Here is a 72089-nt window from a genome sequence, read left to right as displayed (position 1 = left end):
CTCCTTTACAGCTCCTTAATCTCCTTAGAATTGCACACAACTAGGAGACCTCTGATCAAGGACTAGGGGAGAAAGCCCAAGTAGCAAAGTATTTTTGTTTATCTTTCAGAATTTATCAGTCTGTTCCACTAGATAAAGTCAAATTCCTATTGAATTGTGCATCCCCTTGAGTTGTGTCATCTCTCTGGGGATGCATGTACAGTACATGTTTAATTGGTGAATGAAAGTCTAGCAAGCTTTACATGTTCTGAAAGCATAATAAGGTCTGTAGAATCAGATAAGATTTAATGTTTCAATGCCTGGCCAGTAATTCAAGGAACAAAACATTATATGAATTTATCTTCAAAAGTGGTGAAAGATGGATGTTATGTCTCCCTCCCTATTTTAATACCTCACTTAGTCCAACTGATAATGTCCACATGCACTTGGCTGTGGGGAATCCTACTGGAAGTCACACTCCTTAAGATAAATGACACAAAAATGGGATGAGGACAAGTTAGGGGATGGGATGGAGGCAGAGGACAGAGATGGGGAAGATATGAGCAACATGGATGATCTGAATTACATACATTAAAATGTCAAAGAGTAAATTGAAAATATTCTTAAAACAATAAAATGAAAGAAAACCTCAAAAAATGTTTCTGATAGTTTGTCACTTGATGACAGGAGATCCTCATAGGTTCTTCAGCAGAAACTAAGTTACATACATTAAAATGTCAAAGAGTAAACTGAAAATATTCTTAAAACAATAAAATGAAAGAAAACCTCAAAAAATGTTTCTGACAGTTTGTCACTTGATGACAGGAGATCCTCATAGGTTCTTCAGCAGAAACTAAATTACATACATTAAAATGTCAAAGAGTAAACTGAAAATATTCTTAAAACAATAAAATGAAAGAAAACCTCAAAAAATATTTCTGACAGATTGTCACGTGATGACAGGAGCTCCTCATAGGTTCTTCAGCAGAAACTAAAAAGAAAAGCAAGAATTATCAGTAGTTTCAGAACATCATGGGTGGCATCGTCAAGATTAGCAGTAACAGGGGCATCACCCGTAGAATCCTATGTAGTGTCGCGTCACCATGAATATCATTGTGTTTGAGAATGGTGAGAATGTGGAGTCTTGTTTCATTGGTTTTATTCTCAGAGGTTGTTTCTTTTGGGGTGTTTGTTTCCAAAACGATTCTGTCCACATAAGTCACAGTGTATGGACACAGAAAATAGAAACTAATATCTAACAGTTACATTTCCCTGCTTAGCCATTCAGAAAATAGAGGTTTCACCTTAACAGTGAAAATCATTTCCTCATTCCAGCATGGGAGACAACTGTGTGCTTACCAACTTTACTTGATCAGTTTGGTTGGACTAAACTGATTTTGTTAATTTTATGTGATGCATTTTCAATATGACTAGAAAAGATAATCATTTTCTCTAGTTATAGGTAATATCTAAAGAGTCCTATACAAAGTATGAAATGTATTTATCATCATGCATATTAGAGCCAAAGAGAATTGGATTTCTCGCACAGAAATATTTATCTATTTTAAGCCATTGTTATGGTCTAACTTACTTTGTTAAGCTCCTTGTAACTTTAACTGTGCAGGATTTCTAAATTAGGTTCCATACCCACGTCATCACCAAAGCCACCACCTTCAGCAACCATAATGACGATGTTAGGAGGAGCAATGATGTGGTTGCTGCCCAAATTGAAAAAACCTCGGAGTGAGTATTTCCTGCATAGCTGGTGCATTCAGCGGGACTTGAAGCAACAACCCACATACAAGCATTCTGAGGGTCCAACGCGTCACCTGGGATATAAACAAGAGCAGATTCCTGATCAGTAGTGAAGCTAAGACCCTGTGTTCTCTCCTAAGCAGGTATCAAGAACAGGGTCAGAATGTTGCACAGGGTCCATAGTGTCACCAGTGTGGCTACCAGAAGCAAGCTCAGGGACAGCATGTGTTCTCCCCCTTGCATGCCCAGTATAAGTACCTAGAGAATGTGTGTTATCCGCGCTGGTGGTGTTAACAGTGGTTTCCTCAGTTGACTGACGATCGTCACCTTTTTCACTAACACGAGAAGTTGATGTCGCATTGGCATGGGCAGGAAGCTGGCGCACGATGTCATGCACATTAGGTGGAGGAAGGAAACCTTCTCCCTTCTTTGTTTTAACCTTTAAGGGAATTTTGAGATGTTAGATTTCATTGAAAACTTCACTTATTTTTGTTCATTTTAGAGCTTATCTGTTAATGTCAGGGTCTTGATTTAGAGTTCCCAAATATTTGTTTTCTCAGGCCAATTTTATCATTATAACCGCTGATATCCTGATACTTTTACTTCCATTCTGGTTTAGTCAAAGGCCCAGAGTTTGAGAATCTTAAAAGGGGACCTGCTCAGCTTTATGCCTTCTTTTCTACTGTTCTTTGCTACCTCTCTATAATGGGAACATGGGAAAAAAAAGACACAATGTGTCCTCTCCTGTCTTTATGACAAGGACTTTACATTCCATCCAGATTAAGAGAATGTGACATTCGGGGGCTTTAGAAACAAAAAGAACCTCTCTCTTCTGCACCACACTACTGCTTTCCCCATGGCTTTCACAATTGCCCATTAGGTTCCCGGGATAACAGAATAGTGAGGGTGACTTTTGAAATGCATGAATAAAGTGTGCCACTATCCACAGCAGATGGGAACTATGGAGCTGAAGTAAGGGTTCTGGGAGATGCCATCCAAATTCTTACTCCTTAGCTATGACTGTTTTTATATATGGCTGATGAATGCAATGGCCTGTTCCAGCATCTCTGTGGTGGCTTGAATGAGAACAGACTCATGGGCTCAAATATTTGAATGTTGGTTTCCAGGTAGTGGAACTATTTGGGGGGAAGGTTAGGAGGTGTGGCCTTGTTGGAGGAGTTGTGTGGTCTTGGGTTTCAGAAGATTGGTGCCATTTCTAGTGAGCTCTTGGTTTCTTGTATAGAGTTAAATGGAACTCTCAGCTGCTGCTACTGCACCATGCTTCCGGCCTGAATCATGGTGGTGATGAAATTGTATGTATCCCATTGAAACCGTGTGCCACACTCTGAATAAACCCTTCCTTCTAGATGCTGCTATGGGCATGGTGTTTTGTTACAGCAATAGAAAATAATCTAACCATCATCCAATGACATGGACAGAGCCTGAAGGATGCATTTGAAGGGCTGAAGGGGTATTTCACAATAGATTATGCCAAAAGAGTTGAGACAATTCCATAATGTTTGCTTAGATAGGATACATAGAACACCACCTAATTTAATCAGATACATTTAGGAAGTCCCGGTTTTGAAAATGCATTTGATGCTGTTTGTCAGAAGGGGAACCTTCCCAACTTTTATTCCAATTACAAATAATGATGCTAGGTCTTAATCATTCATGACATCCCAGGGAGACTCCTAACTTAGCAGTCTATGTTTACCTTTCTGTACCAGGTTTGAGGAGACTTTGTGCTACTTATGTGAAAAACTCGAATGTTCCAAAGCTTACCCAACCTTATCAAACAATGTAACATGGAGATGATTAAACAAAATAGCTTGAGAAGCATTGTTTGTAAAGGAAAACAGATGAGGAAGTACACATACTATATGTGTGTCCAAACTGCTCAAGTGCATCATGTGAAAATCTTAAGTTCATTGGTTTCCTTGAGAATGATGAGCGTGAACACATCAAAGCTCGAGATATTTGTGAGACTTAGACACATTTTCACATGCCATATGTTTCACTCATTGCTTCATCATTAACTAAGTATGCTTAAGTCAGTTATAAAAAGGGAATGAAAGGGCCACATGGTACAAGCATAGTTTTCCAGACACATGGAAAATAGAAACACTGAAGATGACTGAGAAGACCCTGAAAATATTTTCCTTATATGTTAGTTACACAACAGGAGTACCAATGAATATATAGACACCATCTTTATCTGAATAATCAATTTTGTATCATCCGAAAAATTACTATTGGAGTATGTGTTTGCTTGTGTGCTTGAATTAATATGCCTGTTTGTGCTATGCTAGTGCGTGAGTGTATATGTGCATGCATGTGTGTGTGTGTGTGTGTGTGAAGGGCAGAGGATAACCTTCAGGAGACAGCTCTCTGCTTTCACTGGGTGACACAGGGTCTCTCAATGTTTCTGTGCCTCTGTGTGTTCCAGTCTGACTGGTTTGTAGGTTTCAGAGTTATTCTACTCTCTCAGCCTCCAATCTGGATTTAGGGGGTGTTGAGATTACGTATGTGAGACACTTGTTTGTTGTGTTCTCTGGGATGGAACTCAGATCGATAGGATTGCAATGTAAGGGCTCTGAACTGTGTGTGTGTGTGTGAGAGAGAGAGAGAGAGAGAGGGAGAGAGAGAGAGAGAGAGAGAGAGAGAGAGAGAGAGAGAGAGAGAGAGGAGAAAAAAGAGATAGAGGTGGAGATTCGTTTTTATCAGTTCAGAATGAAAATGGAGAAAAACTCATTGTGATGTGAGCTTTTTCTTTCTCCTAAGCTAAGCATCATCTTTGTGCCTTTGAAGACTGTGTCATTTATCAGCGTGTCTGACTGTAGCTCTTCATGAAGACTTCTGCTTAGTATTCTGCTAGCATGGGGAACTGACATTATCTAGATCAGGTGGTGATTTTTTACTCATTACACTGCAATCACCAGGTAATGGGTTCTGGAAAATTCGTGTATTAATGTGGTTTTATGCAAATCTAATGTCGTAAAAGTGATGTCTGTTTTTATTTCAGTCACATATTTGAAGGATAGAAACAACTCCCCTTTCGCCTTATTTGCCTCAAGAATATGCTAAGATCTCATTTCTGTTAGTGATATTGTGGTTTGTATATTGTGGTTTGTATTCTAATCCTTTGCATATCCAAGATGTTGGTCCCTTCACGCCAGGGGAACACTCCATGGTTGCCACACTCATCACAGTACAATTTACTTTCTATATCAGCCTAAAATTTCTACATTAGCCTAAAATTTACATTTGTATTAATCATAACAATTTATAGGCCAATGATTTTTCACTGAAATCTTGGAAGGTGTCTGGCAACTGAACGTCTGTTCATTAAAATCACTTGAGATCTGTCTCCCTGCTAAGACCTCCCTTGACCAATGACTCACTTTGATCATACATAATAGCTAACATCAATTTAGAAACCAAGTTGGATTAGGCTTAAAAGAAAGAACATTTGAGTTTGGTTCTGACAATATTAAAATTACAGTTACTAATGGTTTTATTAAGTGTAATAATTATTTCAAGTTTGACCCTGTCTCTCCTAATGTTGAATTTAGATGGTTCAAGGTAACTAGCTAGTTGTTAGCCACTTGTAATGGAAACTGGCAATTGGTTAAGTACGAGATACAAACAGTGTGAGCTCTGCTGCTTGCTTTATACCTTCTGACGGGTTAAAACACAAAAGAAAACTGTCCATTTCCTTTACATTTTCCACTTTTCTCGAATACAGATTTTTGAAATATGACCTGATAATTGTCTGGATTTCCTCAGTGTCTGATGTTATGTACCTTTTTCATTTCTGACTTTGTTAATTTGGATTTTGTCTCTCTTTCTTTTGATTAGTTTGAATAAGGGTTTGTCTATCTTGCTGATTTTCTCAAAAACCCATCTCTTTGTCCCATTGACTCTTTGTTTCATTTACTTTGTTTCTATTTTATTGAATTTAGTCCTCAAATTGATAATTTCCTGGTATCTACTCCTCCTGGGTGAGATTCCTTTTTTTGTTCTAGAGCTTTCAGGTGTGCTGTTAAGATGTTAGTGTGAGATTTCTCCAGGTTCTTTATGTAGGCACTTAGCGCTATGAATTTTCCTGTTAGTACTGCTTTCAAAGTATCCCAAAGAATTGGGTATGTCAAGCATTCATTTTCATTAAATTCTAGGAAGGCTTCCTTTATTTTTCCTTGATCCGGGGTAATTCTGTTGAGAACTGTTCAGTTTCCATGAGTATATGTGGGTGTTTTGCCATTAGTGTTGTTGAATTCTAACTTTAACCCATAGGTGATCCAATAAGACACGGGGTCATTTCCACTTTTTTTATCTGTTGAGATTTGCTTTGTGATCAAATATGAGGTTTATTATAGAAAAAACCCTGCAGAAACAGCTGACCCGAGGTTGTGGGAGCTCACTGGCTCTTGACTGACAACTAGGGAACTGGCACAGGACCAAACTAGGCCCTCTGAATATGGGTGACAGTCGTATGGTTTGGTCAATTTTGTAGGTCCACTGGCAGTCGGTCCAGCATTTATTTACCCCTAGTGTGTGAACTGGCTTTTTGGAATCCATTCCCTATGGAGGGATACTTTGCTTAGCCTAGATACAGGGAGGATGGCCTTAGTCCTGCCTCAAGGAATATGACAGACTTTGTTGACTCCCCGTGGGAGACCTCATCCTCTATGAGGAATGAATGGGGACTGGGGTAGTGGGGAGTGGGGTGGTGGGGAGTTGGGAGAGCAGGCAGAAGGGAGGGAGAGGGAATTGGGATTGGTATGTAAAATTAAAAAAAGATTGTCTTAAAGAATAAAAGAAAAAGTAAAATAAATAAATAAAAAAACAAAGAAGGCTCTTACTTTTATAGTTGCTGTGACAAAATATCTGAGAGAGATTATTTAACCAAGGGAGGAAGGTTCATGGCTACAGGAAACTACTGTTTGCCTTCCCTGCTCTAACTGACTGACTTTCCCTGCAGCAGCTGAAGTAGGGAAAGCAAACAGGGAAGCTTTGTCTGTGGCAATGGTCTATTGCTTCTCACATGCTGGTAGACAGGGAAGGAAACAACTCAGAACTGATTCCAGAAGTAGTGATAACCAGTAAGACCTAACACAGACAACCTTCTGCTAACCAGACCATATCCCATCCCAAAGGTTAACCAATCTCCTAAAGGTAACAACGTTTTCGAACACATGATATCCCTTCTCTCTCTGTCACTCTTTTTCTCTTGTTTGGTGGTGGTGGTGGTGCTGGTGGTGATGGTTGTGTGTGTGAGTGCTACAAAATTTCAGTCCAAGTGTAAATCAGAACCAGTGTGATGGCTAAGTGGATGAAGGCACTTGCCAGCATGACTGACACCTTGAATTTGATACCTGAGCCTGAAATGAGAAAACTTACTCCTGCATACATTATCCTTTGACCTCCACACTTCTGTTTGGTGCACATGTTCCTTGCCTCCTCCCATCCTTCAAATAAATAGAGACCAAGGTGTCCTTGAACTGACAGAGAACAGCCAGCCTCTGCTTAGTGATTACAGGGATTAAAGGTGTGCACCAACATGCCCAGCCTCCTATTGCTCTTTGTGCTGCCTCTGTGTTCTCTGGATTTCAATGTGTCAAAGTGGCCTAGGGCTAGGAAGTTAGCAAACATCCTGAGACTGACTACTCATTTCCACTAATCATCTACTCTATTTGTGTATCAAACGGATTCATTCTGGCGACTGGAAAGATGGCTCAGTAGTTTATGACACTTGTTCCTCTTGCAGAGACCTGGACTAGATTCCAGGACCCACTTATATGCTGACAACCATTTGGAACACCAATTCCAGGAGATCGAATGCTGTCTTGGGTGTCTGTGGGCAGCACACACACAAGGTGAATGGAGAGAATGCATGCAAAATATTTATACACATAAAATAAATCAGTTTAAAACATTGTATGTATGTTATGTGCACTCATGTTGACAGTTATGACTCCAGGAGTCTTTATTTTTTATTCTCTGTGTTTTATGAGTCTTCCACAACTGTGATAAAAGTTACTCACTTTCTGATTTTTGTTTCCATAGTCTAATTTGCTATCACTTACACCTTAGAACAGGAATTCTCAACCTGTGAACCCATTTGGGAATCACAGGACCTTTTTACAGAGATCATCTAAGGCCTTCTGGAAACACAGATATCAACATTATGATTCATCACATTAGCAAAATTACAGTTATCAAGGAGCAGCAAAAATCATTTTACGGTTAGGATCACCACACGAGAAACTGTGTTAAATGTTCACAGCATAAGGAACATTGAGAACTACTGTCTTAGAAGGGGACAGGCTAGCATGGGTATTCATAGGAATGCGAGTGTGATGGGGGTGAAAGGTCTGTTCAAGGCTTTGTCTTCTCTGACATGATTTGCAACTATACAGACGTAGAAACACAAAGTCAACATTCTCCTCACAGGCAAATGTGTTACTTTTTAAATTAATAGGAATTACCATTAAGCATGATTTCTTTCTAGAGAACTCAGGCAGTGCCTCTCCCAGAGTACCTAGGTCTAGCACTGATTTGCTAAGACCTGCTTGGTCCCGTTTCTTCACTGCAGCGCTCTTCTTGGAATACAAAATTTGTTTCTGTATGATCTGCAATGAAAAGACAGAGGATCAACTTTCCTAGTTTGATTAGGAAATGAAATCTTGATTTGGGGTGCACAATATCAAATCTACTTTATTCCTTACTAGCTAGATTGAGAAAATCATGAACTGAGAAATTTGGCCTTTCCCTGTGATTGAGACTAAACTGAACTCACTATATTTTAAAATTTTTGAATCTTATATGAGATGATTATTAATTTTAATAGCCCCCCTTTCATCAGTGTTTCTTTTCTATGTTTGGGAGGCAAAATGCATATTATTTTCCACTTATAAATAAACTCTCACTTACTAGTCTCCTCCATATCATAGGATCTGTGAAACTGCTTTATAGAAATTAATTTTTCTGCTGAGTCCCACTAAAAACTCATTAATATTCAACTTCTGATTCACACAACCCTTACTCTAAGGCTCCAGGTTACAAACAGGATACCTAACCTCCAGCAGCTCACAGTAATGAAGTCACTTTACTATGAACACATAAATGCTAAGTATAACCCTAAAATATTTTAAATATGTGAACATGAAACAAAGAATCAAAGTGTATATTATTGTCAAATACACAGCAAATATCCGGAAACCAAAGTGTTACTATATGGTAATTGAATCTTCACATCTACAACTGCTGGCTAATTGGGGAAAAATACTTACCGTGTACCTGGAGGAAGAGTTGTCAATATCCTCCTAGTGGAATCAAAGAGAAAACACACTGTAATCTCTTCATAATGAAAACTTGGTTGAACAGATTACAAATAGCTACATTTCCAGAATTTCTTGCTAATGTAAATACAGAAGAAAAGAGACAAACAGAGGAGATGCTCTTATCTGTGATCCTGAAATAGAAATATCCAAGGGAAGAGAAAACCTACCTGCAATTGCACTGAGAGAAAAGGCACCTGGGTGATGCCTGGATCACTACAATAACTGGACCCTTTAAAATGTATTCAGATGTATTACCACAGTTGTTTTTAAAATCAGTCTAATGTGTATCTATTTTTGCAAACCATCCTTGATCAAGCACCAGGCACCTTCTAAAATATGAAAACTGCACTCAATCTTCCACTCCCTGTGTTTCCAGTTCATTCTCTTATTGGGCCACCGCTATCTGCAAGGACTTACTGCTCACTGGAATTTATAGAAAGGATGGTTCACTGATACCAAACACTTTTCTCTGACCAAATTTCCATATAAAACTGTGATAGGTAGACTACTGCTGCATTTTAACAAAATTCATAAGAAAACAAATTTCACAAAGGAGAATTTTACCTTAATGGCAGTGGTGGTGGCCTTGTCCTCTGTTGTAACATGAGGGTTTTCAGAAAACCTTTAGAATAAAAGCATGCAGTGAGGGGTGAGTTTGGTCCTTAGAGCATCTCTATTGAAAGATTTGTTATCTGTGAACTAAGTGACATTTTTGCATTTATGTAATTCAACGTTGACCCCCGTTTAAGTTTTTCCTTTGACAGTTTCAACTTGTCTCAATCTATGTAACATTCAGTGAAGACTCACTCATAGTTCTATTTAAGAATAAAAATTTAAAAAGCCAGTGGTTTGGGAGATGGCTCAGTCAGTAAGAATGTTTGCTGCCAACACAGATCAACCTGAGTTTGAATCCTCAGCATCCACATAAAAAACTGGGCATGGACACATGCACATGTAACCCCAGTACTGTGGGTGGAAGAGACAGGCTACCATTTGGGCTTATTGGCTGCCAGACCAGCTCCAGGGTCAGTCAGAGAACTTATGTCAAGTGGATAAGTTAGAGAATGATGCAAGACACCAATATCCTCCTCTTTCCCTCATGTCTGCACAGAAAAATATGCAAAGCATGCAACAGGCACATGCACACATGCAACACACACACACTCACACACACACATCCAAACACATAATAGGGAGGAATGGCGAGTTTTGCATACACTTGTTATGATGGTTGCAGTAACTGATTGTTTTGAGCACTTAATGCTCCTCTTCCATTTGTTCCACTAAACTCAAAAGCTCCATGGCCTGCTTTTGTAAAAAAAAAAAAAAAATAGGCATTTCATTTCATAGCACTCTCTCCCAAGGAGTTGCTTTGGGAAAACATGAAATGTACTCTATGTCTAAGCATTAAGTTGCCATCAATCTCAGAAGTCACCATATTTGGGGGCCTTGAAGCTATGTTTTGATAGTGTGTCCACATGCATATGTTGAAACTCTTTATACTCAAGGGTATTTCTTAGTCATTTTATAGGACACTAGAGAACAACATTGTCCCCTCAGCTTTGCTTCATCTGAACTATAGCTAAAAGTTTCAAATTTCAGGGTTTCTGATTGGCAAACTCTGGAACAAACACTTTCTTTTTCTAACTTCCACCTACCTTGGGATTCACCACAGAGGTGGAACTCATTAAGAGGGAAATAAACCTGCTGAACAGAAGCATGTCTATAAGGCCATTCTGAGGTGATCCTCTCAGCAAAGTCTGGGAGAGTTTTGCCCACACTCTTCCTAGCAGACACCTTGCCCCAAACATACTAGTAAACAGGATTAATAGCCTGAAAATTAATATTTTTACATCTATGTACATGGCATGTTATGTGCAGTGTATTTGTAAGTATGTGTGATTTCAGATACATACGTGCCAGTGTGTAGGTGTGGTGATTGGAGTACAGACTTAGGTGTCGACCCTCACCCTCAGCCTTAGGTATATGGCTGAATCTCATTCATGAATGCAGGCCCCAAGCTAGCAATCCAGGCAAGCCATCCAGAAAATGTCAGGGGATGCTCTGTCTCCACCTGCAATCTCACCAAAGCTCACCAGGATTTTAGAAGCACACAAGACCAACAGGCCTCATGTGGACCCTGGGCATCCATCTCCCATTCTCCCATATGCACAGCCAGCACTTTATCTGCTGAATCACCTGCACAGACAGGGAGTCCTAACAGCATTGCATGCTGTATCTGAGGCATAATTCAGCTTTCATTAGCAAATAACCAAGAAGCTAAAATTGTCTTACACAGAGAAAAACATAGTGCCAGCTCCTGGACTTTATATTGTCTACATACTGTATTTAAAATCCAGACATTCTTACCCTAGTGAGATTTGGTCTTGATTTCTTCCATTATCTACAGAGTAGAAAGGCAAAATATGTTATAAGCAACTGTAGAAAAAAGAGCATTGAATGCCAAGGCTAATGCTTCGTTACTACATATACTTTGAATCTGTGTAACCTTCAAGGTGAATACTGATTTATAGACAATAAATACAAGGCTAACTTATAATTTAAACTTCTTTGTGGGTTTAAAACACAGAGACAATTTTATCAAAAGTCGATACTAATAATAATTTGGTGTACAAAACACCTATGATCATGAGCATTATTAAATAGAGAAACTGACATCTTAACCAGAAACAATATCACAAGCTGAAGTGTTAATTGGTAGTACAGTGTTGCCGCTACTGAATTTGTCTCTGGACTAGTGGTGTTAGGAGAATTGCAAGTGAGCATATCATCTTGCATGGAAGTGAAAAGAGCCTCTCTAAAGATTAAGTTGAACTTATTTCATTGAAGATGAAGATTCCAGACCCAATGAAGCTAAGTCTATGAGGACCACTACTTGCAGCATAGCAAAACTTAAGAAACACAGGTAGATCAAGGGCAAAGAATTTCCGGATGCCAGGGTGGCAAAGCTACAGAGAGAGAGAGCATTGTGTGTACTCTCCTCAAGTGCTTCTGAGGAAGATGCAGAAGCCCCTCAGTTCTAGCTTCTGGTCCCTCGCTAATGGGCAGTGCAAAGAAGCTCAGCACTAGCTGCTATCACCTCCCATGGTAAGAGCTATGGGAAAGCCCCCTGAAGTAGTTATGCACCCTGAACTGTATCTCTAGGGTGAGAAGCATGGAAGAAACATGGGGACCAAGCAGCAATTCCATAGGAGTAGTACCTCACAGGAAACATTTGTGTTCACACATACACAGCTTCAGTGAGCAGCTTTCACTGCATGCTAACAGCCTGCCCTCTACAAAGGAATAAAGCAAATATTTGCTTATTTCATTCACAGTATGGAAACTGCAGTATAACCTCCTCGGCATTGCCTATGGCTGAGGCAGAGCATTTGTCCCACCAACAAATGGACTGCCAATGAGGCTTAGCATGTTGGAGACCTCCATCAACCATTGTCACCACAAAGGAAATTTAGTGTGGATATAATGTAAAGGACAGTCACCCACATTACAATAATACTGACTCTTTTCAATAAAGTCTTTCAGATTCCTCTACACTCCATGTACTCCTATTCACTTGATGCTGTGCTCTCCATAGGCAAGGTAGGTGTGAAAGACACTGTGGTGACAGCTGAAAGCCCAAACGCTGTAGTGTTCCTCCCACTCTTAGACTCTTATCCAGACTCAATGGACCAGTCAGTGCTGTCCCCTGCAGAATGATGCTCCTTTTCAGCCTTCCTCCTACTGTGGCAAATTGTCCTGGAAATTATGTCTATCAGCATATAAACCAAGTATCACCATATCCTACACTAATAAAACCAAAGGAAAAAGGTGCTGGCGGTATAGCCATTAGGGCGAGCGCTAGTCTAGAATGCTTAGAATGGCAATGTTCAATCCACAGCACTGCCTACAGGACTCAAAGTCCATTTTTTAAAAAGTTGAGCAAGGCTATTATTTCTTATGCTAAGAAATAATCAGATTAAATAGCAGATAATTAAAGAGAAACATAAAACCATATGTGAATTGTCTAATATGTCTAAATAGAGAAATTAGAGAAAGGAACAAAACCCATAAAAATGTAGTTAATTTAGTTCTCAAAATCCTTAATGAAAGTAATTGAATACTGTATTTCTGTTTTTTACATGATCACCTTTTATTGACACTAATATATATGTAGCATAAATGTAATATATTTATTAAAAAAATGAAAAAATTTCACTTTATAACAAGCAAAATTGCCGTCACAAACTCCAGAGGACACATACTGTGGACTAGTTAGAGGTCCTTATATTTATACAGAGATACTGTGTGCATCAGAGGCTCATGTTAAATAAACAAACATGGTTCAGATAAGATAGTTTGATACTGAAATTTCTCAGAAAATCTTTTCTGAAATAATTTTGAATGTGAAGAACATTAGAAAGCAAATTTTAAAAAATGAAATTACGTTTATATCTTATTTACTTTGTTCCTTTTTGAATGAATTAAGTTGCTATTGAAACTAGGGAAGTAGCAGCAAAGTATTCTTGATTACTCTTACCTACACTGATATGAATAGACTTCTTAAGGATTGATTTCAGCTCTCCAGGTGGTCGTATGCCGCTGTGACATATTTTAAAAAGTAATATTTTAATATTCATACAAGAACATTTACCGAATGCTTTGATTATTTGTTGTTTGATTTACAGTCAAGCATTAACTTGTCCTTCAATCAGTTGATTAGGTTTGGTGACACTTTTAAAAACTTTTCCCATGTGAAAGAAAGGAAAGAATTTAGTCCACAGAAATTAGTCCACCAAAAGCATAGAAACATACAAGGGAGAGAGACAGAGACAGATGGAGAGATAGAGAGAAAGAGAGAGAGAAAGAGAGAGAGAAAGAGAGAGAGAGAGAGAACACCAAGACACTAGTTTCTTTCCAGGACATTTTTTAATGCTGTAGTAACTGATGGTCACTCTTGTGCTCAATGTAATTAGTACCCTGATTCCACTTGTCATGTCATCGTCTGCTCCTAGAGCATCACAGAACCCCTCCCTCTCAGGTTACTTTGTGGGCTCTCAATGCATGTGATGCTATCTCTCACAAGGTTTCTTTGTGGACCATAGACTAGATTCCTGCTTCTGCTAGCACTCTGACAAGATACCATGGCCTAGGAGGTGCTCAAGCTGTACCTTAGTAGTCCACTCATGAGTGGACTTGAAAGCACAATCGGCCTGTGTCTGTGCCAAATGAGCACTGCTATTAACTTAACGAGATAAAAATATGAACAAACAGCAATAAAACTCAGTGGATAATTTCAGGTTATTAGCTTGAGACAGTTTAGAATTCCTAGTAGAAAGGAACATGGTTTTTACAAGGTGTATCTTTGAACAGTTGTAGCTACTGTAAATTATGAATCTACACTTTGGACATTAACTGTGATGCATTTTGGACCTTTTAACTTGGAGTAATTTATTAATAAATCATTTATTAGTAATAAGCAATTTACTAATGTGTATCAAATGTTTTATGATACATGTTCCCACAAATGATAACACAATTGTCCTCTATTATGGCAGTAATCAATTAAGATGAGCACAGAACTAGCTTGACATACCACCTTTAATTTTCTGCCATATCACTGTCTGAGATAGCAGATCACTGACAGAAGGGGCCTTCTACTCTATGTTCATGTCCTACTGATGGGGAAGACCAAGCCCACTTTTAAAGACACATAAAGAGTAAACATGCCACAGTTTGGCTCTCTACATTCAGAAGATCTACTGAGATCCAGAGACTTCATTACTGTAGGAAACAGCTCACAGGAATGGACAAGTGATGGAAGGAGCACCGTGGTAGGAAGAAGGCATGGGATCTTCCACCATCTATAAAAGGGTGCTACACAGAACGAAAGGGCCTCTGTATGTGGAGATGGTGTCAAAGGAAGAAAGTAATTTGTTGGCTTCTTGTAATACTGTGTGATAATGCAGAATGAAATCAAATTCTGTCAGCTCTCAGAAAGACAAATGCAATGAAGATCTAGTTCAGTACCTGATTTCAGAAAAAATTTGAAAAGGCAAGGAATGTCAGATGAACATAGTGAGTGTGGTTATTATCAGTAGGCTCATTTTTCAAAACACAGAATTGGTACTTGGAAATGATGGTTGAGTATACACCTCATGTCCACGATCTAAAAACAATATTTCTGGCTAAAATACATTGATAATACTATGGATCCCAGCACTTTGGGAGGCAGAGGTAGCGGATCTCTGTGAGTTCGAGACCAGCCTGGTCTATAAGAGCTAGTTCAGGACAGGCTCCAAAACCACAGAGAAACCTGTCTCGAAAAACCAATATATATTTATATGGGGATTGTAAGACAAAGCAAAAATAAGTGTGTAAATCGGTATCTATCTGAGATACAACCAATAATTGGCTTGTTATCTTGAATTTCCCTAGGAATATTGTATTCTTAGACCTTACCTGCAAAAAGGCTTCTCATCAGTACTGTAATGTACTTCTAAAAAAATCAAAATGAATTTGTTACAATGCTAGAGAAATATAACATATAAAATGATTAGATACATAGTATCCACTTTTAAGACTAATCTAGACTATTCTAGAGTAAATACTTTTTTGTAAGAAATTTGTTCATGTAGAATCAATCCATTTTATTTCAAATCAAACAAGACTTAAACTTATCAAGCATAATACCTAAAAATAAACACCCTGTGATTCCCAAGACAGCCAGAACTACATAACAACAAAACTGTGTCTCACAAACATAGTAATAAAACATAAAAATAAAACTGTCTTCTTCCTGCTAGCACTCTGACAAGATTTAAAATGGAAAAAAAAAAACTCCATAGTCCTATACACATTTTTGTTCTTTTTTTATTATGTATACAATATTTTGTCTGTGTGGATGCCTGAAGGCCAGAAGAGGGCACCAGACCTCCTTACAGATGGTTGTGAGCCACCATGTGGTTGCTGGGAATTGAACTCAGGACCTTTGGAAGATCAGGCAATGCTCTTAACCTCTGAGCCATCTCTCCAGCCCCCCACATTTTTGTTCTTAATGGAAACGTAGAACCTTGTCGAACCTTTTAGTTAAAATTGTTCAATTTATCAGGCAAATTCCTACCACTGGGACTATATATATGGCTTCTGTCTTTTGTATCAGGGTGAAACCTGGCAGAAAGAAAGAGAAGAGGGACAAAGATCTTTACATAACAGCTCAACGGATGGGCAGGCAACAAGCTTCCTCTCCTCATCCCCTTTGGGGGAAGATATCCTTAGTTCCATCTGTGTTCCCAGCCTATATGCAGCTTAAAGGATGCTCATGATAGCAGGCATCATCTCCCCTGAAATGAATTATTGAAAGATCTCTCCCTTGGTAGTAATAACCCCGAGCTCTACCTCAGGTGCAAGAGCATCAGAGAAGCAGCTGTGAGACTGGAGCAGCAAATTCCATGGGCTTCCTTCTGACACAGGATCATTGTACGTGTTTACATATGTAAACAATAACTCACTGAATCTTTCACTGTACACTCGCAGTTTGCTTTTAGAAATGAAACATTGGAGGCAGGCAGTGTTGGCTCACACCTTTAATCCAGTGCTTGGAGACAGAGGCAGGAGGCTCTATGGGAGTTCAAGGCAAGCTGTGTAGAGAATACATTAAAGGGCAGGCTCCAATCTACACACAGAAAAACACTGTCTCAAAAAAAAAATTAAAATAAACATAACAAACCAAAAAGAAATGAAATGTTCATAATTTTTTTGTGTTGTTTAAAGTCAAGGAAACTAGTGTGCCTTTTAGCATTCCCCCATGTCTCAGGACAGCCATTTGAGCCACTAACTAGTGGACTGGGATTGCGGCTCAGTAGGAAAGCCTATGCTTATTATGCAGCAGGCCTCAGTCAGTTCTCACCATCACAAATGCCATGAACAGCAAACTTCATAATAAAGTGACACAAAGCTGTCTCCATTACAATAATATTGACTCTCTTCATCTTACCTCTTGAGGGAGGAGGGTTTGGATTCACTACCTAGAGTGGTTGCCACCGGCAACTTAGGTATAAAAGGCACTGTGGTGACAGTTGCTGAAAGTAAACACTACCGTGGTGTTCCTGCCACTGCCACAAAGTCTCCGAGACTCAGTGGAGAAGCAGACAATTCTTTAAATACAGAATGATGTCGTTTTTCTTCACTTTGCTTTTTCTTTCAGTTTTATTCTTGAATCATGCTTTGCAGCATGGAAATGATATACACCCTTACCATGTTCTATTAACAAAAACAGAGGCAGAGATAATGGGTAGGGTGCTTGCCTAGAATGCTCCCAAAGTCTTACGTTCAACCTCTAACACTTCAGAGAAAAGAAAGAAATAGAAAGGAAGGAAGGAAGGAAGGAAGGAAGGAAGGAAGGAAGGAAGGAAGGAAGGAGAGAGGGAGGGATTTAGGGATGAGTGGAGGGAACGAGGGGAGGCAGGGACCAAGAGAAAGAAAGAAAGAAAAGGAAAACATATAAGGATTGATAAGTCTTCTAATATCAATGCATTCACTGTAAAAGAAACCCTTCCACCCTAAAATAGGAAGATTTCTAAGAAAACAATTATACAGTATGCCAAATTTTCCAAACTGAGAACTTTCACAGACTTTTAAGAACTCAGATGATTTAATTACATCATAAGGTAGGAAATTAGTTAATGAAAATAAGTGATTAAGTTTTTTGTGACATAATTTTATTTTAGAGGCAGTGAGATGTGTAGCGATATGCAGTACAAAATACAAGGCATTTGTCATAAACTCAGGAGAATCTGCATTTCTGATAATCCTATTTGCTGCAATGTGACTATGGAGACATGCACTGTGTAAAGATGTTTCTCATTCATTCAAAGGCTGTACAGATATCAGCATGAAAATGAAATAAGCAGTGTTTTGACAAAAATACTTCACACTTGAAAGTGCTTTATTATACTTGTTTTCCTTAACTCCTTTTTGGGATCTAAAATCTTACTCTTCCTTATTTTCTTCATGGAAGGTAGGACAGATGGAGTAATTCTTACCTTTGTGAAGGTGACACACTTTTTCTTTCTCTGCTCTGGCTCTCTTGTCATTGTTCCTTCACTGTGACATATGTTGAAAGTGATCATCATTTAACTATCCATATAAAAACACTTAGCATGTTTATAAATTCTTTACTTTGAGTCCCTAATACATCTTACAATACATATTACATACATTCTTTATTTTTCAGTCCCTAATACATCTTACATTGCATATTTACAAAAAAATTTTTGAAACAGGATCTCATTATGTATTCCAGCTATTTTTAACACACTATATGTTTCATATTTGTCTTGAAATCAAAGAGATCTATGCCTCCTGCTTCCCACATTCTGGGATTAAAGGCATGGGCAAAGAGGCTGAGCCAAATAATTCTGAATTCATTCTTCAGCAGTTGGTGATGATTAATGACTGCTCTCCTTTCCACCTTTCCTCATGGAGAGGACACAGAAAATTTAGCTGTTGATTAAAACAACATACAAACACACACACACACACACACACACACACATACACACATCAAGCACACACGACAGGGGAATGGCTGTTTTACCACACACTTTGTTCTGATGGTTGCAGTAACTGATTTTTTTTGTGCTCTAAGTACTTAATGCTCCTATTCATTTCTTCCCTAAACCTAAGCAACGTGTCCTGTTTTCTGTCAAGAAACGTTTTAGGCATTACATTTAGTCACTCATTCTCTTCCAAGAAATTGCTTCAGGAGCAACATCTTGATCTAAACATCAAAAATCTAAAAATCTAAACATCAAGCTGTCAACAATATCAGAATTCACCATATTTTGGTGATTTGAAGCTGCGTTATTGGTAGTCTATGCACAAGGTACATAATAAAATTCTTTTTTTTCCTTTTTTTTGGGGGGGGTTGAGACAGAGTTTCTCTGTAGTTTTGAAGCCTGTCCTAGATCTGGTTCTTGTAATCCAGTTTGCCTTGAACTCACAGATCCGCCTGCCTCTGCTTTCCTGAGTGCTAGGATTAAAAGCATGCACCAAACCCACCTGGATCTATGATGATCCTTTTTATACTCAACGGCCATTACTTCCTTCATAAGTCTTGAGTATTTACAGGGCACTGCAGAGCAATACAGTACCCTCAGCTCTACTCCATCCGAACTACAGCTAAGAGCTCCAAATTTCAGGGCTTCTGGTTGGTAAGCTCTGGACCAACCAGTTTGTTTTTCTAACTTCACCTACCTTGTGATTCACCACAGTTGGGGAACTCATTAAGGGAGCAATTACCTGCAGGACAGAAGCATGTCTATAAGGCAATTCTGAGGTGATCTTTAGCAAAGCCTTGGAGAGTTTTGAACCTTGCCATATTATTCACACTCTTCCCACAGACAACTCAGCCAAACAAATTATTGAAATAGATAATGACTTGAAAATGAATCCTTTTACATATATGTGCAAAATATGGTATAGGCTGTGTATTTCTATATATGTGTGATTTAAGGTACTTACATGCCAGTGTGTAGGTGTGGTGATTGGAAACAGACTTGGGAGTTGACCCTAACCTTAAGCATAGTTTACTAGCTTGGGTCTCTCACTCATGAATGCAAACCTCAGGCAAGCAATCCAGAAAATGTCAGGGGATGCTCTGTCTCCACCTGCAATCTCATCATAAGCTCACCAGAATTTTAGAAGCTCACAAGACCAACAGGCCTCATATAGACCCTGGGAATCATCTCCCATTTTCCCATATGCACAGCCAGCACTTTACCTGCCGAATCAGCTCCACAGACAGGGAGCCCTAATAGCATTCATGCTGTATCAGAGGAATAATCAGTTATTTAAAAATATAGAAATATTCAGCTTTGATTAGCAAATAATCAAGAAGCTGAAACTGCCTTACACAGAGAAAAACATGGTGGCAGCTTCTGAACTTTATATTCTCTACATACTCAATGTATCTTAAAATCCAGACATTCTTACCTGAGTGAGATTTCGTCTTTTATTCTTCGACTAGCTATAAAGTAAGAAAACAAAATATGTTATAATCAATTATAAAACATAAGAGCATCAAATACCAAAGCCAATATTTTTTACTACATATACTTTGTCCCCATTGTGGGACATTTAAAATTTAAAGTGAATATTAATTTATAGACAACAAATATATGGATAACACTTAATTGAGACTTCTTTGTATGTTTCAAATAGAGACAAATTTATCAAAAGTTACACTTATAATAATTTGGTGGACAAAACACCATGATCTTGAGCACTATACGACATCTTAACCAGAATCAGTATCACAAGCTGAAGTGTTAAAGTAGTAGCACAGTGTTGTTGCTGTGGCTTTTGTCTCTGGACTAGTGGTGGTACGAGAATTGTAAGTGAGCATACTCATCCTGTATGGAAGTGAAAAGAGTTTCTCAAAGGTTAGAGTCGACCTTATTCCATTGAAGATGAAAATTCCAGACACAAGGAAGCTAAGTCTATGGTGACTGCCCTCTGCAGCATAGCAAAATGAAAAAAAAAAAAGACAAAAAACCACAAGCAGACCAAGGACAAAGGCTCCTGCAAAGAATTTCAAACTGATAGGTTGGCAAAGCTCCAGAGAGGGGTCAAGGTGTGTACTCTCCTCAAGTGCTTCTGAGGAAGGTACAGAATCTCCTCAGTTCTAGCTTCTGGTCCCACACTAATGGGCAGTGCAAAGAAATTCAGCATCAGTAGCTATCACCTCCAATGGTAAGAGCTATTGCAAAGCCCCCTGCAGTAGTTATGCTCCGTGAACTGTATCTTGAGGGCAAGAAGCCTGGAAGAAACGTGGGGACCAAGTAGCAATTCCATGGTAGTAGTACCTTACAGAAAAAATCAGAGTTCTCACAGACAATGCCTCAAGCTCCCATTGCATGCTAAAAGCCTACCCTCTGAAAAGGAATAAAGCAAATTCTTGTTTATTTTACTCACAGTATATAAACTGTAATATAACTTCCTTGCCATTGCCTATGGCTGAAGCAGAGTGTTGGTCCCACCAACAAATGGGTTATCAATGAGGCTTAGCAGGTGGGAAACCTCCATCAACCCTCTTCCCCACAACGAAAATCCAAGGTGGTGCCTGTTCACCTGCAAGCTCCGTGGAACCCTAAAACACAGTTTGTTCCAATACTGAGGGGCCCCAAGTGCCGGCGAGCTCTGTTGAATTCTGAAACACAGCTTGCTCCAATACTGAGGAGTCCTAAGAGACAGCCACAGCAAGGATTGGACCAAGATGCCAAGACACTGCTGGCCTCATTTGAAGGAAGAGATGGGTAGGTGCCTATGCAAGAATTCCTCCAACATCCTAAAAAACAATATAATAACACCAGAATTCAATGGGCACACTAAAGGAAGACTTGATCATCCTAACCCAGAAGTAGAAGAAAACGACTTGGAATGTAACATTATGAAAATGATGAATACCATTAAAGAGTAAGTGAATAACTCCCTTAAAAAATTGAAGAGAAGACAAAGTTGGAAGAAATTAATAAATCACTCAAAGAAACCCAAAAATACCCATGAAAAAACAATCAAACAAGTGAAAGAAACACTTGAAGACTTGAAGACTGAAATAGATGTAATGAAGAAAACACAAACCAAGGGAACTGTGGATATGGATAATCTGGGTAAATGAACAGGAACTATAGATACAAGTATAACTAATGGAATATAAGAGATGGAAGAAAGAATCTCAGGTGCTGAACATACTATAAAGAAAATACTCATTGGTCAAAGAAAACATTAAATCCAACAAATTCTTAACACAAAACATTCAGGAAATCTGAGCCACCATGAAAAGGCCAAAACTAAGAATAATCAGAGCAGAAGAAGGAGAACTCCAGCTCAAAGGCACAGAAAACATATTCAACAAAATTATAGAAGAAAACTTTCCCAACCTAAAGAAGGATATACCTATGAAGATACAAGAAGTTTACAGAACACCAAATAGACTGTATCAAAAGAGTAGCATCCCCTAGCCATATAATAATCAAAACAAAGAACATACAGAATAATGAAAGAATATTAAAAGGTGCAAAGGAAAACGGTCAAGTAACATATAAAGATAAACCTATCAGAATTACACCTGACTTCTCAATGGAAACCATGAAAGCCAGAAGGTCCTGGATAGATGTGTTGCAGACACTAAGAAACCATGAATGCAAGCCCAAGCTACTATACTCAGCAAAGTTTTCACTCACCATCTATGGAGAAAGCAAGATACTCCATGACAAAAACAGATTTAAACAGTACATATCCAAAAACTCAGCCTTACAGAAAGTACTAGTAGGAAAACTTCAACCCAAGGAAGTTAACTACACCCACAATACCACAGAAATCTGGTAACCCCCCACAAGCATAAACCAAAGAAGGGAAACACCCAAACATCACTGCTGAAAGAGAACCAGAGTTAACAACCACTAGTCAATAATATTGCTTAAATCAATAAACTCTTAAACACAGGCTAAGAGAATGGATATGAAAACAGAATGCAGTCTTTTGCTATTTACAAGAAACACATTTCAAACTCAAAGACAGACTCTACCTCAGAATAAAGGGTTGGGAAAAGGTCTTCCAATCAAATGGACCTAATAAGCAAGAGTGGCTATCGTAATATCGAACAAAATTGATTTCAAACTAAAATCAATCAGAAGAGATGGAGAAGGACACTTTATACTCATGACAGGAACAATTCATCCTGAATATATACGCCCAAATTCAAGAGCACTCATATATGTAAAAGAAACATTACTAAAACTTAAATCATACATCAAACCTCACACACTAATAGTAGGAGATTTCAACACTCCTCTCTCTCCAATGGACAGATCAACCAGACAGAAATTTAAGAGAGAAATAAGAGAACTAACAGATATAAAGAATCACATGGACTTAACAGATATTTATAAAACACTCCACCCCCCAAAAAGAAGAATATAACTTCTCAAAACCTCGTGGAACCTTCTCTAAAATTGATCACATAATCGGTAACAAAGCAATCCCCCATAGATACAAACATTTGGAGTAAACCTCTGTGTCTTATCAGCTCACCATGGAGTAAAGTTAGAACTCAACAACAATACTACTCCCAGAAAGCCTACAAACTCATGGAAACTGAACAGTCAACTACTGAACCACCCCTGTGTTGAAGAAGAAATAAAGAAAGAAATTAAAGTCTTACTTTAATTCAACAAACCTATGAAAATTCATAGCACTACGTGCCCACATAAAGAAAATGGAGAAACTTCACATTAGTGACACAACAACACACCTGAAAGCTCTAGAAAAATAGAAGCAGACTCACCCAGAAGGAGAAGAAGACAGGAAATAATCAAACAGAGGGCTGAAACCAACAAAATAGAAGCACAGAAAACAATACAAAGAATCAATCACACAAAGAGCTGGTTCTTTGAAAAAAATCAACAAGATTGACAAACCGTTATCCAAACTAATCAAAAGGTGGAGAGAGATCACCCAAATTAACAAACTCAGAAATGAAAAGAAGGACATAACAACAGACATTGAGGAAATTCAGAGAATACTACACAATATTGGAAAATGTAAAAGAAATGAACAATTTTTTAGATAGATACCATATACTCAACGCCCCAATCAGTGCTGTCGACTGTAGAATGATGCACTTTTCTCAGTCTTCCTCCTATTGTGGCAAATTGCTCTGGAAATTATGTCTATCAGCATATAAACCAAGTATCATCATATCTTAAACTAAATAATAAAACCAAATAAAAAGGTGCTGGCGGTATAATCAGTAGGGCGTTCGCTACCAGAGAATGCTTATAACAGCAGTGTTCAATCCCTCGAACTGCCTACAGGACTCAAAGTCCATTCATTTCTTTAAAATGTTGATCAAGCCTGTTATTTTACAGGACAAGATTTTTGTCAAGATATATTCAGATTAAACAGCAGATAATTAAACAGCAGATAATTAAGGATAAACATAATACCATATGTGAATTGTCTAATATGTCTAAATTGAGAAATTATAGAAAGAAACCCAGAAAACTTATTAGCATTTATTCCTCATAAAACTTAAAGTAATTGAATACTTTAATCAATCATGATCATCTTATTGACATTGACATTGGTGTATATAATAATATGTAGCATAAACACAATGTGGTTTTAATAAAAAATTCATTTATAACAAGTCCACTTGCTGTTACATGACCGTAGAGGACACATACTGTGGATTAGTTAGAGATCTTTTTATTTATACAAAGATATCATTTACATCAGAGGCTCACATTAAATAAACAAACATGTTTCAGATGATATAGTTTGAGACTGACAATTTCTCAGAAACTATTTCTTTAATAATTCTGAATCCCCAAAACATTTGAAGACAAATCAAAAGAAGATAGAATTACATTTCTTTATTATTTCTTCTGTTCATATTTTGAAAAAACCAAACTCTTTTTGAAATTAGGGAGGTGGTAGTAAAGTATTCACCATCACTCTTACCTCTCTTAATCACGAAAGACTTCTTCGATAGGGATTTTAGCTGTCTTGCTGGTCTTACTGCACTGTGGCATATTTTAAAAAGTAATATTTTAATATTCATATATAAACATTTTCCAAATGTTTTCCTAAAATACATTAGAGATTTACCATCAGCCATTAAATTGTCCTTCAATCAGTTGATTAGGTTTGGTGACAATTTCCTTAAAACTTTTTCTCATGTGGAAATAAGAATTTAGTCCACTAAAAGCATAGAAGGACACACACATACACACACACACACACACACGAAGAAAGACACTAGTTTCTCTCCAGCACATTTTTAATGCTGTAGTAACTGATGGTCACTCTTGTGCTCAATGTAATTAGTGCCCTGATTCCACTTGTGATGTCATCGTCTGCTCCTAGAGCATCACAGAACCCCTCCCTCTCAGGTTACTTTGTGGGCTCTCGATGCATGTGATGCTATCTCTCACAAGGTTTTTTGTGGACCATACACTAGATTCCTGCTTCTGCTAGCACTCTGACAAGATACCATGGCCTAGGATGTGCTCAAGCTGTCCCTTAATAGTCCACTAATGAGTGGACTTGAAACCACAATCGGCCTGTGTCTATGCCAAATGAGCATTGCTATTAACTTAACGAGATAAAAATATGAACAAACAGCAATAAAACTCAGTGGATAATTTCAGGTTATTAACTTGAGACAGTTTAGAATTCCTAGTAGAAAGGAACATGGTTTTTACAAGGTGTGGCTTTGAACAGTTGTAGCTACTATAAAGTATGAATCTGCACTTTGGCCATTAACTGTGATGCATTTTGGACCTTTTAACTTGGAGTAATTTATTAATAAATCATTCATTAGTAATAAGGAATTTACTAATGTGTATCAAATGTTTTATGATACATGTTTCCACAAATGATAACACAATTGTCCTCTATTATGGCAGTAATCAATTAAGATGAGCACAGAACTAGCTTGACATACCACCTTTAATTTTCTGCCAAATCACTGTCTGAGATAGCAGATCACTGACAGAAGGGGCCTTCTACTCTATGTTCATGTCCTACTGATGGGGAAGACCAAGCCCACTTTTAAAGACACATAAAGAGTAAACATGCCACAGTTTGGCTCTCTACATTCAGATGATCTACTGAGATCCAGAGACTTCATTACTGTAGGAAACAGCTCACAGGAATGGACAAGTGATGGATGGAGCACTGTGGTAGGAGGAAGGCATGGGATCTTCCACCATCTATGAAAGGGTCCTACACAGAACAAACGGGCATCTGCATGTGGAGATGGTGTCAAAGGAGGCAAACAATTTGTTGATTTCTTGTAACACTCTGTGATAATGCAGACTGATTCCAAATTCTGTCAGCTCTCAGAAAGACAAATGTGATGAAGATCTAGTTTTCTAGCTGATTTCTGGAAGTTTTGAAAGGCAAGGAGGGTCAGATGGACATTGTGTGAGTGGTAAACATTAGGAAGCTCATTTTCCAAAACACAGAATTGGTACTTGGGAAATGATGGTTGAGTATAAACCTCATGCCCATGATCTAAAAACAATAAATTTTCAGTCTAAAAATACATTGATAATACTGTGGGGATTGTAAGACAACACAAAATTTGAGTGTATAAATCTGTATCTATCTGAGAATACAACCAATAATTAGCTTGTTATCTTCGAATTTCCTTAGTCTTTATATATTGTTAGACCTTACCTGCAAGAAGGCATTATGTCAGAGCTGAAATTTTCTTCTGAAAAAATCAAAATTAATTTATTACAATGCTAGAGAAATATAACATATAAAATTATTAGAAGCATAGTATAATTTTTGAAATGAATCTAGATTATTCTAGAATAAATATTCTTTTGTAAGAAATTTCTTCATGTGGAATTCATTCATTTTCTTTATATTTCAAATCAAAGAAGACTTAAATTTAACAAGCATAATATTAAAGGTAAACACCCACCTATAAACAATTGAGATGATCCTAAATGATCTCTCTCAGACAGATAGAGAGCAGCATCCTTACCAGTATAAGCATCAATTGACTGTGTCACAAAATAGCTTCTGTGGTTCTTGTTTGACTTTGGGATAATGACACTTGAGAAAATTTCTAGAGTCTAGATGGTGGCACACAACTTTAATCCCAGCACATGGGTGGCAAAGGCAGGTGGATCCCTGTGATTCCCAAGACAGCCAGAACTACGTAACAATGAGACTGTATCTCTCAAACAAAACAACAGATTCGAAATGGAAAAAAAAATCCATGAGCCTACACACATTTTTGTTCTTCAGGGAAACAAAGAATCTTGTTCAGCTTTGTAGTTAAAATTGTTCATTTTATGGTGCAAATTGCTATCACTGTGACTAGATGTATGACTTCTGTATTTTGTATCAGGGTATAACCTAACAGAAAGAAAGAGAAGAGGGGCAAAGACTTTTACATAACAGCTCAAGGGAGTGCAACAGGCTTCCTCTCCTCATCCCCATTGAGGGAAGAAGTTCCTTAGTTCTATCTGTGTTCCCAGCCTTATATGCAGCTTAAAGGATGCTCATGAAAGCAGGCATCATCTCCCCTGAAATGAATTATTGGAAAGATCTCTCCCTTGGTAGTAATAACCCCGAGCTCTACCTAAGGTGAGAGATCAGCAGAGAAGCAGCTGTGAGACTGGAGCAGCAAATTCCATGGGCTTCCTTCTGACATAGGATCATTGTACGTGTTTACGTATGTAAACAATAAACTCACTCAATCCTTCCCTAGACACTTGCAGCTTGCTTTTAGAAATAAACATTTGAGTTGGGCAGTGATGGTGCACCCCTTTAATCCGAGCACTTGATACCAGAGACATGCAGATATCTGTAATTTCAAGCCTAGTCTTGTCTACAGAATGAATTTCAGGTTAGGCTCAAAGTCAACACACAGGAAAACCATGTCTCACAAAACCAAAATAAACATAAGAAAACAAAAATGAAATGAAACCTTCGTTCATTTTTTTTTTTGTCTTGATTAAAATCAGAGCCGGGCGGTGGGTGGCGCACGCCTTTAATCCCAGCACTTGGGAGGCAGAGGCAGATGGATCTCTGTGAGTTCGAGACCAGCCTGGTCTACAAGAGCTAGTTCCAGGACAGGCTCCAAAAAACCACAGAGAAACCCTGTCTCGGAAAACCAAAAATAAAAAAAATAAATAAATAAAAAATAAGGTCAGAGAAACTTAATGTGCTTTCATAGCATTCCCCACGACTCAGGAAGTTCATTTGAGCCACCAACTAGTGGACTGGGATTGCGGCTCAGTAGGAAAGCCTATGCTTATTATGCAGGAGGCCTCAGTCAGTTCTCACCACCACAAATGCCATGAACAGCAAACTTCATAATAAAGTGACACAACGCTGTCTCCATTACAATAATATTGACTCTCTTCATCTTACCTCTTGAGGGAACAGGGTTTTGGATTCACTACCTAGAGTGGTTGCCACTGGCAACTTAGGTATAAAAGGCACTGTGGTGACAGTTGCTGAAAGTAAACACTACGTGGTGTTCCTGCCCCTGCCACAAAGTCTCTCCAGACTCAGTGGAGAAGCAGACAATTCTATGAAATACGGAATGATGTCATTTTATACACTCTGCCTTTGTTCCAATGTTTATTCCTGAATCATGCTTTGCAGCATAGAAATGATATTCACCCTTACCATGTTCTATTTCAGAAAACCTAAAGAGAAAAGTACTGAAGGTAGGGATAATGGGTAGGGTGCTTGCCTAGAATGCTCCAAAAGCCTTGTGCTCAACATCTAGCACTTTAGAAAACCAAACCAAAACAAAAAAGAAGGAAAGAAGAGAAGGAAGGAAGGAAGGAAGGAAGGAAGGAAGGAAGGAAGGAAGGAAGAAGAAAGAAAAAGAAAAGGAAAACATGGAAGGATTGATAAGTCTTCATGACTCAATACATTCATTATGGAATGAAACTTTCACCCTAAAATGGGAGATTTCTAAAGAAAACAAGTATCCAGTAGGAAAAAACTGTCCAAATTGAGAAACTGCACAGACATTAAAGAGGTCAGAAGATTTTAATTATATCATAAGGTAGGAAATTATTTAATGAAAGTTCTTGATTACTGAGGTTGGTTTGTGACATAATTACATTCTAGTGACACCTACCTGTGTATTGTTATGCAGTACAAAATACAAGGCTTTTGTCATAAAACTCAAGGAGAATATGTATTTCTAATAATCCTATTTGCTGCAATGTGACTATGGAGGACACATGTGCGTAAAGTTGATTTCTCCTTTATTCAAAGGCAGTACAGATATCAGCATTAATATAAAATAAGCAGTGTTTTGACAATATATTTTCACAGTTGAAAGTTCTTTGAAATAATTTCTTAATTAATTCTGACTTTTCAGAATATTTGAAAACTACAGAACTGCATTTATACTTGATTTCCTTAACTCCTTTTTGGGGATCTAAAATCTTCACTCTTCCTTATTTTCTTTAGGGAAGGTAGGAGCAGTTGGAGTCGTTCTTACCTTGGTTGAAGTTGGCACACCTTTTCGTTGATTGTTCTGATTCTACTGCAGCTGCTCCTCCACTGTGACATATGTTTAAAAGTGATCATCATTTAACTATTCATAGAAAAACACTTAGCATGTTTTCTAAATTCTTTATTTTTGAGTCCCTAATATATCTTACTTTAGATATTTACAAATAATTTTTTGAAACAGGATCTCATTATGCAGTCCAGCTGACTTTAATCCCACTATATGCATCATGTTGGTCTTGAAATCAAGGAGATCTCTGTGCCTCCTCTTTTCCAAGTTTTGGGATTAAAGGCATGGGCAACAAGGCCCAGCCTAAGAACTCTAAATTCATTCTTCAACAGTTGGTGATTATTAATGACTGCTGTCCTTCCCACCTTCCCTCACAGAGAAGAAACAGTGAAGATTTAGCTCTTGATTAAAACACACACAAACACGAATGATGGCAGTGCTTTTTCCATATGATTTGCTTTGAATGTTCCAGTAACCTTGTATTTATATGCTTGTGGAGTCAGTGTTCCTGTTCCACTCATCTGCCTGCATGTCCCTATGGCCCCACAGTCCTATCTGTCAGAACTCTTTGGAGGCATTTTGTTGAGTACTATGCTTTCAATGGTCAGTATATGAAAAGGTTTTTTTTTTTTTTTGCTTCTAAGCATCCTTCTGCCTGCATTCTCAGAAGCCATGACAGTTGTGGTACCTTCAAATTGTTTTAACAGTTCTTTCATGTGTGAATGCTGAAACCACCGCCTGGCCGTTTCACTGTTTCTTTGTTCATAAGCCTTTTTGTGTAATCCTGAGTCTTTGTAACTCACAACCAGCTTCAAAACTCAAGGAAAGCAACACTCCTTTGTCAGCTATATTCTTCCCAGGTCGGAGCTAAGACTGCTGTACTATTGCCAGGATACTCTGGACCAGCAGATTTATTTTCCTAGTTTCTGCTTTGGCTGTCATCACGGTCTTGGAGGTTGTCAGAGGACTTTTCACCTGCGGTGTGAACCTTGTCCAAAATAGCACTGCTACTGAAGTGATCTCCAGCAAACTAGGAAAACCTTCCACCTTGACCACTATTTTCAATGTCTTTTTAGCAGATAATGATCCCCAGTCTTATTAGACCAACCATCTAAACTTACTTTTTGATCTTCATATTTGATATGCATTCCTGTTCACATCTGCCTATGCATTTGTGTCTGTTGATCCTAGTGCATGTTTTTTAGGTCAGAGGACATCCTTGACTGTCAGTCCTTGCCTCCTAACTTAGTTTAGAGGCAGAGTTTCTTGTTGTTAACAGCTGTAAAAAGCAGACTATCTAAAGTCTAACTTTCCAGACAGTCTCCTGTCTCCATCTCCCATGTCCCTCGAGGTTTCCTGAGGTTGAAGATGCATACAGGCACATGAGGCTCTTTCTGTTTGCTGAGGAGTTGAACTCTGAAATCTTGGGTTTGTGTGATAAGTACTTTATTCCTGAGACATGTTCCTAGTCATGAATTCCTAAAACTGTGCTATTCCATGTCAAAATCACAAGCATACTTTATTTGCTTCAAAAGTATCAGCTTTACAAATTTCTGTCTATCGTGTATTAAAGGAAGAATAAATGACCTCAAATGATTCTTCTTAGAGGGGAAAACAGGCCCTCTAACTGGATTAGAGGAATAAATTGAAAGTGCTCTGCACTCAGAAGCCTTAATTCCATCATTAATAGCAATACACTTACAATCACCTCTTTAATTTAGGCTCAAAGTCTTCTTTTAAAAATTGAATGTTTTAGAACCAGATAGATGTCTCAGTGGGTATACATAATTGTCATAATAGCCCAAATTTGAATACCTAGAATTCAACAAAAAGTCAGACACTGTGTAATGTATCTATAATCCCAGCACTTTTATAGTACAAAGGAAGTGGAGGTAGTAAGATACCAAAGAGGCTTCCTAGCCTGCTTACCTGGAGTAAGTGGCCAAGTGCCAAACAAAAATAGAAAAAAATGCCTCAAATAAGATGGAAAGCAAAGCCATCACACAGTGCTTTACTGTGTCTTGGTTGGGAATATCAGTGCATGCGTGTCCTCTGACACAAAAACAAGTACATGAAGATGAGGGATGCTAAACCATGTTTAGAATATATGGTATGTGCAATGTATATTTTCAATAAAAATACACAACACACAGGCTTTACTTTTTAATTCATCTGACTTTAAACTTGCATGTATGAACAAAAAGGTAATCATTTGATTTTTAATGCTGAACTCATCTTAAATACCAAGTATCCTGTTTAGAGCTGCTATTTCTGTGATAGAACACCATGACCAAAATGAACTTGGGGACCAAAGGATTCATTTGGCTTATATGTCTACATCACAGTCCATCATTAAAGGAAGTTAGGGCAGGAACTCAAACAGGGAAGGAAGCTGGAGGCAGGAGCTTACAGAGGCCATGGATGGGAGTTGCTTACTGGCTTGCTCATTCTGCTTTCTTATAGAACTCAGGGCCATGAGCCCTGGAACAGCGCCTCCCATGATGTGTTGGGCCCTTATCCATCAATCACTAATTAAGAAAATGCCTTACAACCAGATCTTATGGATGCATTTTCTCAATGGAGTCTTAGTTCTTTGTACTCATTTTGGACAAGTGTCCCTATCCAGATTAGCTGTTTCAGGAGTTTGGGGGTATTGATTCACATCTGACTAACACAGTGTCAAGATATTTCAGACAGTAGAGGGGAAAAAATAATAGCTTCTGGTAATATCATCTAATCGATGGATACCCTAATCTATTTGCTTATTTAAAATTCACTTCAAGTACAGTGAGTGATCAAGGAGACAACATGACTTGAAAAAAAATTAAGTTGAACATATATAAGAAGAAAATATATAAGGAACAGGCTAAAAATAATAAAACTATACACTTCAGTGTTGAAAATAAAGTTGACACTTTTCAAAATAAACAACATTAATGTGAAGTTGCCTTAACAAGTAGAAAATTGCCAATCATATCAGATTAGAAATGACAACTTGTTTTGAAATGGGAAGCTCAGCCCTGGTACACACTGATCCTTTGATTATGTTGGAACAGTCTCTTTTCCAGCTCACACTCCCTGTGAGATAGTTTTTCTCAATATGTACTTATGAGTTGAAGCCATATTCCCTCTAGCATTTTAGTGTTCATTACTTAAGCAATGGCACCCTCAAGACCGGCACTAAGATTGTAAAAAAGAAACGGTACCTATTTGGTGTAAGCTCCGGAGGTGCATCTGCACCTTTCTCAATTAAAAACTGCGCCATTTCAAGTTGATTTTCAAATAAAGCGAGTTTATAGGGTGTCAACCCATACTGTAAAGGAAAATTTCATTTTATAAATTGACATGCTTCTCAAATGAAAAATGTATCACAGATTTTGTAAACAAAATGAGTCACAAAAGGATAGATTTTCCTTCAGCCCGTGCTGCAGATTCACACACACACAGGGCTTCCCTTTCCTTTGAAACATCTTCCCCTTCCAACAATGCCCGTGAACACCACTATTTCCAGGACTTCCCACAAACGCTTGCTGGTTCCATGTTTCTTAGCTCCATGGAGATGTGCCTCCATTGCCCCAATCCTAAAACGTGGAGTTAGATTTGGTATGCCTCTGTTAAATGAGTGAACTCAAGTGGCATCTCTGGAGCAGTTTCTCAACCTTTTTTTCAAAACTATTTTCCCTAACCTAAAATTTTTCTCCCAAATCAAACATCGTTTCATGTTGTAGTGGTCCAAAAGATGCTGGAGGAAGACCTCAGACTCAAATGGTATGTAAACACAAAGAGTGCTTTTTCTTCAGAAACAGCCCACATGTAACAGTCCATCACCCATATAAAGTGATAATGAGGACCACGGACAAGACATACAGGCCCTTTTAAAGTGGACATGGGGAATTCTATCTTTTTAATATTTTAAATATTTTTTCAATAATTGGGCACATGTTGATTGGACAGGACTAGTAACAGTTTCATCCATTGTGGGATTTTTCTGTCACATGTGGTCAGTAGCAGCCAGATCCTGCAACTCTGGTCTCCCTGCCTTATAAGGCCAGGTTTGAAATTGTTTAGCCAATTGGCTAAACTTGATTGGGGAACGTCCTGGATTCAGGCTTAAGTCATTAATTACAATGGAGTTGCTCCTTGTCTAAGATAGAGTCACATTTTGGCCCCTTTGTTATGTACATATAAAATCTGAAAAAGTTAAGTGAAAGTATCTTCTCAGCATGTTTTCTTCAATGATAAAATTTCCACATTTACCTGTGCCTGTGACCTTCCCACTCTAGCCTCACCTCTGAGGGAGAAGACACATCAGTAACTTCTTAATTGCAATAGATTTCTGTGTTTTCTACAGACATTTATCTTAAAATTACTTTTTCCTATTGTTTGTGTGTATGTGAAGTATGTGTGGGCCCAAGTCCTCTACTTGTTGAATTTTAAAGTAAAGGCCAAGTCTGAAACAAAATGTGCTGTGCTGAGTTCCTTTAAGTTACCTACAGACTATGAAAAACAGATTTGGAAAAAATGCTTTACTCTGAACAGATTCAGTGAGACTGCTTGACTTCAGAAGGTGGAAAGTGATCTGAGTGTCATTGCTGGAAGTACATTGTGAATGAAGTTGAATGATTCTTACCTCTGTTTCAGCTTTAAGATCTACATTATACTCCAGCAGTTTGCTGACAACTGTTATGTTCCCTCTGCAAATGGCGTGGTGGAGGGCAGCATCGCCATTGGCATCTACAATGTGGGGATCAGCACCGTGCATGAGTAGTATAGAGATGCACTCTATATTGTCCCGTTGGGTGGCCTGTGGGTATTGTATAAAGAAAGAGACACTGAAATCAAGAACCTGAATAAGCATTCCAACAATTCCATCGAATAGTTACCCTTGGATCAGACCAATTGTTTAGGTTATGCATATTATCCCTCTCTTTTTGAGAGAAGGTCCTCAAGTAACCAGACTTTCCTAAATTCATAACCTCCCCACCAAAGTTTTCCAAGTGGTAGAGTTTCAGAGGTGTGCCAGCACACCTAGATATTAAAGCAGTTCACTAGCACTGTTTGGCCATTGTTGTAGTGGGGGAGGTTGCTTGTTCATTTGCTTGTTTTCATAACTTCACACTGGTTGAAGACACCTGGAAAGAAGGAACGTCACTTGAAGAATTGCCTCCACCAGACTGGACTCTGGGAAGCCTGTATAGTATTTTCTTGATTGAGGTTGATATGGGAAGGCACAGCTTCCTAGGGGTGGTGGCATGACTGGGAAGGTTGTCCTGAGTAGTATAAGAAATCTGAGCAAGCCTTGGAAAAAGCCACGGAAAAGCATCATTCCCCCATGACCTCTGCTTCATTTCCTGCCTCAGGTCCTGATTGAACTCCTGACCTGGTTTTCCTTCATGACGGACTGTGATGTGGAATTGTAAGCCAAATAAACCTTTTCTTTCCTGAGATGGTTTTGGCCAGTGTTTCATCACAGCAACCAAACAAGGATAAATTCTATTCCATTTTATACCAAAAGGTTTTGCGATAGCTACCTTTATCAAGGGTGTGCAGCCTTCATCATCCTTCATATTAATATCGGTACAGTCGTTGGACGATAGCAATGTTACTACATTAGGATGATTATGGGCAGAGGCGTAGTGCAGTGCACTCCTACAAATTGAGAGGACATTTTAGGAAATTACAGATTATTATGTAAAGGCACACTCAAGTAGACACCAAAGTGCATTTCCTTCTGATATAAGCGAAGAAACGAAAATTTTCTCATTTACTTATTTCTCTACTCAGGTCTTTACTTCTGTGCTAGGCATATAGTGCATGGCTGTAACAGTCAAGGTGAGTGCTCTATCACAAGCTTCATCCTTCCTCAGAGCAGCCTCTCTGGATAACAGGAGAATGCCCAGTAGATTGAACTCAGATTGGATTTGAATCCTACTCTAATCACTGAGTGTTACTAGTTACAACAGAGACTTCCTATGAGCTCCACAAATCAATCTCTCCATCTGTAGAATGGGGATTCAACACTGCAGCTCTCTTACACAGTGCTGCTGTGACGCTTCAAATCACATCTTCAAGAGCACGTACAAATGCTTCCAGCACCTGACAGCTCAGTGTTTGCTGGATACAATTACAATTTGTTCCTAATTATAACAAACACTATATTTCAATGAAGAGAAATAGCAGAATTATACCTACCGCAGATGGGAAAGTTTTTACTCAAATATCTTTACAATATTTTAAAACTATATTCCCTAAGCTAGCCTTGAACTTGGCAATCCTCCCAGTAGGTAGGAATGCAGGCAGTTCCACTGCATCCACCTTACTCTTTATTTCATACTTTAGCATCGCTGATGTCTGCCACTTATAAGTCATGATATTTTATGACTATAGTTGGCAATGTTTTTTACTTTGCTACCATACAAAATAAAAGGTCACCATGCAGTCCACTGTGCCTTACATCCAATGAAATATGACACAATCCACAGGCCCATGACACCTCTGAAGGTCACAAGTATCTATGTAAATTTCAACTCTTAAGACTATGAAATGTAAACATATTCAGAATAACAATAACAACAAACAAAAATCTAAATTTTCATTCATCTATACTTTAATTTTTTTCATTTCTCAATGCCCAGAATTAATGTTTCTATATTTGCTGCCAACAGGGATACAGCATAGTCCTCACACAATAGACAGAATATCCATGTTAATATAGACACCAGGTGGTAGCAAATGGCTTTGCCTTATACCTCCATGAATTAGCACCAAAACTGAGCAAATATATCCAAGGAGATAACCTATGGTATCATAGCTCCCTTGCTTTGATTTTCAAAAAGCTTAAAGACAAAAAAAACTAGGGATTCAATTGAGCATCATTCATTGTTTTCAATGTTTAAATTTATAGAATGTCAGAAAAGCTGACTGGACAGAGAAGTGTAATATTTCAAGAATGAGAGGGTCTTGAGAGCTAGTATATTTGTATGCTGTACAGTAGATACCTAAGTTACGTGCAGGGAATAAGTGGATTGGCAGAATGGATAAATACAGCTGGAAAATCCAGTGTTTTTAAAGAATACACTTATTAAGCAAAAATACTTTGAAACAATAATTTACTGTTCTATTATTTGTATGAAGCTTTAATTTGGAAGACTGAATATCTATAGACTAAATAACCTCACAATTGCAGACATGATCAAGAAGCATGTGCACTATGGAGAATCTACTGTTGAGGGTCATTGTTTCCTGCCTATAATCTAGTGAGAAACAGGAAACAAGCACTAAAAAGGAGGGCCTCAGTGATTGTTACAACTCAGTTGGGAAATCACTCACCCTGCAAGCCTGAGACCCCAACTTCAGAACCCCCAGCACCTTGAGAAACTGGTGCTGGAGATGTGGATACAGGAGGATCCCCAAATCTTGCTTGCCAGCAAGTCTAGGTCAATCAGTATACTCCAAGACAATCAGTCAAACACAGTGTGGATTTAGGTGAGAGAATCTGTCTAAAAAGTTGAGGTGGTGGACCCACAGGCTGGTTCATGAGGTGAGGGCACCTACTGGCAGAGCCAATGGCCTATGTTCAATCCCCAGAATCCACAATGTGGCAGAACACAGCAGTCAATAGTTTTCTTCTGACCTTCACACACTTACTTGGCATGTGTGAGGCACAGGTGCAAACACACATGTAATTTTTTTAATGAGATGAAAAGAAAGTTTCAAAGAGAATGTCAACCGTTAGCCTTCATGTATGTACCAAAACCACACAACATGTATATAAGGGGCCGGGGGACAGAATTATAGTTCAAGTTGAAACTTCCTTATGAAATCCCTCAGCAAGCATGAATCAGAGATAAGATTTCTTGGAAATTCTTTCTTTTTTTTTTGGTTTTTCGAGACAGGGTTTCTCTGTGGTTTTGGAGCCTATCCTGGAACTAGCTCTTGTAGACCAGGCTGGTCTTGAACTCACAGAGATCCGTCCGCCTATGCCTCCCGAGTGCTGGGATTAAAGGCGTGCGCCACCACCGCCCGGCTCTTGGAAATTCTTTATGGAGTTTTTTGGCTTTGAGTTGGCTTTTTATGTGAAAATTTATCTTATGATACAATTTTCTTTGTTGTATATAACATAGCATTAAAAACATATACATTAAAGGGCTGGAGAGATGGCTTGGCATTTACAAGCTCTAGTTTTTCCTGCAGAGGACCTGGGTTTGATTCCTAGCACCCACACAGGAGATCACAACTGTCCATGACTCCAGTTCCAGGAGATCCAACACCCTCTTCCTATGATTGTGTGGTACACTGAAAATACGTGCAGTCAACACACTCAAACCTCAAAAATTTTAAGTGTACACATAAAAAGATGTATGTGGTTTTCTTAGCTAAATTCCTTTAAAGCCCTCAATAAAGTGCTTTAAAAGAGACAATATAAAGGGATTTGTAAACTAACTGAAGTTCTTTGTTTTGCTTCTCTTAAAGAAAGCCTCAGAGCTGCCCTTCCAAGGTGTGCAGGTTTCAGGTGCCTAGGAGCCTAAAGCAGGTACACACCCAGAGGTCTCCATGAAAGAAGAGCCTTATGCATGACATCTGCCCCCCCCCACAGGCTGCAGATCTGGAAGGTATGTTTCTCCATGGTAGACCCTGACTGTCCCCAACAGTTTCTGCCCCTCCTGCCCCTCGCCCCTCCTCAGGCCCAATTACCTGCCCCTCCTGTCGCATTCGTTAACATGGTGTTCACTGGCATTGATCAATCTTTCGACTAAAGCCACATCACCCACACTGGCCGCCCTTTGGAACCGCCCCACAGGATCGTACCCAATAAGGTACAAGGGAAATCGCTGCTGTCTTCGGCCCAAGCACCCACAACCCCGGCATGCAGACCACAGGCGGGTATACCAGCGAGTCCTCTGAGGGGCCCGAATGGTGAGGGCATCATACTCGAAGTCCTCCTGCATATTAAGGCTGAAGGCTCCACAGGCCGTCCCAGCCCTCCTGGCCCTCTTGGCCCTCCTGACAACCCCGCACGCCCCCCCCCCCTGCTCTCCTGGCTCTCCTGGCCCTCCCGGCCCTCCCGGCCCTCCCGCCCCTCCCTGCCTTCCCCTTTAGCCACCCGCACCCTCCCAAACCCAACAAGTAAATGTTCAAAATCTAGTTAGTACGCCCCACTGAACCAAATAAGCGTCCCGCTTGGGCAGATCCTTGGTTCAGTGTGAGCTGAATTCTGCTTCACTCTTAGCAACACAGTTCCAGGGGCATAGTGATGCGCTGTGAGCTCACAATGGTACTCAGCAGTTGTGCACCGTGTGTGTTCTGTGCATGCTCATGTCAGACTCCAGCGACAAAGCATACAGTGCTCAGTACATGTAGAAAAATATTGAATGTTTTCTCTTTTAAGGATGTTATGGTTCTGATATGGGAACTTCAGTCTGAATACCCACAGAGGTGTGGAACCTAGTAAGGGACCAGGGGGGAGGAGAGTATCTCTCAAGGAAAGGAAAAAGTCTATAGTGTTATGTAGCTATTAGGGAAAACTAGAATTGGATGGTTTAATGAAAGGGGGATGGGACAGAAAGGTAAAGGAAGGAAAATGGAGAGGGACAATCAGTACTAAAGGTCCTTTGAAAAACTATATGGACACTGACTATCCTAGAATCCTCCTATACATATGCGAAAGGAACTCACAGGGAGACAAAAAACAACAGGGGAGAGAAGACTTCAACTAGATATCTCATGCCATCAAATTAAACCTCCAGTGCCAGGAACAGGTTACAGCCTGTTAAGTCATTCACCAAAGGTACCCATGGAAACCACCAAATAGCACAGGCTATTGCCAAGGCTCTTGCTTGCTCACACAAGCTGATGTTAAGGTCTTGTTTCTGGAGGTAACACTTCTGTCACTGAATATGGAGAAGTTGAGCTGGTGTCTAACTACATTATTCACCTACTAACCACAGTTCACTGTACTGAAAGGTACTCTACATGCCCCTGGAGGAGAAAAGTAGTCCTCAATACCTCTCAGCACAAACCCTTCAACCTACAACCACACACAAATGGAAGGAAGCTCACAGATATTTATATCTAGTGGATCCAGCACCCTCTTGTCTCTTTGCAGGCACCAGACATGGACACAGTGAACATACATATATGCAGACAAAACATACATGGACATGAAATAAATGTGATCTGTAGATATTGAGAAGTAATACATTTATGTGGTAAGTTCACTCTTTTAAAGTATATAACCCAGTAGGTATTTTTACTATGTTCTTAAAATTATGCAACCAGGTAGGTGCCGAGAAGTTTCATCGGGACGGGTGAGTGTGTGCTATCCTGGGGCGGACTGTCCCGGTAGAGAGCACAAACACCCCTCCCCCAGCTCCTGCTGCAGGGCTTGCTCTCCTACACACCCGCCCCCACCCCCACCCCCAAACCTGCCTTGTCTGCAAGGTCCTTAGCTGTGGAACAGTTTCCTGCCATTTCACTAAGGCTACCAACCCAGAGCAGTGAGTCCCTGACCAGAGGGCAGGCCTCAAGGTCCCCGCCAGGGAAAGTGGGCCCCTGCTGCTGGGGCTGCAGTCTCTGCTGTGATCTGCTGGACCTGCTCTGCCTGCGCCCTACTTCCCTTAGTCCCTGGCTCATTGGGGCATCCAGGAGTTCCTGTGTAGGTGCCGAGAAGTTTCATCGGGACGGGTGAGTGTGTGCTATCCTGGGGCGGACTGTCCATGTAGAGAGCACAAACACCCCTCCCCCAGCTCCTGCTGCAGGGCTTGCTCTCCTACACACCCGCCCCCACCCCCACCCCCAAACCTGCCTTGTCTGCAAGGTCCTTAGCTGTGGAACAGTTTCCTGCCATTTCACTAAGGCTACCAACCCAGAGCAGTGAGTCCCTGACTAGAGGGCAGGCCTCAAGGTCCCCGCCAGGGAAAGCGGGCCCCTGCTGCTAGGGCTGCAGTCTCTGCTGTGATCTGCTGGACCTGCTCTGCCTGCGCCCTACTTCCATTAGTCCCTGGCTCATTGGGGCATCCAGGAGTTCCTGTGTAGGTGCCAAGAAGTTTCATCGGGACGGGTGAGTGTGTACTATCCTGGGGCGGACGGTCCCGGTAGAGAGCACAAACGCCCCTACACTAAGGCTACCCAACCAGAGCAGCGGGCAGGCCTCAGCAACCCCCGAAAGGGAGCGCAGACACCTCCAGCTTGTACTGCAGTGTCACCTGTGTTCTATTGGACCCCGCCCGACCCCTTGCATTCGGCCTTCTTTACGCGGGTCATTGGAATACCACGCACCCATGTTTTGGTGTTGAGGAGTTCACCTGGAAGGGAACGGTTCCTGCCCCTACACTGAGGAGATACACCTAGAGAGTTAGTCACAGCAAAGACTGGTCCAAGACATCAGGCCTCTCCTGGCTCCATTTGAAGGAAAAGATGGGCAGGCGCCAATGCAAGAATTCCCCCAACAACTTGAAAGGCAACGTGACATCACCAGGATCCAGGAATCCCGAAATGAGAAGTCTAAACCCTAATACAGAAGAATTAGAAGAATTCGACTCAAAAGTGAATTTTATGAAAATAATAGAGGACCTTAAACAGGAGGTGAAAAACTGCCACAACCAATTAGAGATTACAAACAAAAAGGTAGAGGAAATGAATAAATATCTCAAAGATACCCAAGAAAACCAAGAGAAACAAGAAAAAGTAATCAAACAGGTAAGGGAAACGGTTCAAGACTTGAAGAACGAAGTGGAAGTAATAAAGAAAACACAAACCGAGGGAAGGATGGAGATGGAAAATTTGAATAAACGAACAGGAACTACAGAGACAAGTACCACCAACAGATTACAAGAGATAGAAGAAAGAATCTCAGACACTGAAGATACCATAGAGAAAATAAACACTCTCATCAAAGAAAACAGCATAACCAACAAATTCTCATCACAAAACATTCAGGAAATCTGGGACACAATAAAAAGACCAAACCTAAGAATAATAGGGATAGAAGAAGGAGAAGAAGTACAGCTCAATGGTCCAGAAAATATATTTAATAAAATTATAGAAGAAAACTTTCCCAACCTTAAGAAAGATATTCCTTTGAAGGTCCAAGAAGCATACAGAACACCAAATCGACTGGATCAAAAAAAAACATCTCCTCGTCATATAATAATCAAAACACAAAACATACAGAATAAAGAAAGAATATTAAGAGCTGCAAAGGAAAAAGGTCAAGTTACCTATAAAGGTAAACCTATCAGACTTACACCTGATTTCTCTATGGAAACCATGAAAGCCAGAAGGTCCTGGATAGATATACTGCAGAAACTACGAGACCATGGATGCAAGCCCAGACTACTATACCCAGCCAAGCTTTCGTTCACTATAAATGGAGAAAACAAAGTTTTCCAGGATAAAAACAAATTTAAACAATACGTAGCCACAAATCCAGCCCTTCAGAAAGTAATTGAAGGAAAATCACAAACCAAGGAGTCCAACAATGCCCACAATAACTCAGACATCTAAAGACCCTTCACCAGCACAACTTGAAGAAGGGAAACACACAAACTCTACTACCAAAGGAAAGAAAGAAAGAAAGGAAAAATGACCGGAGTTAACAACCACTGGTCATTAATATCACTTAATATCAATGGACTCAACTCACCTATAAAGAGGCACAGGCTAAGAGATTGGATACGAAAACAGGATCCAACATTCTGCTGCTTACAAGAAACACACCTCAACCACAAAGACAGACATCTACTCAGAGTAAAGGGCTGGGAAAAGGTTTATCAAGCAAACGGACCTAAGAAACAAGCAGGTGTGGCCATACTAATTTCTAAGAAAGTTGACTTCAAACTAAAATCAATCAAAAGAGATGGAGATGGACATTTTTTACTCATAACAGGAACAATTCACCAGGATGAAATCTCAATCCTGAATATATATGCCCCTAATATAAAAGCACCCACTTATGTAAAAGAAACGTTACTAAAACTCAAGGCAGTCATCAAACCACACACACTAATAGTAGGAGATTTCAACACTCCTCTCTCACCAATGGACAGGTCAATCAAACAGAAACCTAACAGAGAAATAAGAGGATTAAGGGAGGTAATGAATCAAATGGACTTAACAGACATCTATAGAACATTCCACCCAAATAGGAAAGAATATACCTTCTTCTCTGCAGCTCATGGAACCTTCTCGAAAATAGACCACATACTCGGTAACAAAGCAAACTTACACAGTTACAAAAAAATATCGGTAACCACCTGTGTCTTATCAGATCACCATGGATTAAAGTTAGAATTCAACAACAATGCTATCCCCAGAAAGCCTATGAACTCATGGAAACTGGACAGTCAACTACTGAACCTCACCTGGATCAAGGAAGAAATAAAGAAAGAAATTAAAGTCTTTCTTGAATTCAATGAAAACGAAGACTCAACATACTCAAACCTATGGGACACTATGAAAGCAGTGCTAAGAGGAAAATTCATAGCATTAAGTGCCCACTTAAAGAAAACGGAGAAAGCACACATTGGAGACTTAATAGCCCACCTGAAAGCTTTAGAAAAAAAAGAAGCAGACTCACCTAGGAGAAGTAGAAGACTGGAAATAATCAAATTGAGGGCTGAAATCAACAAAATAGAAACACAGAAAACAATCCAAAGAATCAATGAAACAAAAAGCTGGTTCATGGAGAAAATCAATAAGATTGATAAACCCCTATCCAAACTAATCAAACGGCGGAGAGAGAATACGCAAATTAACAAAATCAGAAACGAAAAGGGAGACATAACCACAGACTCAGAGGAAATTCAGAGAATCATTAGATCTTACTACAAAAATCTGTATGCCACAAAATTGGAAAATGTTATAGAAATGGACACTTTTTTAGATAAGTACCATATACCAAAGTTAAACCAGGACCAGGTGAACAATCTAAATAGACCTGTTAGTCGCGAAGAATTAGAAGTTGTTATAAAAAACCTCCCCACCAAAAAAAGCCCAGGTCCAGATGGCTTCAATGCAGAATTCTACCAGAACTTCCAAGAAGACCTAATACCTATACTCCTTAATGTATTTCACAATATTGAAACAGAAGAGTCATTGCCAAATTCCTTTTATGAAGCTGAAGTTACTCTGATACCAAAACCACACAAAGACACAACCAAGAAAGAGAACTACAGGCCAATCTCACTCATGAACATCGACGCAAAAATACTCAATAAAATACTGGCAAACCGAATCCAAGAACACATCAGAAAAATTATCCATTATGATCAAGTAGGCTTCATCCCAGAGATGCAGGGCTGGTTCAACATACGAAAATCTATCAATGTAATCCATCATATAAATAAACTGAAAGAAAAAAACCATATGATCATTTCATTAGATGCTGGAAAAGCATTTGACAAAACTCAACATCCCTTTATGATAAAGGTCTTAGAGAGATTAGGAATACAAGGGTCGTTTCTAACTATAATAAAAGCTATTTATAGCAAGCCGTCAGCTAACATCAAATTAAATGGAGAGAAACTCAAAGCTATTCCACTAAAATCAGGAACACGACAAGGTTGTCCACTCTCTCCATACCTCTTTAATATAGTGCTTGAAATTCTAGCAATAGCAATAAGACAACATAAGGGGATCAAAGGGATTCAAATCGGAAAGGAAGAAGTTAAACTTTCATTATTTGCAGACGATATGATAGTGTACATAAGCGACCCCAAAAACTCCAGCAAAGAACTCCTTCAGCTGATAAACACCTTTAGTAGCGTTGCAGGATACAAGATCAATTCCAAAAAATCAGTTGCCCTCCTATACACAAAGGATAAGGAAGCAGAGATGGAAATCAGAGAAGCATCACCCTTCACGATAGCCACAAATAGCATAAAATATCTTGGGGTAACCCTAACCAAGGAAGTAAAGGATCTATTTGACAAGAACTTTAAGTCAATGAAGAAAGAAATTGAGGAGGATACCAGAAAATGGAAGGATCTCCCTTGCTCTTGGATAGGGAGGATCAACATAATAAAAATGGCAATTCTACCAAGGGCAATTTATAGATTCAATGCAATCCCCATTAAAATCCCATCAAAATTCTTCACAGATCTTGAGAGGACAATAATCAACTTTATATGGAGAAACAAAAAACCCAGGATAGCCAAAACAATCTTATATAATAAAGGATCGTCTGGAGGCATTACCATCCCTGACCTCAAACTCTATTACAGAGCCTCAGTATTGAAAACAGTTTGGTATTGGCATAAAAACAGAGAAGTCGACCAATGGAACCGAGTAGAAGACCCTGATTTTAACCCACAAACTTATGAACACCTAATTTTTGATAAAGGAGCTAAAAGTATTCAATGGAAAAAAGAGAGCATCTTCAACAAATGGTGCTGGCAGAACTGGTTGTCAACGTGTAGAAGAATGAAAATAGATCCATATCTATCACCATGCACAAAACTCAAGTCCAAATGGATTAAAGACCTCAATATTAGTCTGAACACACTGAACCTGATAGAAGAAAAAGTTGGAAGTACTCTACAACATATGGGTACAGGAGATCACTTCCTACGTTTATCCCCAGCAGCACAGACATTAAGGGCAACATTGAATAAATGGGACCTCCTGAAACTGAGTAGCTTCTGTAAAGCAAAGGACACTGTCACTAAGACAAAAAGGCAACCCACTGACTGGGAGAAGATCTTCACCAACCCTGCAACAGACAAAGGTCTGATCACCAAAATATATAAAGAACTCAAGAAACTAAACTTTAAAATGCTAATGAACCCAATAAAAAATGGGGCACTGATCTGAACAGAGAATTCTCAACAGAAGAAATTCAAATGGCCAAAAGACACCTAAGGTCATGCTCAACCTCCTTAGCGATAAGGGAAATGCAAATTAAAACAACTTTGAGATACCATCTTACACCTGTCAGAATGGCTAAAATCAAGAACACCAATGATAGCCTTTGCTGGAGAGGTTGTGGAGAAAGAGGCACACTCATTCATTGCTGGTGGGAATGCAAACTTGTGCAACCACTTTGGAAATCAGTGTGGCGATTTCTCAGGAAATTTGGGATCAACCTACCCCAAGATCCAGTAATACCACTATTGGGAATATACCCAAGAGATGCCACATCAAATGACAAAAGTATCTGTTCAACTATGTTCATAGCAGCATTGTTTGTAATAGCCAAAACCTGGAAACAACCTAGATGCCCTTCAATGGAGGAATGGATGAAGAAAGTGTGGAATATATACATATTAGAGTACTACTCAGCAGGAAAAAACAATGACTTCTCGAATTTTGCATGCAAATGGATGGAAATAGAAAACACTATCCTGAGTGAGGTATCCCAGACTCAAAAAGAGGAACATGGGATGTACTCACTCATAATCGGTTTCTAGCCATAAAATAAAAGACATTAAGCATATAATGTGTGATCCTATAGAAGCTAAATAAGAAAGTGAACCCAAAGAAAATCATATAGTCATCCGCATGGAGAGGGGGAAGTAGACAAGACTCCAGGGCAAAAACTGGGAACTTGCGGGTGAGGTGGCATGGGGCAAAAGGGAAATGGGATGAGAAATATGAGAAGGGGAGGATGGGAGGAGCTCGGAGGATTGGGATGGTTGGGATATAGGAAGGATGGATACGGGAGCAGCGAAGTATATATCCTATCTAAGGGAGCCATCTTAGGGTTGGCAAGAGACTTGACTCTTGAGGGGTTCGCAGGTGTCCAGGAATATGTCCCCAGCTGGTACCTTGGGCAACTAAGGAGAGGGAACCTGAAATGACCCTATCCTATACTGATGAATATCTTGCATATCACCTTAGAACCTTCATCTGGCGATGGATCGAGGTAGAGACAGAGTCTCAATTGGGAGCAATGGTCTGAGCTCTTAAGGTCCAAATGAGGAGCAGAAGGAGGGAGAACATGAGCAAAAAATCAGGACCACGAGGGATGCACCCACCCACTGTGACAGTGGAACTGATTTATTGGGAGCCCACCAAGGCCAGCTGGTCTGGGACTGAATAAGCATGGGTTGATTCCGGACTCTCTGAGCATGGCGGTCAATGAAGACTGATGAGAAGCCAAGGACAATGGCACTAGGTTTCGATCCTAATACATGAACTGGCTCTGTGGGAGCTTAGCCTGTTTGGACGCTCACCTTTCTGGACGTAGATAGAAGGACCTTGGTCTTCCCGCAGGGCAGGGAATTTGGACTGCTCTTCAGTATCGAGAGGGAGGGGGAATGGAGTGGGGGGAGGAGAAGAGGAGTGGGGATAGGGGGAGGGAAGTGGGGGGAGGGCAATATTTGGGAGGAGGGGAGGGAAATGGGAAATGGGGAGCAGGTGGAAATTTTAATTAAAAAAGAATAAAAATAAATAAGTAAAAATAAAAAAAAAAGAAAGAAAGAAAATTAGGACACTTGATGACCCCGACGTGATTTGAACACACAACCTTCTGATCTGGAGTCAGACGCGCTACAGTTGCGCGAGGGAGGGGGACTTGATTGGGGGAGGGAAATGGGAGGTGGCGGTGGGGAGGAGGCAGAAATCTTTAATAAATAAATAAATAAAAAATCAAAAAAAAAATTATGCAACCATCATTTTATTTACTTTTAAAATAATTTTGTCATTCGAGAAAAACCCTTTATTCATTAGTAGTTACTCTTGATTTCTCCAGACCCCCACCACCTATTAGTTACCAGTCTAACTTTCTGTTTCAAGTGTCTCATTCTGGGTATTAAAGAGAAATCAAATCATCTAATAAAGAAGTGTCCCATTCTTTAGTCCTTTGGCTACTTTCAATGAACTTAATGTTTGTGATATTTATTCATGTTATAGGATGTATCCTTTCTCTACCCCCTTCCATGACTAGAAACTAGACCACTCTATTAACACACCACCTTTTGTTTACCTAATCATCAAGTAGTAGGTAATTGGGGTTTCTCCCTTTTTTCTTATATAAATGCTCAGGTGCTGGTGGCTGCACCATTTTAATCTACATTCCAGCAGTAACGCAGCAGCAGGTTCCTGTTCTCTGGTGTGTTTACACTCTCACATGTGTCCCAGCACCTGTGCATGCTAGACAAGTGCTTTCCCTGAGACTCATATCCTCAGCATGCAACATGTACTGTTCAATTCTTAGACCACATTTTGCTGTCCAGCTTCAAACTCATATGTGATAGACACCACACACACACACACACACACACACACACACACACACTCCTCGACCAAGTGCTGGAATTGCAGAGCTGTGCCACCAGGATTGACTTATCTTTTGTATTTTCACCATCTTAATGATATCAAGTATCATCTCATTGAAAGTTGATTTGCAACACTTGATGTCTGATGGTGTTGAACATCTTCCAGTGTGCCAGTAGGACATTTGGAAATCTTTCCAGGTTCCATGGCATGTGGGTGAGGTTCAAAGTGCGGCTGGTAAGGGACAGACAAATATGCCATGTAGATGGAGATTGAGTGTGAAGTTTTATTAAAAAGGGAGGTGTAGTGGAGAGGAAGGGATGGGAGGAAGGGACAGAGAGAAAGAGAAACAGAGAGAGAGGGAGGAGGGAGAAGGAAAAGAGGCTGAGACCTGCTTGCCTCAGTGGGAGAAAAAGAGAAAAAGAGAGAGGGGGAATGGAGGAAGGGAGGAAGAGAGCACTAGAGAGACTGAGAGTGAGCAGAGAGTCACTTAAAGGGACAGGATACCATTTGCTATACAGCCAGGCAGATGGTGTGAGGTGCTGTGTGAGGGTGTGCCTGACTACTAACAAAACTTCTCTTCAGATCCATTTACTGTCCTCTGTGTCACTGGGCTGTTATTCTAGTTTTGAGTTATAAGAAATCTTAAATTCTGAAGAAAATTCCCTATAGGCCTATATATGGTTATATACAACACATGAGAATAAATCAAAGAGCAGGGGATATATGATGATTTCTTCTGGACCCAAAGAAATAAGAAAGGCAGGGACTTGATCATTAGGTCCTTGTGCACTACACAATTACTGACTTACTAAAAAATATTTAGTTACTTTAAAATGTTGTTGCTTTTTTCATTGTTAGAGAGGGAACCTGCAGCCTTCCATGTATGAGGCAAGCTCACACAATCCCCAAGCTGCATGCACAGCCCTATGATTTCCTTACTAGCTAGCATTTTAGAAGTATTTGCTTATTTAGGGAAGGAGAAGAATATAAGAAACACTTCTGTTTTTATTTTTTAATGGAAAGAAAACATGGGAAAAGGGCCATTGAAATGGCTCATCACCTAAGGCCATATTCCATACAAGTCTGGTAACCTGAATTGCATTCCTGGAATCCATGATAGGAGAATTAAACCAACTCCCAGATGGTGTCCTATGACCTCTACATATCTACCTTGTCTTTCACAAACACACACACACACACACACACACAGAGAGAGAGAGAGAGAGAGAGAGAGAGAGAGAGAGAGAGAGAGAGAGAGAGAGGCGCCTTTTTTTTATGGGAATGAGGACTAACTGTACAGACTGCTGCTACCCACAGTAAGCTGGACCTTCCTACATCAATCATTAATCATGAAAATGTTTCCAAACCTTGCCTACAGGAAAATGTGACGGAGAATTTTCCTCCTTCATCCCACATTATGTCTAGGTTTGTGTTAAACTGGCAAAAATTAACCACCACAGCAGCACCCAAGGCTCAGGTGTTGCTGTAGAAGAGGGAGCAAGAAAGGGCGTAAAAGTCAGAGTTGGGGGAGAATTGCTGGAAACTGGGTCTTCAGGAGAGGACACAATGACTGCACTCAGGAATCCCAAGCAGCCGTGTTTTCCTGAAGCAGAGCTATATAATACTGGGGCTTCACCTCTCCATCATCCATTGAGAAAGGCTCATAAGGTCTCATCCCTCTATGAGGAACTATGAGAAGTTAATGGAGGGTAGGTGAGGGATCAGCATAAAATTTTTACAGAGGAAAAAAATGCAGGTAAACCATTAATATACTGCTTTTTCTCTCTACCAAAATATTTAATGACATGAATAATATTTAAGGCGGTAGCACTTGGGCAGAAGGACTGGTTGCCACTTTAAAAATCCACCAAAAAGCTACTGATGTCATAAAGAGTTTTAAATGATTGATTTCTAATTAGTGTATTTTAATAGAAAACTCTTAAATATGCAAACGCTTCAGTAAATTTTTGTTATCATTCAGAAAATGCATTTCTTTAAAATTTCTATATGTTTTTCATTCTTCCTGACATAGATTGTGAATGTCAGCATACTGATCCTGAAGGAGGAGCTTACAAGGAACAAGGATGTATTCGAGCAGAACCTAGACAGAAAAGCAAGAGTAATATGCTCAATCTCAAAGGCTTTAGAAATAGGTTAGCATAAGCCAGTAAGGCATATTGAGAGCACCAGTCATAGTTGAGAATAAAATTATGTAAGTACCTCTACATTACAAAACGAGAAGATTGCAATATGCTTATGTTTGCACCCTGACTTTGTCATCATCTAGCTAAATGCTGGATAGTTTTCCATTGTTATCTAGTCAACAACCATGTACTAGGACAAGCAGTAGACTCATGACAAGATCCACTATTCAGTAACCATACGATATAACCCTCCCAAATCAGATGGACAGCATGTCCACACTGGTCATATTCTATGCACGTGTATTACAGGGAACTACTGGAACACAAGAAGGCTTATGTGTCAGACTTTGGCCAGCACTATAGGCTCTAAGGTGGAGAACAGTGAAGACAAAGTAAGCCAGAAAGACAGAGGCAGTACCTGCAAACAACCAGAGGTGAGAAAGCACACATCTGGTGGGAAGCTACAGAGAAAGGAGTGGATGGGGCAGTTGGTGAGAGGTGAGGATGAATAACTGGACAACATAATTGATAAGGATGGGTCACTTTATTCATAGGCCACAGTGTCTGATTTAGGACTAGATACAGAACCCCAGACATCATGCTGATCATGGGTAGGAGATCTAAGTTTCTCTCTCTCTCTCTCTCTCTCTCTCTCTCTCTCTCTCACACACACACACACACACACACACACACTCATGTACATTCATGTGCATGCACACATAGTTTGATAAACACATATACACATGCACCCACAGATATCTTGGCCCTGCCCTTCCTCACGCCCTGGGTAAGTGGGGTGAGATGATGGAAGGAGATCTGTCTGTTGGCGGAGGCTGATTGTTTATTTCCTTGCCACCAAGACCCAAAATAATCACACAGAAACTGCATTATTTGCAATACTGTTTGGCCGATAGCTTAAATGTATTTCTAACTTACATGTTAAATTAACCCATTTCTATTATTTTATATTTAACCACTAGGCTCCTGGTTTACCAATAAACTTCCAGGCATATTTCTCCTCTGGTAGCTACATGGCTTCTTGACTCTGCCTACTTTCTCTTTATATCTCTGTTTGGAGTTGTCACCTGGTAACTTTACTCTGTTAGGTAAAGTTTTTAAGCAGCTTCCTTTTTAATCAATGACAATAAAACATATTCACAGCATACGGAGCAGAATCCCACATCATCTCTTTCTTATGGTAAATAGAGTTTTAAGGTAAGGAGCTATAGCTGGGTTTTGTTAACTTCCTCCAAAAAAAGTACAAGAAATCTCTTCCACCTTACCCCTCAATACTAGTAATTCTTTGTATTTTTGGTGTGTTTCTGAGACAGAGTCTCTCTATCAAGCTGGGTCTAAACTTCTACTTGAGATTCTCTTACCTTAACTTCCCAAATGCAAATATTACAGGCTCCCCATAGTAGCTAAGTTAATTTGAGTGAGGAGGTGTACTATTTAAAATTTATTCTCCACTGAGTCTAGGCCCACTTAGGGGTGAATAACACAACAGTTGAATTGTCTTTGTTTCTCAGGTTTTTCAATGAAGAAACAGTCTCAGAGACGTTAACATCTTGTCACAAGTCACGCCCTTGAATTTGGCAGGGTGGTGATTGTTCATACCTTACTCCCAGAGCTAAGGAGGCAGAGGCAGGCAGAGCTCTGTGTTTTATCCCAACCTGATCTACAAGCAAGTTCCAAGACAGCCATGGACACATGGAGAAATCCTGATTAAAAACACAGCTGAACAAACAAATAAAAGCAACTTGAACTGTCAGACTCCAAAGTGTCTACACTTGAGGTTTTTCTCTGAACCTCAAGAGATTGTTTCCACTCATCAGATGCTCAATCCTCACTAGTAGCAGCTTTTCCCAAGGCTTATGCCACCTCCTACTTAGAATCATCGCTTTACCTAGCCTCATTCCATTTCCCACAAGGCAAACAAATTATAAGAATGAGGCCTGTTTGAATATAAACCCAATGATCTCATACATCCTAGCCTGACAGAGATGCTCTGGGGGCCAGGTGCAGAGCAGGGACTTGGTCAGCTCTTCTCTCACTCCCCTTGTGATCAGCTATGGAAACTGAGTCAGCTTGCAAACTGAGTCTCCCAGTCCCCTGCCTCTGGAAAGTTTTTCCTGGATGCCTGCAGTTCACTGCTGGACACAATCTCTTCTTTACTTTAACTCTCTTCAAATATATTTCCTTTTTTCCCTGCATAAATTGGCACCATCTGGGTGTGGAATGTCTGGAGAAGCACAGGCCAGTCAACTGAGCTGTCTGCTCAGGTCTTACACTCAGCATTGGATGCAGAGGCAAAAGTAAAGCCAGGTTTGCTCTGCTGACTCTCGAGCTCTCATATTAATTCCCTCATCAGGTTGTCTCTCTGTGGACGGGAATCCAGCTCAAGGCTTTAAAACAAGAGTGGGTGCTGTGGAACAGGGCCTGGTAGAGGATGGAGTAGAGTATAGAAACAAAGTGGATGAGTGATGTGGGGTTCCCTTTTGTATGCTGTGAATATTTAATATGCTATTAAAGAAACTGTCTTGAGACTGTGACAGAGTAGAATAGAGCAAGGTGAGGAAAATTAAACTGAATGTTGGGAGAAAGGAGGCAGAGTCAGAGAGAAGTCATGTAGTCTGCTGGAGCCAGACATAACTTGACCCAGTAAGACACAGTCACGTGGCAATACACAGATTACTAGAAATGGGTTAAATTAAGATGTAAGAGTTAGCCAACAAGAAGTTAGAGCTAATGGGCCAAGAAGTGATTTAATTAATACAGATTTTCTGTGATTATTTCAGATATGAACAGCCAGGAACAAAAATTGCTGCTTACTTACAACAAATTGGGGCTCCAATGTGGTTGACTATATCCACGTAAAACCTAATTAAGCTTGAAAAGGAACTCTAGATACACATAAAACCCCCAAAGTTTAGTCGTAAATCTTTTTCCCAGCTGGCAGTGTGTTGCAGGTCCTTTAAGACAGGTTTTCCTGATTCAGTGGTAGGAGAAAAAAAAACCATATGATTTTGAAACAGCAGCTTCTTGGGCCCTGCTGCCAGCATGGTCTCTGTCAATTTCTGGAGGTCTGTGTATGGAGCATTTAAATGGGGTTCGTGAGCAGAGTGCTACAACTTGTTTAATGACTACACACCTGCTATGACCTGACCCTGGATCTGGATAGTATGGCTCTCAGAGGCAATGTACAGACCTCCTCTAACTTGTCAGACTAGACAGAGCCAAAAGGCAAAGCAGTCTTAAGCCTAGTCTAATTGCAGCTTAGCATTTTAAGAAGCCGTCCTGTTCAGAAAAGGAATAAAGATATGCAATAAGGACAGAGTCAGACATAACAGACTTATAAGTGAGATATTGTGTGTTTACAAACTGTAAGTAGGCTTGGGAGAGAGAAGAAAAAGAGTATACAGAGTTATAAAAGATAGTAAATGATCTTTAAAAAGTCTTTAAAGAAACAGAGTAAAGCAGTCATAGATTAAATGAGTAAAGAAAATAAAATCCATGTAAAGATAGAATATACACAGTCTAAATTATGTATATTATTGTGTTTTCTTTGAATTTTTTGACTGTTAAGGAGCTAAGGACAGACAGACATTTCATTGTATGGGCTGCTAAGCTAAACCAACATATATAACCTAAAGTTATCTTGATTTCAAAACATGCATCTAAGAATATGTTCCAATCTTTTGGAAAAAAAGATTCTTTTTGGTTTCAAAGAGTATGAAAACTTGTGGATTTCTTCCAGACTAATATTGTTTGGTCATCCATTGGACCAATGAATGCAGATCAACAACAGACAGACAAGGAAACCCGATAACATCAGGAAATTCCTTGAGAGGCCTCTAGCAGGAACCAAGCCAAAAGTGGCCCAGTCAGTCCCAGTAACCGTGGAAGACATGTCGCAGGAAAATTAAAAACTCTAGAATCTTCTGTGCAAAATCATAAGGTTCTAAATGATGGCTCAAATTTGGAGGATAAGTCAGAAATTCAAATAGGAAATAAGGAGCATATATTTTGGCAAACTTCTATAAATGACCAGAGACCAAAGCTGGGAGTCTGTATAAATGGAATTGTGATTGTTGGCTCGATAGACACAGGAGCAGAGGTGAGTATCTTCACTCCAGAATTTGGCATACAAATTGGCCTCTTCAAGAGGCAGATGTTCAGTTACTAGGAACTGGAACCATATCTCGAGTTAAACAAAGCAAGAGGTGGGTTAACTGTATTGGGCCAGAAGGTCAAAGAGGAAATCTTAGGCCATATGTAGCTGATATTGCAATAAATTTATGGGGCTGTGACCTGCTACAGCAATGGAATACCAGATTAACATTCCTGCAGTCCCGGGAACTCGTAATTCTGGGAAGGATGTAATAAGGTACTATGCACAAATGTCACCAGCCATTCAGGCTGTACAAGAACATACAGAACGAACAAACAAACCTTTAGAGGTACCAACAGTCCTACCTTTAAAATGGCTAACCGAGAAGCCAATATGGGTTAAGCAATGAATTCTAGCTTAAGATAAATTGCAGGCTTTAGAACAATTGGTACAGGAGCAATTAATTGCTCGACATATTGAGGAGTCAATTAGCCCTTGGAATTTTCCTGTGTTTGTTGTAAAAACAAAATCTGGTAAATGGACAATGGTGACAGATCTAAGGGTTGTCAAGCAGGTAATTGAACCTATGGGCCCTTTACAGTTATTGATTTGAAGGATTGCTTCTTCACTAGACCTTTACAAGAAAAGGATGGAGAAAAATTTGCCTTCACAGTGCCAATTTATAATAATTCTCAGCCTACTAAAAGATACCGGTGGACTATCCTACCACAGGAATTCTCAATAGCCCCAGCCTGTGTCAATGCTTTGTAAGCCAGCCATTAGAAATAAATATCAGAAGAAGTAGAAGAAATCGACTTTAAACATAACATTATGAAAATAATAGAGGACCTTAAACAGGATGTGAAAAGCTGCTTTAAAGAAATGAGAGGACAAACAAAAAGGTAGAAGAAATGAATAAATCTCTCAAAGATATCCAAGAAAACAAAGAAAAGCAATCAAACAGGTAATGGAAACAGTTCAAGACTTGGATATTGGAAGTAGACAAGATCACGAGGCAAAAGTTGGGAGCAGTGGGGCTGGGGTGAATTGTGGGGAAGGTGAGATGGGGAGAGAGAAGGGAGAAGGGGAGGTTGGGGAGAGCTTGAGGAATGGGATGGTTGAGATGGAAGAAGAATGGATGGATATGGGAGCAGGGAAGAAGATATCTTAAATAATGGAGCCATTTTTAGAGTTGGCAAGAAAGTTGGATCTAGAGAGGTTCCCAGGTGTCCAAGGGGATTTCCACAGCTAGGTCTGTGGACTTCAGAGGAGACGGTGCCTGAACTGGCCTTATCCCATAGCCACACTGATGAGTATCTTGCATATCACCATAAACCTTCATCTGGCAATGGATGGAGACAGAGAAAAAGACCCACAATGGAACACTGGACTGAGCTCCCAAGGCCCAGATGAAGAGCAGAAGGAGGGAGAACATAAGCAAGGAAGTCAGGACCATGAGGGGTGTGTCCACCCACAGAGATGGTGGGACTGATCTAATGGGAACTCACCAAGGCCAGCTGGACTGGGACTGAATGAGCATGTGATCAGACAGGACTCTCTGAATGTGGCTGACAAGGAGGTTTGACTGAGAAGCCAAGGATAAGAGCACCGTATTTTCATTCTACTACATGTACTGGTTTTTTGGGAGCCTAGTCTGTTTGCATGCACACATTTCTAGACCTGGATGGAGGCAGGGGGCTTGGACTTCCCACAGGGCAAGGCACACTGATTTCTCTTAGGACTGGAGAACGAAGGGGATGGAGAGAGGTGGGAGTGGGAGGTAAATGGGAGGATAGGAGGAGGTGGAAATTTCTAATAAAAATTAAATTAAATTAAAAAAGAATCAGAGAAGACAAATAATAATGTAGAACAAATAAATAAATCTCTCAAAGATACCCAACAAAACCAAGAAAAACCAATCAAACAGGTAATGGATACAGCTCAAGACTTGAAAAATGGAATGGTGGTAATGAAGAAAACACAAACCGAGGGAAGGCTCGATATGGAAAATCCGGGTAAATGAACAGGAACTACAGAGACAAGTATAACCAACAGAATATAAGAAATAGAAGAAAGAATCTCAGACACTGAACATACTATAAAGGAAATAAACTCAGTGATTAAAGAAAACAACAAATCCAAGAAATACTTAACACAAAACCTTCAGGAAATATGGGACACCGTGAAAAGACCAAACCTAAGAATAATAAAAGTAGAAAAAAGGAGAATTACAGCACAAAGCCTCAGAAAATATGTTCAACAAAATTATAGAAGAAAACTTTTCCAACCTAAAGAAGGATATTCCTATGAAGGTACAAGAAGCATACAGAACACTGAATAGCCTGGATCAAAAAAACCACCCCCTCGCCATGTAATAATAAAAACACAAAACATACAGAATAAAGAAAGAATATTAAAAGCTGCAAAGGAAAAGAGTCAAGTAACATGTAAGTGGAAACCTATCAGAATTACACCTGACTTCTCAGTGCAAACCATGAAAGCCAGAAGGTCTTGGATAGATAGATGTTCTACAGACACTAAGAGACCAGACTCTTATACCCAGCAAAGCTTGCATTCATCATCTATAGAGAAAACAAGATATTACAGGACAAAAACAGATTTAAACAATATTTAGCCACAAACCCAGCCTTAAAGAAAATATTAGAAGGAAGACCACAAATCAAAGAATGTAACAACACCCATAATAACCCAAGCACCAGACAACCCTCCACCAGCACAACTCAAAGAAATGAAATACACAGACAATACTAACAAAAAAAAAAAAACCGGAGTTAAGAACCACTAGTTATTAATATCACTTAATAACAATGGACTCAATTCACCTATAAAAGGGAACAGGTTAAGAGAATGTATACAAAAACAGGAACCAACATTCTGCTGTTTACAAGAAACACACCTCAACCTCAAAGACAGACACTACCTCAGAGTAAAGAGTTGGGAAAAGGTTTTCCAATCAAATGGACCAAAGAAACAAGTGGGTATGGCTATACTAATATCTAACAAATTTGGTTTCAAACTAAAATCAATCAGAAGAGATGGAGGACACTTTCTTCTCATAACACAAAAACTTCATCAGGAAGAAGTCTCAATTCTATATATCTAAGCCCTTAATATAAAAGCACCCATATATGTAAAAGAAACATTACCAGAACTCAAAGCATACATCAAACCCCACACTCTAATAGTAGGAGATTTCAATACTCCTCTCTCACCAATGAACAGGTCAACCAGACACAAACTTAACAGAGAAATAAGAGAACTAACAGATGTAATGAACCAAATGGACTTAACAGACATCTATAGAACATTCCACCCAAACAGAAAAAAATATACCTTCTTCTCAGCATCTCATGGAAGCTTCTCCAAAATTGATCATATAATTGGTAACAAAGCAAACATCCATAGATACAAAGAAATTGTAGTAACCCCCTGTATACTATCGGATTATCACGAAATAAAGTTAAAATTCAACAACAATTCTACCCCCAGAAAGCGTACAAACTCATGGAAACTGAACCGTCAGCTACTGAACCACCCCCCTGGTCAATAAGAAATAAAGAAAGAAATTAAATTCTTCCTTCAATTCAACAAAAATAAATACGCAACATACCCAAACCTATGGGACACTATGAAAGCACTGCTAACAGGAAAGTGCATAGCACTAAGTGCCCACAAAAAGAAAAGGGAGAACACTCACATTAGACTTAAAAGCACACTTGAAATCTTTAGAAAAAAGCAGACTAACCCAGGAGGAGAAGAAGACAGGACATAATCAAACAGAGGGCTGAAATGAACAAAATAAAACACAGAAAACTATCCAAAGAATCAATGAAACAAAGAGCTGGTTCTTGGAGAAAATCAACAAGATTGACAAACCCCTATCCAAATTAATCAAACAGCAGAGGGAAAACATGCAAATTAACAGGATCAGAAATGAAAAAGGTGTCATAACTACAGACACAGAGGAAATTCGGAGAATCATCAGATCTTACTACAAAAGCTTGTATGCCACAAAATTGGAAAATGTGAAAGAAATGGACATTTTTTTAGATAAGTACCATATACCAAAATTAAATCATGACCAGGTGAACAATTTAAATAAACCTATAAGTCGTGAGGAAATGGAAGCTGTCATAAAAAAAAAACTTCAAACAAAAAAAGCCCAGTACCAGTGGTTTTAATGCAGTATTTTATCAGAACTTCCAAGAAGACCTAATACCTATACTCCTTAAAGTGTTTCACAAAATAGAAACAGAAGGGTCATTGCCAACTCCTTTTATGAAGCTACAGTTACCCTGATTCCAAAACCACACAAAGACACAAGAAAGAGTAGTACTCTGATATGTATATATTCCACACTTTCTTCATCCATTCCTCCATTGAAGGGCATCTAGGTTGTTTCCAGGTTTTGGCTATTACAAACAATGCTGCTATGAACATAGTTGAACAGATACTTTTGTCATTTGATGTGGCATCTCTTGGGTATATTCCCAATAGTGGTATTACTGGATCTTGGGGTAGGTTGATCCCAAATTTCCTGAGAAATTGCCACACTGATTTCCAAAGTGGTTGCACAAGTTTGCATTCCCACCAGCAATGAATGAGTGTGCCTCTTTCTCCACAACCTCTCCAGCAAAGGCTATCATTGGTGTTCTTGATTTTAGCCATTCTGACAGGTGTAAGATGGTATCTCAAAGTTGTTTTAATTTGCATTTCCCTTATCGCTAAGGAGGTTGAGCATGACCTTAGGTGTCTTTTGGCCATTTGAATTTCTTCTGTTGAGAATTCTCTGTTCAGATCAGTGCCCCATTTTTTTATTGGGTTCATTAGCATTTTAAAGTTTAGTTTCTTGAGTTCTTTATATATTTTGGTGATCAGACCTTTGTCTGTTGCAGGGTTGGTGAAGATCTTCTCCCAGTCAGTGGGTTGCCTTTTTGTCTTAGTGACAGTGTCCTTTGCTTTACAGAAGCTACTCAGTTTCAGGAGGTCCCATTTATTCAATGTTGCCCTTAATGTCTGTGCTGCTGGGGATAAACGTAGGAAGTGATCTCCTGTACCCATATGTTGTAGAGTACTTCCAACTTTTTCTTCTATCAGGTTCAGTGTGTTCAGACTAATATTGAGGTCTTTAATCCATTTGGACTTGAGTTTTGTGCATGGTGATAGATATGGATCTATTTTCATTCTTCTACACGTTGACAACCAGTTCTGCCAGCACCATTTGTTGAAGATGCTCTCTTTTTTCCATTGAATACTTTTAGCTCCTTTATCAAAAATTAGGTGTTCATAAGTTTGTGGGTTAAAATCAGGGTCTTCTACTCGGTTCCATTGGTCGACTTCTCTGTTTTTATGCCAATACCAAACTGTTTTCAATACTGAGGCTCTGTAATAGAGTTTGAGGTCAGGGATGGTAATGCCTCCAGACGATCCTTTATTATATAAGATTGTTTTGGCTATCCTGGGTTTTTTGTTTCTCCATATAAAGTTGATTATTGTCCTCTCAAGATCTGTGAAGAATTTTGATGGGATTTTAATGGGGATTGCATTGAATCTATAAATTGCCCTTGGTAGAATTGCCATTTTTATTATGTTGATCCTCCCTATCCAAGAGCAAGGGAGATCCTTCCATTTTCTGGTATCCTCCTCAATTTCTTTCTTCATTGACTTAAAGTTCTTGTCAAATAGATCCTTTACTTCCTTGGTTAGGGTTACCCCAAGATATTTTATGCTATTTGTGGCTATCGTGAAGGGTGATGCTTCTCTGATTTCCATCTCTGCTTCCTTATCCTTTGTGTATAGGAGGGCAACTGATTTTTTGGAATTGATCTTGTATCCTGCAACGCTACTAAAGGTGTTTATCAGCTGAAGGAGTTCTTTGCTGGAGTTTTTGGGGTCACTTATGTACACTATCATATCGTCTGCAAATAATGAAAGTTTAACTTCTTCCTTTCCGATTTGAATCCCTTTGATCCCCTTATGTTGTCTTATTGCTATTGCTAGAATTTCAAGCACTATATTAAAGAGGTATGGAGAGAGTGGACAACCTTGTCGTGTTCCTGATTTTAGTGGAATAGCTTTGAGTTTCTCTCCATTTAATTTGATGTTAGCTGACGGCTTGCTATAAATAGCTTTTATTATATACATATCAGAGTACTACTCAGCAGTAAAAAACAATGACTTCTCGAATTTTGCGTGCAAATGGATGGAAATAGAAAACACTATCCTGAGTGAGGTATCCCAGACTCAAAAAGAGGAACATGGGATGTACTCACTCATAATCGGTTTCTAGCCATAAAATAAAAGACATTAAGCATATAATGTGTGATCCTATAGAAGCTAAATAAGAAAGTGAACCCAAAGAAAATCATATAGTCATCCGCATGGAGAGGGGGAAGTAGACAAGATTCCAGGGCAAAAACTGGGAACTTGCGGGTGAGGTGGCATGGAGCAAAGGGGAAATGGGATGAGAAATATGAGAAGGGGAGGATGGGAGGAGCTCGGAGGATTGGGATGGTTGGGATATAGGAAGGATGGATACGGGAGCAGCGAAGTATATATCCTATCTAAGGGAGCCATCTTAGGGTTGGCAAGAGACTTGACTCTTGAGGGGTTCGCAGGTGTCCAGGAATATGTCCCCATTGGTACCTTGGGCAACTAAGGAGAGGGAACCTGAAATGACCCTATCCTATACTGATGAATATCTTGCATATCACCTTAGAACCTTCATCTGGCGATGGATCGAGGTAGAGACAGAGTCTCAATTGGGAGCAACGGTCTGAGCTCTTAAGGTCCAAATGAGGAGCAGAAGGAGGGAGAACATGAGCAAAAAATCAGGACCACGAGGGATGCACCCACCCACTGTGACAGTGGAACTGATTTATTGGGAGCCCACCAAGGCCAGCTGGTCTGGGACTGAATAAGCATGGGTTGATTCCGGACTCTCTGAGCATGGCGGTCAATGAAGACTGATGAGAAGCCAAGGACAATGGCACTAGGTTTCGATCCTAATACATGAACTGGCTTTGTGGGAGCTTAGCCTGTTTGGACGCTCACCTTTCTGGACGTAGATAGAAGGACCTTGGTCTTCCCGCAGGGCAGGGAATTTGGACTGCTCTTCAGTATCGAGAGGGAGGGGGAATGGAGTGGGGGGAGGAGAAGAGGAGTGGGGATAGGGGGAGGGAAGTGGGGGGAGGGCAATATTTGGGAGGAGGGGAGGGAAATGGGAAATGGGGAGCAGGTGGAAATTTTAATTAAAAAAGAATAAAAATAAATAAATAAGTAAAAAAAAAAAGACGCAAGCAAGAAAGAGAATTACAGACCAATCTCACTCATGAACATCGATGCAAAAATTCTCAATAAAATACTGGCAAACTGAATCCAATAACACATCAAAAGATTATCCATTATGATTATGTAGGCTTCATCCCAGAGATGCAGGGCTGGTTCAACATATGAAAATCTATCAATGTCATCCATAATATAAATAAACTAAAGGAAAAAACCATATGAATATTTCATTAGATGCTGAAACAGCATTTGAAAAAAATTCAACACCCCTTTATGATAAAGGTCTTGGAGAGAGTAGGATACAAGGTTCATACCTACATATAATAAAAGCAATATACAGCAAACCGACAGCTAAAATCAAACTAAATGGAGAGAAACTTAAAGCCATTCCATTAAAATCAGAAACAAGACAAGGCTGTCCACTCTCTCCATACCTCTTCAATATAGTTCTTGAAGTTCTAGCAATAGCAGTAAGACAACATAAGGAGATCAAGGGAATTTGAATCGGAAAGAAAGAAGTAAACTTTCATTATTTGCAGATGATATGATACTGTACAAAAGTGACCCGAAAAACTCTACCAAAGAACCCCTACAACTGTATCTTGTGGCTGGAGACAAAATCAACTCCAAAAAATCAGTAGCCCTCTTATACACAAAGAACAAAGAAGCAAAGAGTGAAATCAGAGAAACATCACCTTTCACAATAGCCACAAATAGCATAAACTATCTGGGGTAACTCTAACCAAGGATGTGCAAGATATATTTGACAAGAACTTTAAGTCTTTGAAGAAAGAAATTGATGAGGATATCAGAAAATGGAAGGATCTCCCATGCTCTTGGATTGGTAGTATCAACACAGTAAAAATGGCAAAATACTAAAAGCAATCTATAGATTCAATGCAATCCCCATCAAAATCCCAACAAAATTCTTCACAGACCTAGAGAGAACAATCATAAACTTTATATGGAAAAACAAAAAACCCAGGAGAGCAAAACCAATCCTATACAATAAAAATACTTCTGGAGGAAATACCATCCCTGACTTCAAGTCTATTACAGAGCTACAGTAATGAAAACAGCTTGATATTGGCATAAAAACAGAGATGCTGACCAATGGAATCAAATCGAAGACCCCACCATGGGCCACAATTTCCCCTGCTTCTGAGCATCAACGTGGAGTGGCAAATTCACAGTCAGAGTCAGCAGGGAACCATGATTGCTTCAGCCAAGAGCCTTGTGGTCAGTTCCCTGTGCAGAGCAGGACAACTCTATTCAGAGCAGGGAAGTCCTGCTGTGGTTGCAGGGACTCTTACCCTGCTGTGGTTGCAGGGACTCTTACCATCCTGAGAATGAAAGCTTAGTCGTAGGTCCCCAGAAGGTTGAAGAGAGGTGCCAAGGGTGCCAGAACCCACTATGGGCACACAGGACAGAAGGAAGCCTTTGCTACTGTCAGTACTAGCATTCTCTGAGCTCCATTAGAGTTTGCATGGGATTTCTCCTGGGTCCCTGTGTAGGTCTCAAAGGGCTATGCCATGGAGGTGGCTTCTTCCAGGCAGAAAGTAACAGGGTGGTTCCAGGACATATAATACTGCTGTTTTGGTGATGGTCCAGGAATGTCACAGATGTAGAAGTTGAGGCTCAGACAGGCCGATATCCTCTCTAAGAACCCAACTCAAGAGACAGAGAACTGGGATTCACCTCTGGAAGCAAGCACAGAGACCTCTGATGTGATTTGGACTGTACACAGGTCCATCTGCCTTGGATCCCCATCTGTGGTTTTGAAGGGTGACACAATGGGAAGGACTTTGTTTTCCTCCTGGTGGTGGATGTATTTATAATTTCCTAGGGTTCCTCAGACTTATGTCTCGATCCCCCAGTACTGGGGGGTCTAGGTTTATGTCTTGTCTAGCTATGGCCCTCTACCCTATGGTTGGTACCTCTGACTGATGGGTATATTTTTTGCTGATTCACTCCCTGCACTGGCTTTTAGATTATAACCAAGAGACTCAGAGCATGGTTTAGAAAGTTGTGTTAGACCTGAAAGTACAGAAGATGCTCAGATGGAATAATGGGAGTACCCCTGACACAAAAGCTGGGATACATGAGCATGAAGTTGACTATCTGAGACCAAAATGGATGTGTGGAATGAGGCTTTTAGTCAGAGATTGGGTCTGTGAGATGACAGTTTGCACTGGTTCCTGAGTCTCTCCCAAATCCACTTGCTACTGAAATCTACCAATCTGTGGCCTCATCTCTTGGTGGCTCAGATTCCTTAAGATTTGGCTTTGTCCTCACCTCCTCTAGATCTCATTTACTACAATCATGACTACTGTCTCTAGATCCAGCTGGTCCCCACTTTCACTAGCACCCCAATTAGAGGTTGAAGTCATTGGGAGTCATTATGATAATAACACAAACACTTGCCTTAGCTGGGTACATTAGTATCTGTCTCTAATCTCATTACTAGGGAGGGCGAGGCAAAAGAATTGCCAGGAGTTATAGTATTGCCTTTACTGAAACCCCATTTTTCCCTTGCTTTAATTTCTAAAGGTCCTGCGTGTGGATTCAGAGTTTGTGGCCACAGAGCCTTTGCATTAGCTGTCTTGGGGCTTCTGTGGATACCATTCCTTCCCATTGTCTGCCCATCCTGGTCACCTTTCTAGATGGAATTCCTGTTTCTTCTTGTTCCACTTAAAACAAAGCTGTAGAAAGTCATTCAGCACTAGGGACTTAGTCATCTCTCACTAGCACTGGCAAGGAGGGACATCATGGTACCAGCCTCCGTACTGAGCACTGCCTTGTCCTTGTACTGATCATAAAAGCTTTCAGAAGGAGGCACTAACAGAATCACCATTTGCTAGGTGGATAAATGGAAGCTCAGACAGGTGAAGTCACTTGCCTGGAGCCACAATGTGACTATTCTACCACTGAGTTACATCCCAGGTCTAAACTCATCTTCTACAACAATTACAGGGCAGGCTGGGTAAGGGTAGTTATCTGTTAATTTGTTCACCCCAAAACTGGTCTTTGAGAATTGTTGAGAGAATGCTTTCAAGACAGGGAGTATTTAGTTATCTGGGAGATAAAAAAAGAAGTCCATAGTCTACACTGTGACTGAGGAAGGCTGACAAGAAATTGCCATCTATCTACACAAATGCCAGTAGAAGAAGCCAGGATAATACCCATCTGGCAGCATTTACCAAAGCAGCCACTCTGCTTAGGACACACAGGTGAGTAAGGCATAGCTGTCCCAAGATCCAACAAGGTACTAAAACAGACAAAGAGACCCAATCAATATAGTAATAACTTAGCAGTGTGGCCTAACCCAAGTCTTGCATAGTTACCAGTGTATCTATAGATGGCTCTTTCTGTGTCAGGGTCATCTCAGAAATAGGAGGTGACCTATGGAAGAGAGTAGCCAAAGCCTCTACTATAATTCTTTGCCTGCTGAGCTTGTAAATGCCTGGGTTTGTCAATTCCTGTCTGGGGACCCACAGACTTGCTTCCTCCACATCTGAACTCTCTGACTTACTTCTAGTCTCAGAAACTGGATCTGCCCCCAGGAGTTCTACAATTATGAAACAGTCACCTAGAAGAAACCTTTCCTCAATATACTCTGACATCTCCAATGGCAAGGGGCAGAATCAACTGTTCATCTTATGTGTACAAATGTACAATAAGAAAAACACCCATTCACATAAAATAAAAAATAAATAAATCTAAAAAGAAAAAAAAGTACATCACAGGCATATGCAAGGATAACAGCATCTAGACAAACACTGCTTCCCTAAGTGACTTGGAAGGTCATTATCTATGTTGTGTGCTTATCATTGATGATGGATACAGTATGGATACTGATTTCCTCATAAAGTGTTTATCCAGGGAACAAGCCACGCTATCCACAACCAAGACACCAATAACCTGTGTAGCTCTGACTGACTAGGAACTCACTATGTAACCTAAACAACCCAAAACAAAACCCTAAACCAAAACCCAAAGAAAATGAAGATAAGTAGCATTCTCTCTCTGCAGATTGAACAGCACAGAGTGACAACATACGCTTTGGCTTGGAGACATAAGAGGAAGACAGTCACCAATTGTAACAGAATTTTCAAAATGAAAACAGCCACTCATCTTTGGGGCTTTATATGTCATGTTCTCCCCAAGGGTGAGAAGGCATTCTCCTCCTTGTCAGTTCCCAGTCACGAAGGGGTGTCTGTTTATGAAGAGGCCTAGATCCTAGGGTAAAAATGACATGTTTTCAAGATTTCTATGGGTTTCTTTGGCTTCCTCAGTTCCTACAACTGTTGTCAAGGGGGAAAAGGAGTCAAGACCCAGAAGCAGCCATGCTGGATCAGTAGCTAGACATAATCAAGACCTATTACACAAAGGAAACCAAATTTGAAGAACAAAATGTATGCCCAAAATTGAGTAGCTTCTGGAAATGGGGATAAACTGGTGGCTCTTACAGTAGCAGCTCCTTCTGAAAGTGGCCCTCAGTCTGGGCTGTAGCCTCTTCAAGCCCAACCTGAAGATTCTTGGACCTGGGAGTTTGGTGTAGGAGGTTCTTCTGTCTATATGTTGCTTTCATTGGTTGAATGAAGAAACTGCCTTGGCCTTTAGATAGGGCAGCACTTAGATTGGCATGCAAAAGAAAACTGTATGCTGGGAGAAAGATGGAAGGCAGGGAGAGCTGCCATGGAGCTTCCAGGTCAGACATGCTGAATCTTTCCCAGTAAGCCACAATCTCGTTGTGGACACAGATTATTAGAAATGGGTTGAATCAAGATGTGAGAGGTAGCCAGTAAGAGGCCAGAATTAATGTGCCAGGCAGTAATTTAATTAATACAATTTCTGCATGGTTACTTCAGTGGTTAAGCTAGCTGGGCAGTGGGTCGCAAACAGCTCCTCCTTCAACAGAGTGGCTGCCCAATGTGGCCAACTAACGTCACGTAAAATCTGAGAGGTCTTTAAAATAATTCTAGACACACAGAAAAAAAAAACAGACTTTAACATAGCTTTTTGCTCTTTGCTGGCAACATGCCAAAGAGTGATTTTCCAGATTCAGATAGAGAAAAAAAAACTACACAGTTTTAATACTCTGACTTTCTGGGCTATGCTCCTAGTATGACCTCTGTCTCTTGCGGGAGACAGAATTTGCATGGAGTTTTGTGAATAAAGTGCTATGGCTTGCTTGATGACAAAGTGGACTGCTGTGAGCCTGGAACTGTGTGTGGCTCAGGAGTGGCTCCACTATGCTGAACTGTGCTGATCTCAGCCAGGAATGATCGTAATTATCATAATAACAGCACAGTTAAGGTTTAGACTGGGCAGGAAACAGGCGGTACCTTATTACACCTACATGGCACAACTGAAGTTTTTAAGTAGTGCTTAGCATTTTAATAAGTACTCCTGGAGAGTTAAGAATTACAGATTCACAGTAGGACAGAATCAGACATATAAGACTTCTAAATGGGTCACACTGTTGAATAAAGGTACGTATTAGGTTTAAAAGAGAAAAGAAATAAAGAGTATATAGTCATAACATAATGCTTTTATAAAAAGGGTAAAGTCTTTGAAGAGACAGAGTAAAGTCATAAAGAAAAATAAGCCACATAAAAATGAAAAATTCACAGAGAGTCTGGATTATCTATATTATTTTGTTTTCTCTAAATTTTTTGACTGTGAAGGAGCTAAATACAGAGAGACATTTCATTGTGTGGTCTACTAAGCTAAACCAGCATATATGTTTTAAAGGTATCATGACTTCCAAAATTTTGGTCTAAGGATATGATGGTTTAGAAAAAAAAGGTTCATCTTTTGTTTTCACAGAGGATGAGACCCTGTGGATTGATTCTAGACCAATATGATATGATAGACCGCGACCTCCTGAAAGGTTGCTGTGAAAACCATAAAAAAAATTACTTCATTCAACTTCAGACTGGATAAACCTAGCGCACAGGATATACCATAAAAGACCAGATTAACAGTGCCCCCATATAGCACAAAGCAATTTGGAGAGAAATACCTGCACCCATATTCCCAGATATTGTTTAGAACTGTTTGTTTACATTTAAAGGAGGATATGATATAGATATGAATAATTTGCTTTGGTATAGATCTTGGTTTATTGATAGAAATTTAAGGTCAATTTTGTTATATGTATATATATTTCTGATCTTGATTAAGGTATTGTGATTGTGTAGTTAATTTAAAAATGTAATGTATAATTAGGAAATATAGGTTGTTAATGGATAATCATCAATAATAGTCAAGCTTATAGTCATGTTAGCTAACTGACATTTTCTTGATATATAGAGATATATTTCAGTTATACATGCATTCTTCATATCTTTAAAAGACTACAGAATATAACAGTAAAATGTTTTAATAACTTACAGCTTTTCATGACAATAAGACACGTCTGCTACTGGCAGCACCAAGCTACTTTCTGAGGAAGATGGGCATCAAAGAGGCTCCTTATGGAGTTTGATAGTGATTTAGGGAAGAAACTGCTCTTGCCTGGACTGTTGCATAAACTGGACATGAAGAACCGACAGAGAGAGAGGACTGTTAAACTTGCCTAAAGTTGAGATGGTCCTTCGGGGTATCTGCTTCATGAAAGAGTCTGCAAGACATTCTGCAGGATACAAAAGAAAGTGACTGAACTGTCTTTGAAATTTCCTGCTTCATAGAAATGTCTGAAGGATACTATACACCTCAAGGACAAAGATGGATGTTCCAATGATACAGAAAAACTTTGGGTGACAGTCCAGGCCGTGAGATGTCTCTGTCATTTTAAGAGTTTTGGAAGTTGCTTACATCTTGTTTACTTAGGTAATATTATATCCTTCTGGAGTCTTTGATGGAGTTGAAGAATAGATACATAGTTATAATTATCGTTTTCCTTTGTTATGATAAAAGATAAAATAGATCTAAATATTGTAATTCTTGCTTGATAACTGTTCTGTTATATGTAATTTTATTATGTTAAAAAGAAAGCCTTTCTTTTTTGTTTAAACAGAGAAAGGGGAAATGGTGTAGGAGATTCTTCTGTCTATGTGTTACTTTCATTGGTTGAATAAAGAAGCTACCTTGGCCTGTTGATAGGGCAGCACTTAGATAGGCAGGCAAAAGAGAACTGAATTCTGGGAGAAAGAAGGCAGGGAGGTAGAGCTGCCACGGAGCCTCCAGGTCAGACATGCTAAGTCTTTCCAGGTAAGTCATGACCTCGTGGTGTACACAGATTAATAGAAATGGGTTAGATCAAGATGTGATAGTTAGCCAATAAGAGGCTAAAAATAATGGGCCAGGCAGTAATTTAATTAATACATTTATGTATGGTTATTTTGGGGGTTAAGAAAGCTAGGTGTTGGGAGATGAAAGAAATTAGAACACAGGTGAGAAGACATGGCATTTCAACTGTCTAGCTAAAACTTTCCACCACCTTACATGCCCAGGATAATCAACATTGATCTTTGGACTGATATCATTCTTTTTATCCTCAAAGGAAAAGGATCACATAGCAGCTAGGTCTAGAATTTTTTCAGTCCTAAACATGTCATATTTTAAACAGCACTGTATAATGGTCTTCTACTTGAATGAAAAGGACATTCTCCTAAAGTTCAGAAAAATAATTTTGTAAACAGAAACAGGATATTAATACCATGTCCAAGAGTATATGAGCAATACAATTGTTATTGATGATGAGTTACTGATCAACTATATCATTTTATTGATAGCCATAATAAAGCCTTGCCATCTAGGAAGCTGAACAAGGTCATGAGGCTACCTGAGGTCTCATGCCCAGGAAATAATTGAACATGAACAACATGCAGGATAGAGCCTCTCATGCTAGAGCAGCATTTCCTGAGATGAGTGCCTGAGATCCCTGGCCCTACCAGGGACTGGGACCAAGCAGAAACTTGTGATTTTCTTGGGACTAGAGCTGGGAACCTGCATCCTGGCTCTCTTTGGGAATCTGTAACAGCACACTCTGAGAAGGTTCTGATCTCACCTGCAGCTGAGGCATCTGCCTGTGTCGTCCTGGAAAGTTCTCAACCTATTCTATTCAGAGAACACTTTGCACAGGAAATGGGTAATATTGCAGAAAACGAAGTTCAAAGGTGGAATTTTCTTCTCCACAAAGGATGTTCCTAAATAAAATGTTATTTCAGCCAGGTATGGTGGTACACACATTTTAATCCCATTAATTGGGAGCTGAAGCAGGCAGATCACTGCCAGTTCAAGAAACTTCTGCTCAGAACATAGAGAGTTCAGAAGGGAGGAAGGGAGACTCAATTACGCAGACACACTGAGTATCAAATGCATTGTTTTCTGAACAGAATTTCTTGTTGATTGGACCAGGACAATTCTCTTAGGTATTTTTCCCTGGTTCTAGTTGGAAACCATACATGTGAGCAGAAGACTATAAAAGACAGAGATCCCAGGTAAAAGGGACTCTCTGGGCTCTACTTCCTCCCCAACCCTGGGTTCCTACCTCAGCTGGGAGAATTCAAAGTGATGCTGTAGCTTTTCTGCCAAGTCCTTTTCCTGCATGGGCATTTCCCTCTGCCTCCACAGGAACTGAAGACTTTGCTCCAATCTCATGAGCTCCAGTTCATTAGAAGACTGTGTTGTTAGTGGAGAGTCACAGACCATCATACATCTCTAGGCACATACAAAGGATCCAAATAGCTTGCTGGGCAGCTAGGTAGACAAAACAGTAAAAGCACCCAGGAGAGTTAGAAACCTGGATTCAATTTAGAGACTGATCAGAAACAGAGTAGTCTTCTTTAGCCAATGACACACATGCATGACACACAAGATCACCTAAATACTTATACTACTACTACTACTACTACTACTACTACTACTAGCACACATACACACAAAGAGAGAGAGAGAGAGAGAGAGAGAGAGAGGGAGAGGGAGAGGGAGAGGGAGAGAGAGAGATAAATGGAGGAAGGAAGGAGGAAAAAGGAAGATAATGGAAAGAAATATCATGGCAGAAAAGGACATCTAATGTGGGATTTCCCTCTGTATGCTATTAATATGTTTTATTGCCAGTGGTTAATAAAGAAGATGTTTTCTGTCAATAGCTTAACAGTGGAAAGCCAGGCTGGAAAAGCTTTATATAGAGAGTACTTGAGTCAAGGAAAAGACATTTAGATGTCCCCAGAAGACAGACACACCAGAACCTTGCCAGAAAGCCACATCACCATGGCAATTCTGAGAGTAATAGAAAAGGGTTAATTTAAGTTTTAACCAAAAATACACTTAAGCTATTGGCCAAACAGTATTGCAAATAATATAGTTTCTGCGTGATTATTTCAAGTCTGGGCAGTCTGAAAATGAACAAGTAGCCTCCAACAACAGACTGGTGTGCCAACGTGGGGCAGATTACATACTTGTAAAACCGGAGAAGCTTGAAAATGAATTCTAGACACAAAAGAAAAGAGATAAGAATGGCTTCTTGGTAGCTGGCATTTTTTGGATGGGCTGTGTTTGTTGGAGGGGAGTGGGAGCACCGTAGTTCCTTTATAAGAGGTTTTCTTTATTTGGTAGTAGCAAAAAATGTGTGGTTTCCAAATGGAGGCTTCCTGGTGTGTGTTGTCAGCGTGAACTCTGGCCCTTTAAAGAGGCCAAGCACTTGAATAGGGTTTGTGAGCAGTGTACTGCAAATTATTTGGTGGCTACATGGACCAACTGGTTACCAGAGTTGAGGCAGTGGCATGGCTTCCACCCGATAGTCTCAGGTGCAGTGAATGGGCCTCTGCCATTTGGATTAGGTAGAGCCAAAAGGCAAAGGATCCTTAGGCCTAAACACACGACCTTGCATTTTAAGAAGCAGTCCTGGTCAGAAAAGGATTACAGATACACAATAAAGACAAATTCAGATGAAAATGAACTCTAAATGGGTCACAGTGTTGGAATAAAAAGAATATATTCAGTTACAAAAGGAAATAAATGGTTATAAAAAGTCTTTAAGGATATAGAATACAGACAGTCATAGATAAAAATAATAATAAAAATAAGCCACATAAAGAAAGAATATACACAGAGATTTTGGATTATGTATATTATTGTGTTCTCTCTGAATTATTGACTGTGAATGAGCTAACTACACAGAGATATTTCATTGTACAGACTGCAAAGGTAAACCAACATATATATTTTAAAGGTTTCTTGACTTCAAAACTTAGGTCTCAAGATTTGTTGTCTTGGAAAAGAGATTCTATTGTTTCCACAGAGGATGAGAACTTGTGGATTCCTTCCCGACTAATGTGGTTTGGTGGACCAAGATCCCCCCAAAAGTTACTGTGAACACCCTTCAAAATTACTTCACCAAACAAAAAGCAGGAAGGAGTGGAGAGAACTACATCCAAATTCCCTAAATGATTGTTTATAAAGGTGTTTACATTTAGAGGGGGAATGCTATAGAGACGGGTACTTTGCATTGGTATAGATCTTTGATTAATGATACAAATTTTAGGTCAGTTTTGTTATTTGTACATTTATGCTTTGATTAAAGTGTTGTGTTTCTGCAGCTCATTTAAAAATATAGTGTATAATTAGGAAATATAGGCTAATTAATAGTCATCTAAAATGATCAAGATTGTCGTCATGTTAGTTAGGTTTTCTAGATATATAGAGATATGTTTCAGTCAGATAGATAATCTTCAAACCTTTTAAAGACTAACAGAATATGGCATGTAAAATGTTCTAAAAACTTAAAACTTTTCATGACACATCGGCTCTTGGCAGCACCAATCTACTTTAAGAGGGATGATGGACATCAAAAAGTCTCCTCATGGAGTTTGTTAATCATGAGGGCAAGAAACTGCTCTTGCCTGAACTGCCTGACAGGACTTGCAGAACCCATAGAAAAATGACTACTGAAGTTGTCTGAAGAAGGTGAGATGGTCTTTCAGGGTTCCTGTGTCCTGAACAAGTCTGCCAGACATTCTGCAGGATACAGAAGACTGTGACCGACAAACTACCAGTATACGTGGAACTGTCTTGGAAATTTCCTGCTTCATGAAAAAGTCTCCCAGATACTATGTGCCTGTGGTCTGAAAATGGGATGCCTCAAAGTTACAGAAGAAATTTTCATGACTGTCCAGGCAGAGAGATGTCTCTGTCAATTCTGGAAT

At 39.6% G+C, this 72089-nt stretch overlaps 1 protein-coding gene across 1 annotated transcript; it reads right to left on the bottom strand.

Moving 5' to 3' along the window:
- Window positions 1–22316: 22316 nt before the first annotated feature.
- Window positions 22317–38102, bottom strand: LOC130884721 (ankyrin repeat domain-containing protein 7-like). The gene is made up of 8 exons (XM_057785853.1): window positions 37849–38102; window positions 34686–34803; window positions 33785–33958; window positions 32361–32467; window positions 29134–29195; window positions 26328–26364; window positions 24606–24667; window positions 22317–22327 (listed from the first exon to the last, which is right to left on the bottom strand). Exons 1-8 carry the CDS (start codon window positions 38100–38102, stop codon window positions 22317–22319), a joined length of 825 nt encoding a protein of 274 aa, XP_057641836.1.
- Between the last annotated feature and the right edge of the window lie 33987 nt (window positions 38103–72089).

This window comes from Chionomys nivalis, chromosome 12, assembly GCF_950005125.1.
Source record: "Chionomys nivalis chromosome 12, mChiNiv1.1, whole genome shotgun sequence".
NCBI classification, from domain to species: Eukaryota; Metazoa; Chordata; class Mammalia; order Rodentia; family Cricetidae; genus Chionomys; species Chionomys nivalis.
The sequence above is the reverse complement of the archived record's forward strand: the minus strand, read 5'-3'. Positions and strand labels throughout refer to the sequence as shown.

What these genes read in the sequence shown, in the direction of transcription:
- LOC130884721 (XM_057785853.1), bottom strand. Translation starts at nt 38,102, where the DNA reads ATGCAGGAGGACTTCGAGTATGATGCCCTCACCATTCGGGCCCCTCAG. An exon ending in GCTGCACACCCTTGATAAAG is followed by an intron (nt 33,959 to 34,685) that starts GTAGCTATCGCA and finishes CAATACCCACAG; the next exon opens with GCCACCCAACGGGACAATAT. An exon ending in GTGTGCCAACTTCAACCAAG is followed by an intron (nt 26,365 to 29,133) that starts GTAAGAACGACT and finishes TGATTTTTTCAG; the next exon opens with AAGAAAATTTCAGCTCTGAC.